This window comes from Plectropomus leopardus, chromosome 7, assembly GCF_008729295.1.
Source record: "Plectropomus leopardus isolate mb chromosome 7, YSFRI_Pleo_2.0, whole genome shotgun sequence".
Classification (NCBI taxonomy): Eukaryota; Metazoa; Chordata; class Actinopteri; order Perciformes; family Serranidae; genus Plectropomus; species Plectropomus leopardus.
Genome location: NC_056469.1, coordinates 1,135,674 through 1,207,762, shown reverse-complemented (window position 1 = coordinate 1,207,762; position 72,089 = coordinate 1,135,674). Strand labels below are relative to the sequence as shown.

Sequence of the window (72,089 nt, the reverse complement as noted above, 5' to 3'; positions counted from 1 at the left end):
TCTGCTCCAACCGTGCCAGGGCCAAGGAAATGTACGGCGCACTCACACTAGTCAATCGAACTGGACCTTGGGGGTCAAACGTGCTTGAGCATGGTACGGATTGCCTAATGTGAGTTCACCCTAAGACTGTCAAACACAGCCCTGCCACCAAGTGGGACAACAGTAGAGCAGCTGTCCCCTGCTGTGAGGCTGCATTGGAGACAATGTCATGTTTGGTACGGTGTGGCTAAAGCATACCTGCCCATGGAAAAAAATTTGATGAAGCTGCTAAACTCCACAGATGCTGGAAGGTGTTTGTATTTGACTGCACAAGAAGCAGCTGTTTATTAAATATAACCTCTTTTCATTGTGTGCTAAAACACTTTGATGAATTTTCTTAGTCAAAGTTGTAATTTAGTCTAATTTCAAAAAGTCATCCCATAGATAGCTTCATGTAGTCAACATGTGGTGATAGTAACTTACCTTCCTGGCATGGTCAACATTCAGTGAGGAGGTTTCATTATTAAGGCCTAAGTCCGTAACTTTCGAAAGAAGAAACAACACTGTATTACTGTTACAAATGAGGAGCTGAATTCATGAGCAATAAGAGTCAGTGTTGCAGTGCCTGCAGGGATTTTGTTGCTGCATGATTAATTGAAAAACCCTAACAATCTTGATTCAGTCCATTATATGATCTCATTTTTACTTAATGATTCTGCCATGTTGTTTGCATTAGAGGGGAGATGTGTTCCATCAAAACAAACACACCTAACTTTCCCCTAAGCTGCATCAACAATTGACAAGTGTGCATCACTCTCAGCGCTGCCAGGATGGCCAAAAATGATGCTTCATCATGTCTTTGAAAAAAACTCATCAAACCATCTGAATATATTTTTGGCACACTATGTCTGGAAGGGATCACACCAATACAACAAGAGACAGAACTACTTGTAAAGGTGGATTCATTTCAATACAAGCATATGTTCTATGAGATCTAAGATCTACATTAGAATCAGAATCACTTAATTGATCGCCAGGGGGAAATTATGATTCATACAGTCGCTCTGATGCAAAGCACATAGAATAATAGAAGTAGAATTAAGAAGTTTTAAAATAAGAATTAAGTAAAATTATAAAAATTTAAGATATAAATAAAAAATACAGAATAAAACGTGCATCAGTAAAAATACATATAAAAATCTGTGCATTTTGTTTCAATTTCACACCAATATGTAAACAATTTAAGATGTAAAACATGTGCATTATGCTGTGTATGGAAGGTGAGTGAAGCACAAAATTAGAAAAAAAACACAAATATGTGCTTTATGCTACATTGTCATATAAAAGGCTATTATTTGTATTTTATTCACTTTACATACTCAGCAAATTGACTTAATTTATAGATTGTAGAACCCCCCTCTCTCTCCGTGCCGTGGTTGGTGCTAGAGTGAGGACTCTTATTCATTAAATTTCTCAGAACATCATCTAATGAATGACTTGTAATCTGACAGTCTAATTTTTTATACAGGTTAGGTAATATTCATACTGGTATATATAAACTTTGTGATGATGTGTACCAGCAGTTCAGGCCCACATTAGACCTGACAGGGCAGCCGGGACACTGCTGCTTTTCTTTCCACAATCATACTTTTTTCCACAATCAAATGTATGTTTTTCTTTACAATTTGATTATATGATAGATTTTAGAATATTTGCTGACAGCCATAGTTACTCCATGTGACAAAGTTCAAAATGTGTTAGAGTCGTAGAAACCTGGTGATGGAGAGGAAGGACAAATATACAGTATTTATCTAGCCCAAGTTCTGATAAAAATACTTGTAACACAAAAAGTTGAGCCATGTGCTGTGTGGAACCAGACAAAAGACAACTATGACAGTCAGAAGTCCACACTTTACTTTGTGAGCCAAGGTAACAGCATAACTTTTTACAATCAACTGTGATGTCACAAAATGGGCGGGGAAAGTTCAGCAGGGAATCCCACTCAGCCAACCACTCACTCACATCCACAGCAGGGCCTTAAAAACAGTACAGAGGCTCGCACTCATTTAGGTACCTGAAGATACAGCTCCACGCAACACAGCAAAACAAAGCATCCCTGCTTCACCAGACAAACACTCAGAGCCTTCTCACAGCTGTCTCATGAAGAGTGTGAGCCTCCACACTGTGAGCATCCATGAGCATCACACCGGGGTGAAGCAGCATCTCACCAGCTGGAGTTTAGAGGGGGACAAGGATTTGCCAATAACAGAAGTTTGTGAAAGCAGTCTCTTTATAACTGGACAGGGCCCTGTTTCAGGGGCCACAGGCCACATCTGGCTGCAGCCGAGCTGTGGATTAGGTTCGGGCACACTGACGATGCCATCACTTCCACACCAACACCTGGACACAAGGTGCGGGGTGCTAATGGCCATAGTTGGGGGCTAAAAAATAATCGATCAAACAGATGAACAGTAGGCTGCCAGGTGGGTGGAGTGGTAACGTTTTTAGCAACCAAGTTTGTTGCCACCATCTTGATCATTTGCCAACGTCACTGATCAGTATCCGCTCACATCTGCTGGGATGACATCCTTAGAAATTTTATTTTTAAAAATTCCACAGTAAATATCAGCGGTTTGGGATGGGCAGGTCAAAAATGAAGACCTTATTCACCAAAAGAAACACTGCATGCATTGGCCCACCCTCTCTCCCCTCTCTCTTAAACAAACATGAAACAGCACTCTGTCCTTGTCCCAGTCCTGACAATAGAGTGCCCCAGGGATGACATTTTTCTGGAGGCTGATGCAGAGGTTAGCTTCGCCCTGGTTCCCTCTTCAAAAAGCCTTTGGGATTTTTCCATTGGATTCTGGATTATTGCAGAAAATAAGAATTGTGGTGAACAAACGGTTATGATACTTACACCTTTTGCTCAGCGGATAATCTTCACACATGAACATTTCTTTTAGTTTTGAAGTCTAAATACAAGTGGAAAGTAATCATTAGGCTAAAAACAAACTACACTATGGTCATATGAACTAACGTTACCACTACAAAGCTGTAAAACTGTTGACATTTGGCGTGGTGATGTTATGTAGTCTCATTCAGCCACTTTTTGGCAACCACCTATTTATGACATAAAAACTTCAGTCTGCAGCGGGGTATTTACTGACGTATTTGAGGATGTAGAACAAACCGTCAAAGTCATTGACTTTGAGACAAGGGAACTGGAGGAGCTGAAATGCTAACTCATTTCCAGGTTTTAGGGCTCATACCTGGGGTTCTCTTTTGTGCTACTACAATGCATAAAGTTGGTAGTTTGCAGGTTGGGTGGTCAGGGCTGGATGATATGGAGCAAATCAAATACCATGATTATTTTGATCAAATACCTCGATATCACTATCAATTTTGAGACTATGTTGTAGGGTTAACTTATGGTGCTTTCACCAAATATTAACACAAAGAGATTTTGATAGAAATCATCAGTTATGTGGGTATAGGCAAATCACAGAACATCACTTTGTTGCTAAGGTAGGTATTCAGTTTTCAGTTTAGGGATTGGAATATTATTTTTGTATATTTTGTGTAGAGGCCAAATGTCATTTGAATGTTTTCAAGAAAAATAAGTAAAATATTGGCTTAGTTGAGGTTAGTATGCTCTGCTTGTGTTTCACAGGGCCTTGTCAGGTTATTATGAGTAGTTTGTAGGTCTATAATAATTTGTAATGATAATAAAAACTGTCACAAGCTGTGTAATTTCACAAAAAGTGCATAAAAAGGTCATTGAACCCAACACCTCTGGAGTTTGGAATGCCCTCAATCAGTCCCTCCAGGATTTCATGATTGAAATCGATTGCAACAATTAATGCGTAATCAGGCAATCCTCGTAAATTCCGCACAGCCTTGCAATATTTGTTAAATCTTTATGGCAAAGTTAACTCATTTCATTGTACAGCTGCACACAGCTTATTGATCCACGAAGCCCCTCTCTCTGTTTATCATGTTTTTTAGCCTGTAACTGTTTGGCACCATAAAAAGTATGCATAATTAGCTAGTAGCAGTTTCTGTTTTGAGACAACTGCACAACATGCATTAGAAACAGTCTTACTCCTTGATTTCTAAGAATATTAAGAGATACTCATTTGTGAAGGACATTTAAGATATTTCTATTCTAAAGAGGGGTCTAGATGACACTGAATCCAAAAATGTGTCTGTTAAGTCAGAACTGACAGAGTTATGGCTCCAAAAACATTTTGATGCAAGTTGCAGCAATCAGGTGTAGCATTGTAAAGAACCATAACCGCCTGCATGAGCTGCCATAGCCATTGCTGCAGGTGTTGATAAGCAGATATAATGACTAACTCCCCTTTGTTTTCAGAACACCAGCATGCACCTGTCCATTTCATCTCACCTTTGTTTGCACCTCCTGCATAAAACTGTACAACTTTCTTATTCTGAAACAGCCATATTGTACATATTTGTTGTTATAGTTCTTTTTTTAAAGTATCTGTCACATTTTATTGTAACTTTTCTGTTCAATATTTATGTTCTTGAGTGTTGCAATACTTTTCCTTTTTTATTTCCTCTTCATATGTTTATTGTATGTTTAATGTATGCACCAAAAAACCAAAGAAAATTACCTGAAAGTGGACCCAACTTGTTATAAATCTTATTCTTATTATCTTGTTTCTTGTCTCATGTCTGTCCTTCCATGTCCCCCTTAAACTCTCACACCCACCTGGGGAGGCATGCCTCTGTTTGCTTAACTCTGCTTTAAACCTAATAAACAAAAACATTCTTTTATTTCCATCCATTTTAGTTAGGAGTTAGTTTCAGACTGCTTAACTTATTTTCATGTTTTTGTTTCGGAGAAAGATTAGGCTCTAGTTTTATTTTGATTACCAGCAAGTGTCAGAATAGAACACAAATGCAAATCACAACTCATCGGAAAAGCCATAGAAAAGAAAGAAGTTTTCAAAGGCAACTGTCAACAGCACCTATAAGCATAACTAGCATATCAATCCTACAGGTTTGATCCTCATTAGACATGGATGGATGGAATGCTGCTGTGGTTCGGTAACATGCATGGCGGCATGTCATTGGACCACTTTTTGGTCACCTGTTCATTTATTTACACACAAACCCCAAAAACAAAGTGTCTGCATGGCTGGTGAGAGTACCAGGCCTATGTCTTTTCTTGTGTTGGTTCTATGTCTGTTACCCCTCTCTGAGGGGTAACAAGTACTTGTGCCTGCACAGCAGGCAGGGAACCACATCCCCTCTTTGCCTCCTGCCTGAACATCCCAACCTCCCCACAAAGCTCTGGCATTAAACTTTTTCTGTGTATCATGGAATCAGTGTTAGACAACAATGTGCCATGTGATTCTCCCACACCATTATTTTTCAGCTAACAATTTCACCTGAAAGTTTAGGTGATGATGTTCTTGTGATGTACAAGCACACACACACTGTCTGTTTTTGACAGCATAAGACATGGACATGTCCAACAGAGAGAGGACAACAAATACAATGACACAACTGACACTGAGTCCTCGGGGAAAGGCAAAGAAAATAAACTAATGACAACATGCGAACAAATAAAAAATGCTCTTTTTATCACAACATCAATATATGTTATGATACTATGCTGCGAAATCAACATGGAAACAGTTGAAATAATTAGACAGAGAGTCTGCTTTGACTAATCTAACAAACTAAATCATCATCACATCATGCAAAAATCACATAAATCTGAAATTGCAAGAGAGCATTTTTTTTCCTATTGATTTGCAACATTGCTCACAATGGCCTAACACATCCAGAGATATTACATAGATTACTGCCATGATGTAACTGGTATGGTAAAATCTCTATTCTCTAACAACTGAAAAATGGATATATGTCCCACAGATTATATTCTCACATATCTGGAGTAATGTGGATTAATATATTATTGTTGCTGTGCATCTCCCCCCCTCTCTCTTTCCTATATATCATTTTGTCTACTGTAATTTAATTGTTTTTTTACGACATCTATTGCATGTCTGTCTGTCCTGGAAGAGGGATCCCTCCTCAGTCGCTCTTCCTGAGGTTTGTTTCTACCATTTTCCCCCCTGTATGGGAGGTTTTTGGGGGATTTTTTCCTTAGTCCATGTAATGGTCTAAGGTTAGAGGGATGTTGTATGCTGTAAAGTCCTCTGAGGCAGACTATTTGTGATAATGGGCTTCATAAACTAAATGGACTTGACTTGATGCAACTAGATTTCTTAACATAATTTAGATAAGTTCTCATTATAGCTGGGTTGGCCAAACTTAGCCTAAAATACTATGACTGTATTTTACTAAAAAATCATAATAACACATGTCCTTAATAGGGAGTTACACAAGTTGCAAGAGTGCAACAGTTGGAATCTCCTCTGAGAAGTGTTTGCATCAGGAACACAGGCCGGGACCACAATACACCTGACCCCAGTATCCAGTTAATTTAATCAGTGTGAAGACTGTGTACTGTACCCAGGAGAGAGAAGAATTACAATTCTGAAAGATGAATATTTTCATCTTTCCACAATCATACCAAATCCCTGCAAATGTAATAGTTATTACATTTGCAGGAAATTTTGTATTATGTTTGTAATGGGCAACTACTGTTAGGTTAGTGGGAAATTTGTTATGTTTGTGGAATTATCATTTGTGGGCTGTTATTTCATTTGCAGGTGTTACTGGCCCTTTGCTGAGTGTCATTCCCCTTCTCTCTCCCATCTTTCCTGTCTTTCTCAAGCTGTCCTATCAATAACGTAAAAATGCCCCAAAAAATAATCTTTAAAAAAAGTTAAAGTGGGAGACTCTGAAACTGACACGATGTGATCAGATGACCGTTGCTCTAGTGAAGAGTCTCCACTCTGTGTGTCCCTATTGAACTACGAAAACAAAGTGTAATGTGTCTTTACACTTAGAATCTTTAGGCTTAATAAAACACCAGTATAACCAGAGCCAAACCCTCAAATTTTTCAGTTTAGTCATTATGGAATCAACATTAATGAGCTGCAGCTGATCTAATCCACCACTGATGTCTGCCTGCCATTTGAAACAGTGACATCAAAACTTGGCTAAAATGAGAAGCCTGCTACCTACATACAAGTGTTTATTTCCATTTTTAAAAAAGTATTTACATTTAAAAGAATCTATACAAATACTTTTTTGAGTGATGACATCAAAACCAAAAACTGTTATAATTGCCCCAGGTCTCCCCTAATTAACCCTACGTTTCCAGGTGCAGAGACGAAATAATTTCATTCCTGAAGAAATGCAAATGAGAAAGAGTTGATACTAGGGATGGATGATATGGTCGTTAATATATCAGGACATCTTAGGGCATTTTTGCAGAAACAATATTCTTGTTACGACAAAATACATAAAAATGATAAATTTCTATAGATCAATCGCTTAATTGTTCAGTCTATAAAATATTAAATAATTGAGAAAATGTCCATCACAGTTTTCAACAGCTCAAGGTGACCTCCACAGTTGCTTGATTTCCCCTGACCAGAAGGGTTCAATACCAAAATAAATCAGTTTAGTGAGGATGAGTAAGGATTATACATAGATCGCTCAGCCACAGATCATTAATGGCCAATATTCATTCTACATAGTTCAAAGGTTGATGTGGAGAGCCAATCAGATAACCAAAAACACACTATTTCTCCACGCAAGATATCTTCACTGGTCTGGTGGTTCAGCTAACACACATACTTTTAAAAGGTAAATGGACTATACTTGTATAGTGCTTTTCTAGTGTTATTGGCCACTCAAAGCGCTTTCACATTCACCCAATCACACACACATTCACACACTGGTCGCCAAGGCTACCTTAAGTAATCATTCACTCGCACTCACACTCCAATGACACGGCATTGGGAGCACTTCGGTGTTCAGTATCAAGCCCAAGGATACTTCGACATGTTGCCTGGAGGAGCTGGGGAATTGAACCACTGACCTTCTGATTGGAGGACGACCCTCTCTAACTCTGAGCCACAGCCGCCCCAGTACATTCATAACTTACTGCTACCCTGACGTCCAATGCACCAACCTGTCCCGAGTACATTTTTGTATTTGTACCTTAAAAGTTATTATTTGCAAACTAAAGAAATGACAGATAATTTTGTTTAGTGTTTACTAAATATTTGAAGGCAAACTGTTAAATGTATGACATATACAACAATAACACTTATTTTGTGTGTGTGTGTGTGTTTAAGGAGGTAGGATTTGATAAGTATTTACTTTCTCCTACTCTTTTATGGACATGAAATACTTATGTTTGTTTATTGAATATCCGGTAGGCATTCTTATGTAATTTTTTATCAGTGCATTATCTCTCTCATATTTTGTAGAAAATGTGTTAAAAATCCATGTTAGTGAGCACTTCTTCTTTTTTCAAGATAGTCCCTCCACCTGACAGGTGTGACATATCAAGATGCTCATTAAACAGCATCATCACTACACAGATGAATCTTGGGGTGGACACAATAAAAGGACACTCTGAAATGTGCAGTTTGATCTTGAAAAAAGACATTTATCAGTATTTCACATGGCTAGTTCTGCAGAAATGCATTTTCTGGTCACAGACAGCCCAAAGAATCAGTATGTGGTGTGACACCTTTGGCCTCGTGCAGTGTGACACGTCTCCTTCACGTAGAGTTGATCAGGTTGTTGATTGTCGGTCCAACTCCTCTTCAGTAGCTGTGTGAAGTTGCTGGATATTGGCAGGAAGTGGAACACACTGTCATACACGCCGATCCAGAGGATCCCAAACATGCTCAGTGGCTGACATGTCTGGTGAGTCTGCAGATCGTGCAACACCTGGGATGTTTTCAGCTTCCAGGTCCTTTCAACAGATCATTGCAACATGGAGCCGTGCATCATCACGCTGCAGCACGAGGTCATGGCGGCAGATGAATGGCGTGACGATGCCTATCAGGATCTCGTCACAGTGACTCTGTGACTTATGCCAGCCCATACCATAACCCCACAGCCACCATGGGGCACTCTGTTCACAGCGTTGGCTTTTGCAAACTGCTCGTCTGCATGATGTCATACATGCCGTCTGCTCAGTACAGTGTAAACAGGGATTCATCTGTGAAGAGAAAACTTCTCCGAAGTGCCAGATGCCATCCAAGGTGAGCAGCTGCCCACTCAAGTCAGTTATGATGATAAACTGCAGTCATGTCAAGACCCTGGTGAGGATGATGAACAGATGAGCTTCACTGAGACAGCTCTCAGACCAGCTTGCAGATGAAGATGCTGGATGCGGAGGTAAAATGATCATTCAGTTGACGGCCAACGGCTCTGTTGGACATTCTTTCAGTCCCTCAAAACTTGCAACGTATGTGGTGTTGTGTTGTGTGATCAAAAAGCACATTTTACAGTGTCCTTTTACTGTGACCATCCCAAGACGCACCTGTGTAGTAATGATGATGTTGTATCAGCCACAACCTGTCAGGTGAGTGCATTATCGTGGAAAAGGGGAAATGCTCACTAATATTTTAACAAATCTGCAAATAACATTTGAGAGAAATATGCCTTTTGTGTCCACAGAAAAACTCTGATTTCTTTTTGTTTCACCTCATGAAAAATTAAATTAAAAAAAACAAAAGTGCTGCTTTTATATTACTCAGTGTACATATCCCATATCATGATATGTAATAATGATAAAATCTGTCTTCATTACACATTATTGAGACTATATTATAGAGTTCAATCTGTAGTTCAATGTCATTTTAATTGTCCTAACTCATTTAACAACTGTATCCTTTTTTAAATTAGTTTTATAATTCAATGTATAACACAGTGTTCAAAATAAACTTTTTGATTCACCAGCCAAAGAGACAGGTAGGTGAAAAAAATTTAACAGCCAAGCTGCTTCAAAACATTGTCTTTTTGTGCCTCATATACATTGATTTCAGTGTTTTCATTGAAATAAGGCATTATGATGAGTATAAATTTAAAGCAGATGCCAGATTAAAATTTGACGCAAAATTATTTTGATATATTGATCATCGGTACATCCATTTAAGTCTGAATACAAGTCTTAACCTCTAAATTTAACCAAAAGTGTTTACTATTTAATGTTTTTATGGATAAAGCATAAAAGTACATTTAAAGGTTTTGCAAACCTATTGGATGCTTAATCATTTTAATTAGGGATGCATGATATTGGATTTTTTGCTGATACACAAAATGCCAATATATAACTTATAACTCTTATAACTTATAACTTAACTTATAACTCATTTGGCCAATAACAGATAGTGATATATCCACTTTTTCCCCACCTAATTTAAGTGATCATCAAGTCTCTTCTGTAGTGGAATTTACATCATGTTATGCAAATGTTTATCATGATGGCCCACCAGCCGATTTAGACATGATATACAATGCTTTTCAACGTATATAATATTCATTCATTGTGCAAAACAAGAAAAAGCATGTCGGCTGATTCCATTTAAAGCTGATATTGGCTGATGTGATGATATGATGTGCTCATATTATTAGCATGTTGGCTGATTCTGAAAGTTCATTTTAAAGCCAATATCAGCCGATACCATTGTGCATCCCTAATTTTAATCAACTTATACTCCCTCATCTCTGCACCGTCCATGAAGTCTGGCCTCCTGCTCCTCACAGAGTCGTGACCAGTGGCAAACAAAAGTTCTGTGGAGTATCTGATGTCCCTTCAGCAAAAAGTGCAGACAACTAGGAGCACTCGAGTCAGTCTTGCAGCACTGTTTAGATGTGTACGAAAAAAAAACATGGCAGAGACTCTCAGCATTTTTACTCTTATGGTACAAACATAACATAACACCAGCGTGGTGAAAATACTCTTCAAATTAAGGCCCTTTTGCCAAAATCTACCTGCATTTGGCTCTTAGTTCTGGTTGTAGAAGTAGATGAAATGGGTAATGACTTGGAGAAAATTGTTAACACCCTGAGCACTTTTCATACCTACTTTGGACATTTCAACAAAGTCAGTTGATTTGGGGTGTTGTATTACGTGAAATGCGTTAATTATTTAATTATGCATTACAAAAAAGAGCAAATGTCTGAACTTGGCTGCACTGACATTCTCAACGCACCTTAGTCAGCCACAAACCACAATTTCCAGATGAAATGTGTTGAATGCTGCCATTCAGTTGCATTATATGGCATGATCAATATTAAGAGGGGGCAGGAATGCCTATTAAGTCAATGGACAGATGTGAGCAGAGGCAGATAGATGCAGACCCACACTGGGCAGCAGCAACTGAAGCACAGACACATCTGCTCAGATTGAAAAAGTTTCAGCTTGAGTAACAGAATTGAAGAGGGACAGGAGCAGAGAGGAACGGGACCATGAGAGAAAGAGTAAGGAGAAGATTAAGTGACACCAGAGTTCCTGGTAAGTTTTGGAATTGGTCTATCACAGTCTAAGAAGTTCTGAAATTGGTGTGTCAAAGCTGTCACACACAGTCTGAGCTTGTTGTCACAGCTGTGCTGTCAGTCAGCGAACAAGTCCACCGGCTGTTTGAGGCCAAAAGACACAGACTCCAAAACCGCTTCATCGGTCGAAGCAAGCCAAAAATGTACTTAACATAGTGTCGGTGGGATGGAGCGTTATCTTGGAGTGTGAGAGAACACTGAAAGTCTGGCACTGACAAGCCAACTCCTTCATGCTCCACTCCCACTGTGCACCCAGTCTGGGATCCAATTGACAAGATTTGACTTGATGTTCAAATCTATTTTTGAGTGCATATCCCAATGCATATAGTGGCCTTATACTTTGCACTGATGCAAATAGTTGTTGTTACACCACAACTTGCATGATGGCAGTCTTGCGGACGGGCTGCTCACCCACAACATGCTCACCACTTTTCTCTCATGAGTTTACATAAGATCACCTTTTCCGGATCCAGACATTCGGGAGGTTTTTACCATGAGCCGTATTATCTGCAGAGGTCTCTTTCTCTCCAAAACAAACAGACCATGTTATTTAAGCTGATCAAGAACCCAATAAAGCAGTTTCAGCTTAAAAATCATCATCATGCATTTCTGATTAAGTTTGGCATGATACTACTAGTCCAACACATGCTAATGTTAAGTCACCTTTTATTTCTGATAACTTAAGATCCAGATGTTTAGGAGGTTTTACCGGAAGCTGAATTATCCACAAAGGTCGCCTCCTCTCCAAAACAAACATATTTGGTGATTTAAACCACTAGCAATACTGAATAAAGAAATTTCATGTTACAATGTAACTCAAGCGCTGCTCATCGTATTGAGCTTCTTACTACAGTGGCTGACACAATACGTGAATGACCATTATTGGAGCCAGTGTTTGGTTTGTCCATTCTGGGCTTCTGTAGATACATGGCAACATGTCGATCTCCATAAATTAGGACCTGCTCCCAAAGTCGGGATAACACAATGATTCTAATTTTAAGGTGATTATACACTAAAGTAAGCATACTTATATTATATTGTATTATATTCCATTTCTGCAAATATATTCCCCTAAATCCTACACACTGGTCCTTTCACGTAAAAACTGAAAAGTTATTTTACACTGAAATGAAATTAGGTGGGTTTTTTTTAAGTTGGTACCTTTATTGCTTTATGCTATAGAATCTTAGCGTTAATACATGCTTGGAGTGGTGACATTGGTAAGGGGGTCAGGGCTCACAGACAATGTAGTTGGAAATGGCTCATCTGCCGATTGGGCATGGGTGCCTTTCCCACTCATACCTACTGGTGACAAAGTGAAACTAAGCAGCAGGTTCATCATGGTGAACAGAGCTCATTGCCTTTGTGGACAGTCTGCGTCTGTGATGGTGAAACTGATACTGTGAAGGGATTTCTACAACTAGAGGCAACATTGGCAAACATTCAGACTTAGTTCAGTATCTGGTTTTCTTGCTCATTGAGAAATTCTAAAAATTATACCAGTTTTTATGGTAACACATAATAAACCCAACATAATGTTGCGTAGCTATCTCAATGGCACTGCAACTGCCTGGAATACAAGTCCAACTCCATTGGAAGCTCATACATTGAGGAGGCATGTCCTCACTGGTCTGTAAAACACTTCTGATGGAAGTTTCAAAACCTGGGAAAATCTGTCCTTTCTCCCATCTTAAATCTCTCATCATGGCCTATATATGGCCTTTTTGATGGAAGTGGACAAGTGACTATATTAGTAGCAGGACTTGAATTGAGAAGATAAAGACTAAAGTAAATGTAGTTAGGGAGAAATGTCCATTTTGAGACTAAAATGTGATCAGCATAATAAAAAAAGTAACCCCAACTTCAGTGAGGTGGGGGAGGGGGCACATCGTTTGTGAAAAACCTCCTCATTTAAATTGGCAACTATTTTTGATTACATTTTCTGTAGAGCAACGACAAAAAAAGAGGACCACAGAGATCCATATGTAGGCACACACTGATGTCAAGATGTCCTCCAGCTGTGCATAAGCACTGCTCTCATCACAGCCTTGCTCCCTTCCTATGAGCAGCCATCTCCCGGCAACTGAGAGCCCGTGTCCCTCTACTCTAGGGCAGGGTAGGGGCTGGGGCTGCTGCGGTAGCTAAGCTAGCGGCTAGCGTTAGCTGCTGTAGCAGATGAATGCTGCAGATCTGCAGAGGACAGTCGGGGGTTGCTGGCTGCCTGCTTTCATACCTAAAGCCATTGCCATCCACAAGCCACACCAAGACAGAACCGCCCTCTGTATACTGGAGGATATCAACACGTCTCGATTATGTACCAACACATCAATTCATTTCCCATGTGTCCCTCTGTCCACCGGCATCCTCTCCCTTTCTATCTGGTGTCGTGCGTTCACTCAGGGCAGGTCGCGATACCGCCGCTGCTGAAGCTTGCCTAGATACACACACACACACACACACACACACACACACACACACGCACTGATAATCGCATCAATCGTTAGCCTCTTTATGAACAACCCAACACTTGGTGAACTCGCCAGATGGCGAGCTGTTAGAAGCGACACAGTCACAATGTAAAGTAGAAGGACAGGGGGTGGAGAACGCTAACGTTTGACTTAGAGGACATTGCATGCTGCTAAAACAGGGGAACATTATGTAGTCCATCATCATAATGCACGGCTCAGCTACAGTAGCAACGACAGCCAAGCCTTAACTATTCAACACGATCCATTGTCCACCACCGGCGTTAAGCCAGCTATTTGATTGAAGCCTGCCTGCCCCATTAGCCATCTGAGCAGCGGCTGAGGAATGGGGACACGAGGCCGGCTGACAGGGGCGAGCAGAGAGGAAGGGGGACCGTTGACATTATGCTGCCAAGCACTGTTCCCACTGATTGACTGTCACGCCTCTAACACACACGTTTTAGAGACAAGAATCCACTAGTCCACCAGATTCATACATGAATGTCAAAAAGACAATGCCGACAGGCTGCTTCTTACCTCAGGCGGTGTGTCGAACCAAGTTCCGCGTAGCAGCCATGTTCGGAACCCCTTTCTCCCTCCGTCCACACGAACCGAGCCCCCTCCCCCGGGTCAGTCGTTCCTCTTCCACAGTAGAAATCCAAATAATGTGTTGCAAAATTATTTGCCGATAGAATCCCGGTGAGATTACTTTCCAGTAAATTTGCGTTATTTTCCGGAGCTCAGAGAGCGGCTTGTCGATGGGGACTGATTGCCGGTGCAGCACAGCTAGCCGTGCCTAAGGGGAGGTGGGCAGCCCGCCGCCTCATGAACGGACACCTCGAGCTCAGTCCTCTTTCTGTCCAGGAAACGTCATTTACCTGTTCCACATCTACTATCACATGTGCAGGATGCTGCCTTACATTTACAGCGTTGGCCGGGTGGATTAGCACGCCCGTCAGCTTTTTAAATTAATTTAAAGGCAAGAAGCTAACATTAGCTAGCTAGCTATTAGCTAGCATGCTAGCAGTCTAATAAACCACTGCCATTGGAATTTAGAGGAAGACAGTCCGCACACTGCAGCCTGCTGAGCGGACAACGGCCAACCGACTGGCCGTCGGACAGTACAGGCAGACGCTACGAAGAACTAAATCTATTTTAGCAGGCACAGCTACAGCTAGCTCTACGCTGGCCAGCCCCTCCGTGATGTTAATATCGGTCAAAGGAGAGGGGCTGCATTGAGAGCGCACTCCCGACACCAGGCAAGTATGGCCCGGCGCGTTCCAGACAAATTTCCCACAAAATGGCTGCCAAAACAAATCCACCGCGGACAGTCACACAAGTAACTTCCAAAAGTCGCCTGTTTGTCTTTGTTTTCATGTAGTAATTGACTTATCCGAACTCACATGAAGCATTTGTGTGCACGCACCGAATATACGAAGTGGCAGCTCTGGCGCGAGTAAGATGGTTGATTTTAACTGACATTTAAATACTGACTTCTCGAGCCAACTCAGTGTCAGCCTCAGCTCTGTCTCCCCCAAATCAGACAACTGTAACCATGCATTGAAATCTAAACTTCGGTTTGACTGACAGCAGCAGCCTATTTAGCCATTATCTTATGTGGAGATAATAGTGCTGCACTTACATATGGACCACCTGACCTGTCACTTGCAAAAGGGAGACTTTCAGTGCTTTTTAACAAGCTGGGTTTTTTGTTAAAATGTAAAAAGTATGTGTACATGTCCTTCTTATGTTGACAGCTTTAAGAAGTTATTCAAATATTACAACCAAAAACAAGAATCATAAACATTTTATTAAAACAAAGTTTCAGTTATGTCAAAAACAGACATCATTTGCAAATTACAACCATTTTGGTATATATTCTGCCAACACAAAACCTATACTACTATCAAGTTACAAGTCAGTGAAAAAGTCACCATCTATATATGTCTGTACACACAGGGTCAAGTTTACCAGCTCACCACTAAACAGATCAGCATCAAGGCTTCCGTACCCACAAAGTGTGGGTATTGTACAGAGTACACAAAGCATTAAAAAAGTATATTTTACTGAACAGAAGTCCCAACAGATAACTTACTATACATTTAAAATACAAGCCATCTGAAGCTGATGGTGTGTGGATATAGTTGGGGTGTCCCGGCCGGTGTGGGACGGTGCCATCTTAAACAAGCACCCTGATAAAGAAAGTCAGGAACAGGGGACCAGAAAAACACATGAAAAAATTTCATCCAGTAAGAAAAGGATCAGGAGCACAGAGAAACAATAAAATATTGAAATAAAAGTACTTGCCAAACAAAAAAAACTTCACTGGAGCCAAAATTAAATCACGTCATAGTTCTTTAAACATGCATAACTGCATGCACATTTTTGAATAAAGCTTTGTACATGAGCAGTTTCTCATCTGAAGTACTCCTCGGGGTACAAAGTAACTTGTTCACAAAAAAGGCATGTGAACTAAAAAAGAACCCTCACAGCTCACTTTAAGGCTGAGAACATGTGAGACGAGGCTGGACATTTTTCTCTTAATCACTCATTTCTTTTCTTTCTTTTTGGTGTGTGGATGCACAGAAATACAGAGCTGACAATCACTTGGATATATGCATCACTTGTGTATAACAGATGTTAACATGGCTGAAACATAACTAACCAACTCAGATGACAACCTGTGGATGAAATGGCCCCCAACTGTTTTGGAGTCTTCTCCCAATTAAGTCTCCAGCAGCTGGTTGTTTGGTCAGTTTACTGTCAGGGGATTAAGAGAAAAAGAAAACCAGCCGACTGTTACCCTGATTGCTAGTCATGATTTCATGACACGCAGGCGGAGCTGGAGAGGAGGGCAATGGACAAGACTGAAAGTACAAAAAGTAGATGGTGGTTGAACATGGTAATCCCTGAGTCGTCTTCTGCTCCTCATTTCTTCTGTTTAGGTGGAGGTCTGAGGACAGAGAGGAAATCAGCATGTTAGCACAATGTATGAGAGAGAGCGGGCACTATATATGTCCAGCTGACTGCTGCGGTTTGGGATGTACGTGTCAACCTGTCACCATAACTCAACTGTGGAAACATTAGTAGTGAGAGGGGGGGGCTCTGGAGCAGGACCGTGACCCATTTATTCCTGTCTGTTCTCTTGTCCTAAATTCACCATATTCATGAGCAACTTGCTGCCTGTTGATTTTCATCCCAACACAGGTCACTGCACCCACAGCCTGGTTTTTACACCACCTCACACTGCCAAACTACTACTGCAGGTTCCCTGCAGATACTGTACAACTGCAGTAGCAGACAGTGCAACCCAAACTTTGGTCAAACTTCTTTGGAAGGAAACACAAAAGTGAACAGTAAAATGAATCACCAAACCATCCACTGTAAACACCCCCCCAAATTTACAATGAAAGCTTATTAGTAACATTGTGGGTGTGCTTGCAGTTGTTTTTTGGTTTTTTTTGCCAAATGAGGTAATTATGTCACTTTCTTTCACACATCCTTGTAATTTACTTTGAGCACTATGTGGAGCTGCAACGACTGATTGATACATGTTCAGCTATTAATTTGATAATTCTCTGGAGTAGGGTTTTTTTGTTAAAGATTTTTTATGGCTTCTGCCGTAATTTGACAGGACATAGTGTAAGGCTGAAAGGAATAACATGCAGCAAAGGGCCAGCGAGGGCACTGCCTTTGTACATAACGCTCTACCCACTGAGCTATCCGGTGCCCCATGTTGGGGTCATTTTTAAAGAGAGAAAAAAAGTCAAACTTCCTGCTTCTTAAATGGGACTATTTTCTAGTTTATTTCCTCTTCTATGACAGTAAACTGCATATCTTTTGGTTGAGGGCGAAACATGACATTAGAGGACGCCATCTTGAGTATTGGGACACACTGATGGATTTTCTCACCATTCCTGACATTTTAGTGACCAAAAAACAATCAAAGGTTCATCCACGCTTTCTTCAATACATTTCCAGGACTTTTCCATGACTCTGGGGGCAAATTTTAAATACCATACAAACCACCACTCATACTCCTAATCTGTTCTTTTTCATTACTATACAACAGCTTTTTTTATTTGATTAAAATCTGGTTTTGATTTGTGATTTAAAAAAAAAAAAAAAAAAACATGCATGTAGGTTAGGAAGGCATGTTTTGTTTAAAGTTCACCAAAAATGACACCACTTATCAGAGCCATAAATTGTAAAAACAAATTGTTGTGTTTTAAAATTTCTGACTATCTTTGAACACATCATGTGTTATCACACAGGTTTGTGAAATAAAATTCCATGACTTTTCCAAAACTTTCAGGGTATTATTTAGTTTTCCACAACTTTTCCAGGACTGGAAATTATAATTTACAAGGGTTTTTCCGGGGTTTTCATGACTGCTCAATACCCGCTAATCGACTGATCCAGGAAATAATCCACTGATTAATCAAGAATTGTAACATTTGTACTATGTTGCCATAACTGACTGAAATTGTGGTCCAAACCATGAAAATAATGGTCAGAGAGTAAAAAAGCAAAATGAGCCTACAGGTAGAGCCTCAGCTCCAGCCTCACCTGTATCCACAGGTGCTTATGGAGGTCTATATTTGAATTTTTTAAAAGGGATTTGTCATGGATTATTCTAACAGTGTGTAGTATGTTGCTATTTTGATGAATGCAGCCCGATCTTAAAACTCCACAAGAGTCATATAATAACTGGACTGTGCTGAACTATTACTATCATTTCCATAATAGCCTGACAGCACAGGTTGTGTCCTATAGTCACACTATGCTGCTGCACTGTCAAGTAAAATGAGCTGTTTTACAGAAGTCATGTGTGTGATATGTGGTGAAAATGTAGCTTTCCAGCAGTCCACCAGATGGAGCTGGAGTTAACACAGCAGCTGGATGCAGGACAGTGCTGCTGGATTCAGCTCTAGCTGGAATAGAATCCAAAAAAAAAAAAAAAAAATTAGATTTAGTCAACTAAAACTGTCCCTTGCATATTCTTGTTGGCATTTCTTATAGGCAAAATGAGAGAAAACAGAAAAAAGAAAAAAGCTAGGGTGGGATAAAAAGATGACAATATACTTTTGGAAAGACCTGTCTAGAGATTGCACAGGTTAATATAGATCTTCTGTGGCAGGCATTCATAGTTGAAATTTTATGCTGCATTTCTGTCCAAGTTTACACATAGAAGCCCTGATGTATGATATCAGCTGATCATCAACTGTTTTTTTTTTTTTTTGTTTTTTTGTTTTTTTAAACAGATCATCTCTGTTTTACTTGGTTGGCTGCACCAGTGATTATTAAATAGGGCTTTTCCACTGGTACTTTAGACCTCAAGTCAAACCATGTAGCTTGTTCCACTTGTGATGTATAAAATGACTTTATTGCAAAAATCTTGTTTTGTTAGCCACAGGCCAAACAAACAAACACAGCAGGGCTTTTGCCGAGCTCCACACTAGTCACATTTTGCGACCATGAAGCACCACTATGACTTGCAAATACTATAAGTCTATGAACTGGAGAGCTGTTAGTTTGTTTACAGCTCACAAAGAATAAATCATCAGGTTAAACAGACTTCCAGTAACAGTCTAACTTAACGAGTGTTGGTGGCAGTACTGTGAGCAGGTGAGGCTATGTGCCTTTTTTTAACTGCAGAGCTCCGATCATGACTGTTTAGTCACATTCTGTAGCCACGAAGCAGCAGTGCCACTTGGAAATCAAATTTTTGCATCTCTGCAATCTTAGTTTGTCTCCAGCTCGCAGTTTATGAATCCTCATACCGCCGTTACAGTTTTACTTCCTGCTAACGCTAACATCCAACTGTTGACGGGAAGCTTCAAGTCCACAGCAAAAACATTAACCCTTTCGGCCAAAGACAAGACGGGTCCTTGCACAAATGCACCATGGGCTCCGCTTTGATTTATTTAATTATAACAATACGTAATTTAACTTTACTATAAACAGTACTTTAACGTTATTCTTTATTTAACAATATAGCAGTATTTTGTTAAACTTTATTATAACAATAGTTTAAAGAAGACAGAGGACAGTTTTTCAAGGCACAGCTCATTCCATGCCTACAAACAGTAGTTTATCTAACTTCATTTTATGGCAGTAGCTACTTCATTTGTAACTGTAATTAATTTACTTATTTATTTTAGTAGTTTACAATAATTTAGAGATTTCAAAACATCAATATATGTATATGGTGTATTGTGATATAGCCTAAAAATATCCTGATACTATTTTTCAGTCATCTTGCCCAGTCCTACTGCTTCCACCGCCATTTTTTGACTGTCATGGGATGGCTTGGCTTGGCCCGTCAGCCTAACTCTGCAGGGATTTGCGCATTCATTAAAACAGGGCTACCCGCTTGAAGGTGTGTCTTAACTGATGAGGGCTTGTCTAAAGTGATGACATTTAAGTGGGCTAATGTTCCCAGCTGTTTCATGTGTTTTTCCATTACACAGCAGGCAGGCTACAGAGGTTTACCTGTTGGAGGTGAGCTGTTGTCTGCTGCTCTTCAGCTTTCACTTTCCTCCTTGTGGTATCAGTAATCTATTTTTAACTAATAAAAAAATAAATGAAAGAAAAGCCTCTGACAAATTGCCACTAATTGTGATACACTCTTCATTTCCTATGGATACTTCATAACAAAAGTCTCCCATTATTTTGTTATGTAAAAGTGTTTATTGTAAAGTTGCAAAATAAAGCAATGTTGTGTTTTCAGCAGCAAACATGAAAGCAAGAGATTCACTTAGAAGCTACAAAAGACCTAAGAGCTGAATACACTCTTCTCTCTGTTCTCCTGCACAGACAGAGGTGAGTGGAGTCTGGAGTCTTATAAAACAAACGCTTTTTTCAGTGGGTGCAGGGGTTTGTCAGGGGTTGGTTGCGGTCAGCGAGACATCACCAATATCGGCTTGGAGGTGGTTTTGTACCATTTTGGACCTCCTGCGGAGAGGGTCCATCTCGGGCAAGGCATTGCATGTTAAAATTGACAAAGGAAACACAAATCGCTGCAACAAAGTTTCAGTCAGCGGGGCAAAAAGCTACCAGGGAATAGACCCATATTTACGTTTTATTGTCAGTTAAAACGCAGCAACTTGTGCCGAGCTGCACTCCAGATGGACCATCTCTGGAGTCAGGCCAAAAGCACACCTGACCTCCTCCAAGTGGGTAGCTGTGACATCCCGTCAAACTCAGCCAAGCCCCGATGACCACCCTTAAAAAAAAAAGTGTGGCAACTCCTTTCTGTGCAGGAGACCAGGGAGAGAAAAGTTTGGAAAGTCTCTGCATATTCAGCTCTCAGTACTTCTGTAGCTTCCAAATGACTCTGTTTGTTTTGGTCAGGTTCGTACAAACACTGAGATATATGCTTTATTTCACTGTTGCATGTTTGCTTTCCGCCATACAGGAGTCTGTTATGTTACTGATGATGAAAACACAACAGTTGCTTATTTTGCTGCTTAACAATAAAGAGTTTTACATAACCAAATAACAAGACTTTTATGTAAAGAATCTGCAGGAAACTAAATGTATTTTTCACCAAATTAGCAGAATTTTGTTAGCAGCTTTTCTTCAACAAAAACACATTTACAAATTCCACGGGGAAGAGAGTCAGAGCAGAAACAGCCACAGTGAGATGTTACAGACAGCAGGCTCTGACTGCACCTCTGCAAACATCTCACCTTCTTCCACCTGCCTGCTGTGTGATGGAAAGAACACTGGCAACAAAATATCGGAGGACTTTCAGCTGAGGCTCCGCCTGCTGATTTTAAACTTCAAAACTAAAGACAAGCTATCATCAGTTAAAGACACAACTTCAGACAGGTAGCCCTGTTGGAATGGGGACGCAAATCTCTTCCGCACTGAGCCGGCGCGCTGAGTCAAACCCAGTCAAGCAAAGCCAGCTTATGTGTGTGTAAAAGCCCTGTAGATGTGGCATCGTGACAGGGGTAAATACTTATTCAGTCAGTTTGTTTTTTTCCTCTTAGGCGTTTGGCGTTATCTCGTGTTTTATATCTTCCTGCAAATTTTATGCCATATAGTTTACATTGCTACTGTTAATGCACCTTTTCCTCTTTATGAATTGTTTTGTTTTTCTCTTTCTTTTTCTTATTTCTATTGTCTGTTAGCTGCCAAGGGACTACGGATGTAAATTAGCAGTCCTGCGAGCATATTTACATTTGTATTTTATACTGATGTTCACTAATAAGCTATATCCCGTTTAAGAAAACATTATGAAAAATTAATTTCCCCACCATATATGGTATATGGCAGGTTTAGTACATGGCACTACACTTAATAGTAATGCATTTAGTAAGTCCACTGTTCCACGATCACCAGCTCAAGTTTGGTCCTAATAAATCCTTAATTTACCAAGTTAGATATAAAACTTGCTGTTATTCCCCACAGTCGCTCTTTGTCAGCTGTTTACAGTCCTGTAACTTCTCCCTCAACCACTAGGTGTAGCTGTTTCTTTCACCTCAGCTGCCTGTTCCACCTTTAGAGACCGCAGACTGAGCCCTGGCGGTGCATGCTGTGCACTACATACCTTCAGGATTTCTTAATACCCTGGTATACCGTAATACTGCTTAAGCTTTCTTCATATTGGGTCATTATTTCTGTCTGTATTCACTAAAACACTGCAGTTGTTTATGAAACACCTCATATGAGGCAGTCAGGGAGAGCAGTGTGATGGTGGCTTACCTGTAAACACCAACCACCACAGCGTGGTCTCTCTCATAAGGCTCCAGTGTGAGCTGTTCCTGAGGTTTCATGTTCTCAGCACTCATCTTCTTCACTTCTGAGGCAAACACTGCCTCTGCAGCCGCCGTCGAGTCTATGCAGTTAGCCTAAAGTAGAACAACACACGTCAGGGTCTACACCACTCACAATATTCACAGTAAAAACTGAGAAAACTAGTCACAAATAGTCACATAACTGGACTTGGCACTTGTAAGTACACTGAAGGCTGAAGGGCAGAGGCGCTCATCACTGTACCTTGATGGAGATAACAAAGTGTCCTCCATTCTTCAGGAAGTTGTGAGCGTTCAAAGCAACAATCCTTGTCTGGTCAGGCTGGGCAACATCAGCAAAAATAACATCCACCATACCTGCAGAGGGACACACTGTTACCGTGTGGACATTTGACTTCATGTTGGAGAAGAGCCCAAGGACTGCACTGTTTTTCTACACTGACATTCTCAACAATATGCAAATTTGTCAAGCTACATGACAAAGATGATGTTAACAGTGAGTTCAAGTGTGCATTATGTAGGTTACTGGGTCATACTGGATTCATGGTTTAGTCATTTGTTCAGAGCAGACTGCTACTCACAATTACAACTTTAATAACATCCCTTTTCCATCAAATTAGTTCTGGTCAAATTAGTTCAAATTTTGATCCAGTTCCATTTGGGATTCTTGGAACCTTGGTGCAATCTAGTGAACCAGCCTGCATTTTTACCAGTCTTGAGTGGAGCCATTGCAATCAGGGATGCATAATCGATAAAAGGTGTTGCACGATGTACAACAGTAATAAACAATACGCATGATTGTAGATTACACCAATTACCTGCCAGCTTTTGTTCTGTTATTACAGATAATTGTTTTCCCCCAAAAAACAAGCATAAACCAGCTATTAATGAGACCACTGCACGAGCATTTTTTAAAAAAAAAATGATATTCTCACTTGACTTCTCCATCGTCTCTCTCCAAACTGAAGAATATAACATGTTCACTGATGTCGTCACAGATAACACTTCAGGTCAAGAACCAAGACCAGCTAGTTTTTGGTTCTAGCTGAGTAAGAACCATTTTTTGAGGTTCTGAACCAATTTTTTTAGGTAGAAATTTTAAAAATTAGGTGCAGGACTGTTGCTGTAAAAGAGGTTGAAATGTCCTCTGCCGACCTGTGTGGTGTTCATACTGCGGCTCAGGACTACCTACCAACCAGCATGCGATATTTGTGTGGGTGGCGAGCATCTTCAATGATTGGAATGATGTTTGTGCGCTTCTTTGCCACATTGAGAAGATCGCGACCTGACCGATGAGAAAACTCCACAGCGTACACCAGCCCTTCCTGTAACACACAGGACACTTCAACATTACCTTTAAACAGAAAGGGTCCCTGTAAACAAATCACGCGGAAATTATTTTTCACTTCCCCTCAGGTAAGAAACATAAAGTCGTGGTTTAACTAAGGTGAGGCTCAGCTTAATGTCACATTAAGGTTCAATTGTGCATTTTTACTTTCTGTTTAGTCTACTTTAGATTGTTCGGCACAGAGCGATAGATAAGTGGAACACTGAGCTTCTGGTTTTTTTGCTCAGCTCTCTATGGCTGTATTTAAAGGATTATGGCAAATTAACACACATCTTATTTGCGCATGTCAAATGTTGGCTACATTCACACTGCCTGCGCAAGGGGGAAACATCACGCTCCTATGCCGCCTCGCCCTTCTATATATAATGTTGGATCACGGAAAGGGACCCAGACTGGTCTCACCTCTGAGCTGGGACCAGAGACATTAACAGCACAGTAACAAGGTCTATGTAAAACCTAAAGCTGGAAAGATGTGACCATGGATGGGAATGTGATGTTTGATTATGAATCATGTTGGTGACCAAAACGCAGGAGATTTTTAAAAAAGCAGCTGTTAGCAACTAGTTGCTAATATAAAAAAGGAACAACGGTAGTAAATTTGTGGTTGGTGCGGTATCAAATAAGACCTCCAATTTTTTTTTCAACCAAACTCTATATACAATTTTATTCATTTTTTTCACCTCTTAAAACAAACTACGAATAACAAAAAAATTACTCAAAACAAGTTTTGCTTTAATTTTAACAACAAAAATTAAGAAAGGTAAACTGAAAAATGTAGAGGGCTTCAAGTCAGTATTGCATATTGCACAATTTTGCATATTAAACAGTTTTGCAGTTGAAGCAGTGGAGTATTGAAAATGATCAATCCTGAAATCATACAGCCGTCATGCATCATGAGTTTCATGTTAACAAATAATGCTGTTGTTTGTGTTAAACTGAGTGGACCACAGGTCTGTTGTAGTGGAGTCAAACCGCATCCCCTCCAGCTCTCTGAAATCTTTTCACATGTTCAGTTGTACAGATGAGGCGGGGCGGCTGGTAGCACATACTGTAGCTGGGGAGGATAGTTTTTAGCATGTGGATAAGCCTGCAGGCTTTTCCGCTGTATATATGGACACTGTATCTTTAGTAATATGCAGTGCGACTGACTCAGTAACAGCTCTGCATTGGGCAGCTTTCCTGTCATACGGGACACAACCGGAAAACGGTTCTACTAATGTCGGCTGCAACCTCTGTTTGAGATGTTGAAATAAAGCTGACATACTGCTGCCTTTAGTTGTAACAGACTTTAAAAAACTTTGCAGCAGACTGTGGTTTGTTCAAGATCTGACACTGCAAAACCGAATCAGTTCCAAAAGACTGAAGAGAAGGAGCCTTTCTTGGGAATATACTCTTCACTGTCATTCGTGTTGTCATGTGTGCGTGTGTATCTCAAAGAGGTAAGTGCGGGGGAAGGGTGCAGCCCACTTTGAACTACGGAAGCCCAAAGACAGTGGTGAGAGAAAATCTAGATTTTCACTTTTAAATTGTCCTAAAGCAGAAATTTGAATTGTTTGATAAAATCGATTTATCTCTCAGCTCTATGTAAATGTCCTAAAACCAGGAAAATAACGATATTCAGGAACTCCCTACCCTATAAGCAGAGGACAACATCAGCCGCCATATATATAACAGAGAAGGCAAATTACCGTGATTGACACATTTTGCCTTTGTTATTGTTTAGAAAGCTCCGCAGTCGTGTATATTATATGTCACAGACGCTGCTGTGTTACTCGTCAGGGCCGTCATGCCTCTTTTGATTGCAGACTGCAACGATGCAGTGTATGATCACACAGCTTAGTAGAATGCTGTCGCCATTGTTTGCTTCTGTGTAGACATGCGAAGAAGATATAAAGAAGGGACAGCTCAATAGCACCATCTCTGTGTAAAAGCAGCTAATAAAGGGTATAGGTACACCATATACATTCATATTGTAAAACTACAGTTTACAGTTCCAGGAAAATACTTGAGGCTCGGCCACATGTGTGGTGTTGGTTTGTATTAGACCAATAATTCAATAATTTCAACCTTTGAAATGCACTGACAGAGTGTTGTACTCACAGGTCCAACAATGTCAGAGACGTGGGACACTGTGGTTCCAGAAGCAGCTCCCAGGTACATGACCTTCGCTCCGGGTTTGATGTGGATCTGGTCGACTCCTCCCAAAATGGCTGCTGCCAGCTTGGAGCGGAATGGATTCCAGGCTCTGTATTCAATCTTAGCCTCTCCTTCCTGACAGGTGAGAGAACAATTAAAAATAATTTGACAAAGTCTGTCCATAACACTGAAGACCACAGCTGTGGACTCTTCCTGACTGCAGAGGTGTTTCTATATTGGACACACTGTGGTACTGGTGTGCACTTGACAATAAAGAACTTGACAGACAGATAATTCACCCGTTGTGTGACAACGTCTTCAATGTGATCACTGTAGACGAGTTTCCATTAACCCTCAAATTGAGCCAACTGAAACTGCTAATTTAAAAACACCCCTAACGGAAACATGTCAATTTTGAAAAAAGGGTTTACACTCGCATAAGATGGTATTTCAGATGATTTGAAAAAGCCATATTCAGCAAAATGGAATGGAAAATGGCTTTTCTAGGTCACATGATGCTATGGCTATGTGCTTGTCAGTAGGAACTGGCTCCCTCAAATCGTGGACTATCACCTCCCAGAAATCCTTCATACATGGCCACTCCCACGTATAAGGGAGTCACTTTGTGGCCCCATAACACGCCTACGTGGCCTTGGATTGGAAATAATGACAGCTAGTGTGGTGGCTGCAATAGAAATAAAGCTGCTGATGTTTTGAACATCCATCACCATGCTTCTTGGAACGTTATTGCCAGAGGAGAAGTTGGAGAACATCACTCAGTAAAACAGTCATCTCACAATTGTGTTTTAGCAATATTTCAAAAATACTGCTTAAATTTTGCACAAATCTGTAATGGAAATTTGCCTTGAGCTGCTGTTAACTCTTAACTTACCTCCACACTGATCCTCTTCTCCCCGTACACGGACTCTCCCACCACCATGTTCTTGGTCACCAGGGCATCCTCCTTCCCTCTGCAGATGAACACTCCTGACAGACACAAACACACGGGTCAGTGTCTACTCAACACACCATCTGAGTCTGTTAACTATTACTGATGAATATAGTGCGACAGACAAAAAACAATGCAAGTACATGCCATGACTTTTTCTCAGTGTGCCTGCAGTTACTCTAAAGGTGGATGGATGCTTTCTCTTGGTTTTATACTACACCATTTTGCATCTACATTAGTAGGCTGCCACTGAACAAAATAAACTGTTAATGGAAAAACTGGGCTGGAATGAAAGTCAGAGCAACAAATCTCAGCATGTAACCAAACCACCCACAGGGATCCAGCACACATCATGACAAAACAATGCTAACACAAACCTTCATGTCTGTGTGGCTCTACCAAGACCTTCTTCCCTCCCCCAAAGCCTCCTCTGCCACCACCCCTCCCTCCTCTGCCTCGAGGGGTGCCTCGGCCGCCCCCTCGGCCCCGAAATCCTCCACGATCTGGAGATTTGAATCCACCACCTGAAAAACAGACACGTTTTAATAGAGCAGCCGGGGTCTGTTCTGTGGTGACACAGAGCCACTCATGCTTTAATTGGAGGTTAGAATTCAAATATATTATGTTCATAAAGGAAATGCATTTGCTATAAATACAGCTCCGGTAGTATTTGGGTTCTTTATGAAAAACGTCTTATGTTCTGAATTGCTTGGAAAGGCTGTTTTAATGCCTCATTTGATTTGAACTACAGTAATGTTCATGCAGAACACATGGCACGATAGTTACAATAGTTGCTACTCTCACCTCTTCCTCCTCTGAATCCTCCTCCTCCTCCTCCTCGTCCTCCCCTGTCACCGAATCCTCCTCTACCTCCCCCTCGTCCTCTTCCTCCTCTGTCCCCACGAGGACTGAACCCTGAAAGACAAACACAGATAAAAGTGAGCATGAGGAGGATACAGAATACCAACAGAGCTGACACATGAAGCTGGCAGAGCTACTGTGCACCTCTTTAAAACAGGGCTGCTTGATTATGCAAAGTCACAATTACAATTATTTAGGTCAATACAAGAGAACACAATTATTTTACATAATCACTCACGGACTTTTGGAACATTATGCATTTACGGAAATTTAAAAACAAACTTGGATTTCATGAACTTTATAATGAACATTAAAAAAATTCTCTGTAAAAAGATGAATTAAATATTTATAACAGTACACAAAGGGGCTTACTCTGAACAGTATGCATGGGAATGAATAACAATATACTGTATGAGGATGGATTTCCAGCCTCTTCCCTGATGGTTTGTATAAGTGACAAGGAAAGTTGCTAAACCTGGTGGTGATGAAGAAGTCAATTTGGCAACAGTGAGCACACCGTGCTTCCAATACTAATAGGAAGCCAAAACTCTATTTTTTTTTTAATTCAATGAATTGCCGAGTCCTTCAAAAAAATCTCCACTGATGGTGAAAAACTGTGCAAGGTACAAGTAAAGCTCCAGTGTGTAGTCTTTAGGGGGATATATAGTCAGAAATGGACTATGATCAGTCAGTTTTCGTTATTGTTATTTTCCTAAAATAACTTTCTGATCATTTTAAATATATTTTTTCACTGAACGATTTCCTTAGCTTTTGAAAATTATTTTCTAAGTCTTCTTATTTCTTGAAATTTATATAACATTTCTTACCAGGTAGCTTTTCCCATGTTTTTTTTTAAACGACATAGCCCCAATTTGCTCAGGGTTCACAGGTTAATCTACTTTATGAAAGGTGTCTGAAAGTAGCACAAGAAATGTGATGTCGCAGCTGATTTGAAAGGGTTAAAGTCTTCTGTGCTATTGCGTTTTCAAAAAAAATGTCCGCATCACCCGAAATACGAAGAAAGTTTTACGTACATCCACGGCCCTGGAGTGATCCAATAGGTGTATAATGATAGAACATGTGACACACATCTTTGATCCGTGACGGTGTGGAACCATGTGTGGAACCCAGACCTGCAGGCTCCGATATTTAACACAAATACACGAGGTTCCGTCTCGTGCTAATGTTAGCGGAAGCTATCGTCAACTTTTGCCTCCTGGCACTGAGTACAAAAAAGTCAACTTACTTAACATTTTCATTCTGTCTCATTACCTTAGAAACACAGTCAATCATTGGACATAGCATATATGTTACTAATTGTGTCGGAGAGCGCGTGGCCACTTCTCTGCTGCTGACGGAGGCTCAGCACGTGAGGGCTGCGCGGGGCCGCAGGTTAACGCTTTTAACTCACTCACCGAACGTTCATTTGACATTTTATCGCAAATGTTACGAATCAGATACATCGCTAAAGCGTCCACACACTTGTCGGCCTCGTATTTCCAGTGACAACAGTTTACTGAGGTTTAACGAGCAGCATGGCGGTGTAGGCCGAGCACACATACGCACACACATTTCACCTCAAAAACAGCGCGGACAGCTTAACTCACCCTAAACTTACACATACACAGTTAAAATACTATCTTAATCATATGTACTGTACCTGGCCTCATGTTATCTGATGTAAAGTTTCGTATCGATGCAGTGGACTGGCTCTGCGCTCCTCTGTGCCTCTGCAGCTCTCACTCAGTGGACCACATGTACAGCTTTGGTAACTCTCTTCTTCTACTGAGGCGCCATGTGTTCGCACAGAGGGACGCTACTGCCGCCTGCTGCCGTGGAGTGTGCAAATAAATATCGCCAACAACAATCGTTTGTCATTTCATTGATTATGGCACCGGAGAGGGCTACTTGTCTAGTTGAATTATAATTTAAGAGAATTTTGGAATCACGTCTATCCCAGTGATAGCACCATATTCAGACAATGAGCCAGCCAGGATCTACAGCAGTGATACTCAACATATAGCCCATGGCCCAAATCTGATAAGATAAGATAAGATAAGATAAAAGATAAGATAAGATAAGATAAGATAAGATAAGATAAGATAAGATAAGATAAGATAAGATAAGCATGAAGGTCAAATAGAATAACATATAATAAATAAATGATCAATGTACTGTACAAGCAAACTGTACAAGAATACAAATCGAATAAAAAATAGAGGTACAGTGCAGTAGATGGAAGTTAAAGTGACAGTGATGTTATAAGGTGACACAGTGTGAATGGTAGCAGCAGTTGTGTAGACAGTATAGTGAGCAGTGCAATTTTTTTTATCATGAAATAGTGTGCAGTAGTAGACCGAGGTATACTATGATACAAGGCGCAATATAGTTGAAGTAGCATATGAAGAGGATGGATAGATGTGGTATTAGAAGAATGTCAATAAATATTAAAGTGCAGAAGTACATGTTATGTTATGTCATGTTATTTAATACAGTGTAGAAAGTAAGTGTCAGAGTCTGTATTGACAGTGTTGACCGTGGATTGTGGATTGGGGGGTATCAGTACAATCACAGCGTGTGGCCTCCCCTGCTGTTATACAGTCTGATGGCGGTGGGCACAAAGGAGTGCCTGAAGCACTCAGTTCGGCTCCTGGGTGTGATGATGCGCTGGCTGAATGAGCTGCCCATCTGCCGCAGCTCGTCATGGAGAGGGTGAGAGGGATTGTCCAGGACTGCCCAGATTTTGTCCATGATCCTCCTCTCAGCCACGGTCTCCAGATTGTCCAGATGAAGGCCCACCACAGAGCAGGTTTTCTTAACCAGTTTATTGATCCTGCTGGCCTCACCAGCCTTGTTGTCACCCCACCAGCACACCACAGCAAAGAAGAGTGCGCTGGCCATCACAGACTGGTAGAAGATAATTGGTGAAATCTAGTCTAATTGACCACTCAAAGCGCTTTTAAGCTACATGTCATATTCACCAATTCACGCACTGGTGGCTGAGGCTACTATACAAGGTGCCACCTGCTACTCAGTAATCATTCACACACACTCACACGCCGATGACGCAGCATGGAGCATAGAGTATGGAGCAATTTGGGATTCAGTATCTTGCCCAAGGATACTTTGACATGTTGCCCGGAGGAGCAGGGGATTGAACCACTGACCCTCCAATTAGAGGACGACCGGCTCCACCTCTGAGCCACAGTCGCCCCAGTCCTCAGTTTGCTGCGATGCCAAACGATCTGAGTCTCCTCAGGAAGAACGGCCTGCTCTGTTCCTTCCTGAAGAGGGCGTCCGTGTTATGAGACCAGTCCAGTTTATTGTCAATGTGGACCCCAAGGTACCTGTACGAGTCAACCCTCTCCACTTCCTCTCCCTGGATGATGACGGGGGCAGGGAGCCCCCTGTTCTCAGGTAGTCCACCACCACCTCCTTGGTCTTGCTGATGTTGAGCTTCAGGTGGTTGCTGTTGCACAAAGTGACGAAGCACTCAATCAGTCCTCTGTACTACCCCTCGTTGTTGTCGCTGATACATCCAACAATGGAGGAGTCGTTGGAAACATTTGAAGGTGGCATAAGCCATAGTTGAATCTGAAGTCTGAGGCGAAGAGGGTGAAGAGGAAAGGCACCAGAATGGTTCCTTGGGGTACTCCAGTGTTGCTTGTTACGACCTCAGAGACACAGCCGTCCACCCTGATGTATTGTGGTCGGCTTGTGAGGTAGTCCAGGATGCAGGCTTTGGTGTTGGGGTGCAGTTGCATCTCCAGCAGCTTGTACCCAAAGGCAGGGCTGGATGGTGTTAAAGGCACTGGAGAAGTCAAAAAACATGACTCTCACAGTGCTTCCCTGCCTCTCCAGGTGTGTGAGGGCCATGTGGGTTAGGAAGATGATGACATCCTCCACACTGATGTGCTGCTGATATGCAAACTGTAGGGGGTCCTGGAAAGCCGTGAGCAGAGTCCTCAAGAGCTGAAGAACAAGTTTCTCGAATGTCTTCATGACATGTGATGTGAGTGCCACAGGTTTGTAGTCAGTGAGAGTGCTGGGACGTCATTTCTTCAGTACGGGGACAATGCAGGAGGTCTTCCACAGGTCGGGCACCTTCATCAACCTCAGGGAGAGGTGATAGAGGTGCTGTGGGAGTCCGAAGGGAGTGGGTGGGGGAGGGCTTTCTGTTGGAGCTGATGGCGAGTTAAGGGAGGGGGATGTAGACAGGTCCATGATGGGGAGGGGAGCAGAGTCTTCTGCAGAGGTGTGAGTGGGGGCTGGGTTGAAGGGTGGAGATCCAGAGCCACTGTCTGAGCTCACAGGGGTGGGGATTGTGTCAAACCTATTGAAAAATAAGTTCAGCTCAGAAGCAAACTCTGGGTCTCCTTCAGCTCTGGGTGTAGGCCTGCTGCTGCCCATCATCTCTTTCACCCCACTCCACACCTCCCTACTGTTGCTCTGTCCATCTTGGTCTTGATCTTCTCCCTGTAGCTGTTCTTGGCCTCCCTCAGCTTCCTCTTTAGCTCCTTCTGGACAGCCCTGAGCTCATCCTGGTCTTTAGCCATGAAGACCCTCTTATTCATATTGAGAAGGCCTTTAATGTCCTTACTTATCCAGGGTTTATTGTTGGGGAAGCAGCAAATCTTTTTTGTTGGGACAATGTTGTCCTCACAGAAGTGTAGTGGATGATGAGGACAACTCATACCTACAGAACTGGAACTTTGCTTACCTGGCGATTTTGAGGCCAAACTCACAAACAAGCTGTGCCTGTGTGTGTGTGTGGAGGGGTGTGACCTTTCATAACCCCCTGCCAGCAGTGTGCTGCACACTGAATGGACAGACTCTTAGTACAGAGTTGCATTTTGATATGCATCTCCTCGATCTGTATCTTAATTATCCTTCCTTTACACTGTTGTGTACAGATGCTATATTGTTTTGCAATCATGCAATTTGTGATTTTCTAGTTATAGGTTTTGTTGATAGACCTTTGGTTATATGAAGTACTTTCATACTTTGTTATATTTTGATGCTAGTACTTGTTATACCTTTGCTCAAATAGGATCTTGAAAAACCTAAAGTTATATCAGTGTTTTGACACTGTAGTATTACTCTTACTTATTTCAAACATATTTTGTTTGTTTGTTAAACGTGGTTAATACTATTTTCCTTACTTAATGATCTGCCAAATAATTATTTGGTTTTCTCATAAGTGTTTGGTATCAATCAGCAGAGGAGAGCGTCATGGTTTAAAATATTGAAGATTTGAAGGCCTGTAGTGAACTTTATAAACACGTTAGGGAGAAATTAGATGCAGACAGTTAAAAAAGTAGAAGTGATAGAAAGGAGGAATGTATTTTTCCCGCTTTGACGGTCAAGCACCACGCCCCTTTTTTTCACAGGAATTATAACCCAAGTGAAGTTGAAGGACTTGGATCTTTTGGGGTCTTTTGGCTCTTTTGGAGGAGGGGGGATGCCTGCTTGTGCTGCAGCCCTGAGATGCTCTGGGCTGCTGTTTATCTACCTTGAAAGAGAGAACTTTGGAAACAGCCTGTGCTGCACATGTTCTAAATGACGATTTGGAACCAGAGGACTTTGCACGAGAGAGACTGTGAGACAAAGAGAGACTTCGAATGAGACCTGAAGCCAGATAAGCTTTCATCGTGATCTCATCTCAGCCACATGTGGTGTCAGAAGATGATCCAGCTGTTCATAGAGAGATGGAGGAATCAAACTCAAACCGAGTTTGCAACGTTCAAACCGACCGAGGCCAGCCATCGGAACCACAGGAGTGTAACCGAGCTGTCCGTCCAGTGTCCTTATAAAGGCCACACTGCAACTTTCCAGAGCGAACCGTTTCCCTGGCATCGAGACTTCTGAGGGAGGTGAAACGATCTTTCCTGTGCTGTTATGGGGTTGATGCTCTTAAATGATAGGGACACATATGAAGCGTTAGACCTAGGTTATTAATACAATTATGGGATATTCTCTAATCAGGCCTCTTCTTTATCTTTTCTCTCAATGTTTTATGGGATAAGTTGCCTCTCTACTGTTGATTAACACTTGACATTAACTTTTCTTTAATCTTAACTTTTCATCTGCTTGATCATCTTGCACTATTTCAGTGCACCTGATCAAGTCCTGATGTCACACCTAATTCAGTTCCTCACTGGTTTTCATCCCCTCATTTTATTGCTGCTTCATTTATGAGTTTGTTGTTCATTTAGTCATTTTTTTCACTTGGTGTCTTTGCTGTATTCACTGTTTCATCATTTAGCCCTACTGATTCTTAAACTCATTTATTTGTAGTGTTCTAGGAGTAGTTTTGATGTGTAGTGAGTAGATTAATAAAACTTTAATTTATAAAGACTTGATCTTGTGATGTATGTGTGTATAATGTCAGGTCCCTGTACACCTGGAAAAAGAACTCTGTAGCAAACTTTAAATTATGAGACTAAATTAATTTATAAGGTAAATTGGGCTATCAACCTCTCTATTTTAATGGGTGGTGCTCCGAGGTTTTTAAACTCTAATTTTCCATGTAAACTTATTGCTCCTAATAGCTGTAGTTGAGTCCCATTACTCCACTTTATCTTTATACCAATTCATGTGCCATAATTCATAATTTTGCATGATGAGTTATAGTTACATATTTTGGTATTGATTTATTAATTAATTAAGAATTTTAATTAATTGCTAATTAATAAATAAATCCCCTATTTAAACTGTTACAGAAGCAGATGATGAAGTGATTCACTCTGGGAATTATTTTGTACCTTTAGTGTAAATAATGTGCCAGAGTGCATAAAGCAGCGAGAGCTTGTTTATCTAAAAAAAAAAAGTGCCAGTGGAGAATCCTCTACACCCACCAACAGAGTTACTTAAGTCCATAAACCAAGAAATGTCCTAAAATCCTTGAAACGTCCTAAAACCTGAGTTGTTCTAAAATCCTATAAACCTCCAAAAATACAAGAAATGTCCTTAAAATCTAGAAATGTGCTTGAATCCTAGAAACGTCCTGAAATTCTAGAAATGTCCTATAGTACAAGAAATGTGTCAAAATATTAGAAACATCCTAAAGTACTAGAAATGTCCTAAAATACTAGATTTCTCTTTAAATACTTTGAATTGTCCTTATTAAAATTAAAATCCTAAAATACTAGAAATGTCCTTGAAATCCAAGAAATGTCCTTAATTTCAAAAACATCCCAAAATCCTTGTCGTTTTTGGGATACTCTGTTCGTGATGATGCAATGGATGAGGTCACAGTGAATTTGAACTTTGACCACCAAACTCTAATCAGGCCATCCTTGAATTTAAGGAGATATTTTTCCCCCAATTTGAAAAAAAAAATGCTTAAGTCGTTCTTGAGATATTTTGTCCACAAGAATTAAACAGATAAGGTCACAATGACCTTGACCTTTGACCTATGACCACAAAAATCTAATCATCTCATCATTTACTCCAAATGGACATTTATGCCAAAGTTGAGGAAATTGCCTATAGGGGTTCCTGAGATATTGTGCTCACAAGAATGGCATGTACAGACTGATGTATGGAAGGACATATGGACAACTGAAACAAAGCATAATGTCTCCAGCCACGGCTATCGCTGGCATGGAGGCATAAAAAAACAAAGACAGCATCACCAGTCTGTCCTACATGAAAACATCTGCATTCCATCCACTCTAAAGCATCACATCAATACAATATAGTTGAACTCTAAAATAAAATCTGAACATGATAGTTTAAGCTTTGAAAGTGACAAGGCCTCCCTCTTTTCAGTGACTTTCACTAAAGTGATGGTCTAAACTCCAAATCCAATCCAGATGTTGTGTTTATGACTGCAGTTTATGACAAACTTGTAACAACTGAACTACATCACATTTGAAATGGACTTCATTACCCATAAATCCCAGTTCGTTATCCGCAGCCCACAGAGGGACGTGTCTCTGATACTACGGCAGGAGATACTCTAACTTCTTTGTTAAAAGGTCCGCATATGTAGTTTACATGACTACATGGCTCCTGTGTTTTAATAGTAATGATATTAGTAATTTTATTTTATATTTTACTTTATTATGGGGTTGTCATGGGGACTGAGGTGAAGTTTGGGTCTGGCGCCATCTAGCTTCTCTTTACGGCAGTTGCATTTCCCCCTACGCTGATGACGGAAGTAGCCGGTGCGCTGTTGACACGTCACTGAGGTCAGACGGATGAAAGATGGCGAGCACCTATGAAAGCTTCAACTTGTAAGTGTTGTAGATCGGCGTGGTAACATCACACAGCTTTATTTCACGTTTAGCCTCAGTGAGGCGGTGAGGAGTGTCGGCGGGGACCGGACATGCAGCTGCCTGAGCGGACAGCAGCTCAGCGCGGACAGTTTGCCTGTCAGCGAGGGCACCGTGTTACTGCAGCGAGTCTGACGTTAACCTGAAGCTACACAAAGTTTTCTCTACAGATCGTCACTTGTGTTGTTACCATCACCGTATTAACGGGAGTCCTGTGCTCCGGCGTGAAGCTAACGTAGCCGTGAGGAGGTTTAACGGACGGTGTTGCGGTTGTTTGTAGCAGCAGCCAGCTGCTTGAGTCCGTTCAGTGTTCCACTACCGTTAGCTCACGGCTAGTCGGTCTGTACTGGCAGCTCTGTATGATATCTGCCTGCTGCTGTTTGTGGTTGGCATTATTCTGTAGTAGCAGCTGCTGCTGTTGGTGCAGCTGAGATGTTGGCTGTGTCTGCAGATGTGTTAGCTGTGGTTGGAGGTTTTTGACACAGCTCTTATGTGTGTCCCACCAGGCGCACCACACCTGAGAAGTTCTATATCGAGGCGTGTGATGATGGCTCTGAAGATGTCCTGGCTATTGACAGGGTGTCGACGGAGATGACCCTCACAGGTAAGCTCAGGTTAGGTGATTGAGCTGAACACACTGATCAGACTGGAGAAGTGGTCAGCTCAATCGCATGTTGTGCGTTGTGCTGCATGTTGCTCACCCCTCCAAGAACCGCTCAGAGTACTGTTAGAGCACGGGATGGCTAAGCAGTAACAGTAAGAGTAGCGGTACCAATAAAATCTCAACAATACCCATCCCCTCACTTTGCTGTCTTTTCTTCATCTCATATTATTTGTGGCCAGTATTGAAAAAGCAGTTAAAAGACATTACTATTTGTCAGCAGAGTAGATAATAATTTAACAATTGCTAAATTAGTGATAAAAATGCTGATGAGTTGCAGCCCTGGTTCAGATCATTGTACAGCTTTTAGTCTTGTGAACACACTGTCACCAGCCACTGCTTTGGTCCTTAGTGAAAAGGGACATCCCCGCCTCTGCTGAGACCAGGCCCATATGTGGACTCATGGGGACTATCCGTTTGGTGGCAGGTAAGCTTATGTTCCAGCCTGGAAAACATGGAAAGGAGCAGCTATGAGAGAAGATTCCATGAGAGAGTTGAGCTCTGCTGTGAGTGTACACCCCCTGTCCCTCTCCCCCACCTCTGTGTGTGTGTGTGTTAGGCATGTACCTGATTGTCATCACCAAGAAAAAGAAGGTGGGAGATCTGCTGGGCCATGCTGTGTGGAAGGCTCTGGAATTTGACGTCCTCTCCTACAAGAAGACGATACTACACCTGACAGACAACCAGGTATGATGTGAGGCTCCTGACTGTGGCGAAGTGTGTGACAGCTGATCTTCCCACTGACTCAGCACTCTGTCTGATATCCAACCATTCTGCCTCTGAGCACCTTTCACACAGGTTCAGAAAAAGAAAGAGATGACTGGTTGCTCTGCAGGCTATGATCTAATGTAGGTCGAAACCTTGTGTTGGATGCTCACGGAAAACGGGTACCAACAGGATAAACAGGAACGAAATCTAGGCACTCAAAAAATGTGAAAAACATGAAAAATGAGGAAGAATTACATTAAAAAGCCCTTATTATAGTGGCTAAGTCATTAAAAAAGCCAACATGTTTCGACCACTGCTGGTCTTCAGCAGGGCTTTAAAAACAAACAAACTTTTGTTCAGGTGTTGAATTGATGCGTACTCAAAGCCAAATATCTGATCTGTAATCTCATTACATTGTTCTGAAAGGTATGGAAAATAATAATGATAATAAAAATACACTGAACAGAAGTTTAATCCTTTGAGACCAGAGCACTTTAGCTTGTGTTCCTTAAATAACATAGAAAAGAGGCAATTAGAAATGAAAGAGGAAATGACCCGAAATATAGCAAGAAATAAGTATAAGTACAAGAAAATTACTTGAAAATTAGTTTTAAAAAATTCAAAACAAAAATGAAAAAGAAATTTAAAAAAAGAAACAAGCAAACAAGGCAAACAAGACTTGGAAGAAAAGGTGCTTAAAAATCATAATAATTCTGGAACACAATTTAATGTCATTATGATATTTATAAATATTTTTCACTAGCTTTTCTCTTTTTTCCCTCAAGATGTCTCTTATCTTTTTTTATAAATATTTTTCTAAATCTACTAATTTCTGCAATTTATTGAACATGAGAACCTACCAAGTTGCTTGTTGCCTTTGTTTTTAAAATAAATCACACCAATTTTTTTAAGATCCAAAGGTTAAAATACTAGGGTTGCATGATAATATCGTAATGACATCTGTATCGGCAGATGTTGGCTTTAAAATGAAATATCGGATATCAGCCAACATGCTGATTTATGCCAGTATCACAAACCAATGATTTTTTTAATTGAAGTGAATATGTTCAAAACATCAACCTGAAGTTGAAGTATTTTTGTCATTTTGCACAATGAATGAATATTACATGCATTGAAAAGCATTGTATTTTATGTCTCCATCTGCTGGTGGGCCATCATAATAAGAGTATGCAGAATATGATGTTGATTCCCTTACATAAGAGAGTTGATGATCACTTTCCAGTCCGATCCAGATTTATATCCAACAGCACATTTAAAAACAGCATCAGTTGACCAAAGTGCTATACATTCCTAAAATAGCAAAAAACTACACAGATGATAAAAGAATAAAACAACTAATAATAAAATCACAAAAAACACAAGGCCATATAAAAATGCAGTAGGAATCACTAAAATAAACTGACCAAAACTCCAGTATTTTGCATTTCTATTAAATGCATGTGAAAGATGTCAAAGAGCAGTACAAGAAAAGTGATGAGGCTCTAGGTTTCAAAGGGTTAAATGCAACACTTTTGTGTTTGCTCTAATTTTTCACAAATTTAAGATCTAAGATTTTTTATGCACGTAAGACTTCTTTGGTAAAATCCATGTTAGTGGGGCAGCCTGTAGCTCACCTGCTAGAGTGTGCGCCCCATATGCCAAGGCCCTTGCAGCAGTCTGGGTTCAATTCCAGCCTGTGGCCCTTGGCTGTGTGTCATTCCCCTTCTCTCTCCCACATTTCATTCTACAGCTGTCCTATCAATAAAGGGAAAATCCACCAAAAATAATCTTTAAAAAAAATCAGTGTTAGTGAGCACTTCTTCTTTTCCAAGACAGCCCCTCCACTTGAAAAAAAGGACATTCTTAAATTTGCAATTTGATCTTGAAAAAAGACATTTATCAGTATTTCACATGGCTAGTTCTGCAGAAATGCATTTTCTGGTCACAGACAGCCCAAAGAATCAGTATGTGGTGTGACACCTTTGGCCTCGTGCAGTGTGACACATCTCCTTCACGTAGAGTTGATCAGGTTGTTGATTGTCGGTCCAACTCCTCTTCAGTAGCTGTGTGAAGTTGCTGGATATTGGCAGGAAGTGGAACACACTGTCATACACGCCGATCCAGAGGATCCCAAACATGCTCAGTGGCTGACATGTCTGGTGAGTCTGCAGATCGTGCAACAACTGGGATGTTTTCAGCTTCCAGGTCCTTTCAACAGATCATTGCAACATGGAGCCGTTTATCATCACGCTGCAGCACGAGGTCATGGCGGCGGATGAATGGCGTGACGATGCCTATCAGGATCTCGTCACAGTATCTCTGTGACTTATGCCAGCCCATACCATAACCCCACAGCCACCATGGGGCACTCTGTTCACAGCGTTGGCTTTTGCAAACTGCTCGTCTGCATGATGTCATACATGCCGTCTGCTCAGTACAGTGTAAACAGGGATTCATCTGTGAAGAGAAAACTTCTCCGAAGTGCCAGATGCCATCCAAGGTGAGCAGCTGCCCACTCAAGTCAGTTATGATGATAAACTGCAGTCATGTCAAGACCCTGGTGAGGATGATGAACAGATGAGCTTCACTGAGACAGCTCTCAGACCAGCTTGCAGATGAAGATGCTGGATGCGGAGGTAAAATGATCATTCAGTTGACGGCCAACGGCTCTGTTGGACATTCTTTCAGTCCCTCAAAACTTGCAACATATGTGGTGTTGTGTTGTGTGATCAAAAAGCACATTTTACAGTGTCCTTTTACTGTGACCATCCCAAGACGCACCTGTGTAGTAATGATGATGTTGTATCAGCCACAACCTGTCAGGTGGGTGCATTATCGTGGAAAAGGAGACATGCTCACTAATATGCATTTTAACAAAATTTGAGAGAAATAAGTCTTTAATGTGCATAAAAAAAGTCTTTGATCTTTAACTCAAAGCTGTGAAATGTCATGATGTCATGTAAAATGTGAAAGTTTCTTTTATGAACTGGTTGTCATTCAGATGGGCATTTAATAGACATTTAATCGGGCTTGGTTTGGTCAGAGGCTCGAGAGAATATAGACGTCCATCATGATTGTGGACTTGACTACATTTTGGGTCATGTGAGGCCCATGCAGCAAGGAGACATGCTATGAGAGAAATGAGAGCGACCTGAGGTGTTGCTAAAGTCACCTGGGTGTCTGATTTACAGCAGTAACTTCTCTCACCCTCCCAGCCCTTTGCAGTCAGTGTGTGTCTCTCTCTCACCCCTGCTGCTGGATTTATCTCTTGTTTCAGATGCAAGACAACAAGACTTTCCTGTCCATGATCAACAATGTGCTTCATACAGACGGCTTCTACTTTGCAACAGACTACGACCTGACCCACACTCTGCAGCGCCTGGCCAACACCAGCCCCGAGTTTCAGGAGATGAGCCTTCTGGAGAGGGTAAGAGATAGATAGACTTCTGAGTTTACAGTGGCCACAGTGAAATGACCCGTCAGGAATCAAAGCTCCATGAGCCAGCCTGTGGTTTGTTTTATTGGGCTGTATGAACAAAACTGAACAAAAATGATGTTATTAGAGGTAATCTGCACTGATAGGACATTTTACAAACTGTCATTATCAACAGAGCTTGCCTCTGATAGTGACGGCTGCGTAGCCTCCACCAGTCAGCAGGGATGTGCACCGCCGAGCAGAGCTGAAGAGAGGCACATTGAGTTGGATGATCACAGTGTAGCGCTCCTGAGAAAGCAGCTCCCTTCTGCTGTGTCAGTGTGTCTCACTGTATTGTTCTTCATTTTAACATGTTTACATCAAGTTTTGGGCTCCACTGCAACAGCTGGTCCAACGCTGTAGCACTATCAGTGCATGAGCCAAGGTCTGTGAGTCTGTGACTGAGCTAGTGCTGCCACTTCTTGTTTCAAATTAAAAGCCGTCATTTTAAAATACACATATTGTGGTATACACGTTTAGTTTTTTCAGGTGGTCTCTTTTTGGAAGGCTCAGAAATCCCGACATCATTCACTCTTTTGATGTTCAGTTTGAAATCCAAAATACGAAAAAAAAAAAAAAGAATGTTATTTTGTTATTTGTTTATGAATTGGATACTAAAAAACAATTGATTTGAGGAGTGGTTCCTCTGCCTCACTCCCACCTATGAGACTGCTCAGTTGGGGGGAAAGCAGGCAGCAGCCATGGCGACCTTCCTTCAGTTAGCGGCAGAAGCAGCTTGAATAAAGCTAGCGCAAACCACAACTCTTCGGGTGAGACCCAGCGCTCCCGCTGGCCACTGGCCTGCTGTGACAGCCCTAGCTGGGTTAGCAGGTTGGCCCCGCCCTTACCCAGCTGCATGGCAACTTCGAGTTAGAAAAGGCTGGAGCCACTCTCTTCACAGCAATAGTAATCTCATTAAGAGTGAGGCAAAGAGGAACTGTGGGGTAGCAGCTCGCTCATAGCAGCAACATCCATGTCACAAAAAATCAGACAAATTAAATATTAAAATCTAGTTCAGCCCATGGCCTTTTTTTTCATTTCCTAGGTTTAATATAAGCATAAAATCCAAAGTACAAAAAATAAACTGATTATTAGTTATTAGTGATTTGGTATCAGATTCATAAATGAATAACAAAATATCAAATGTTTTTTTTAAATTTAAGAATGAATGATACACAGAGTATGCCCTCGTCCACAGCCACCGCATGTCTTTGACAGACAAAGTCCTTTTTTCTTAGAGAAAACAAGGAGTTGCTGGTTAACATGTGTTAACTGTTTCTCTTCCAGGCAGATCAGCGGTTCGTCTGGAATGGTCACCTGCTGAGGGAATTCATCACACAGCCAGAGGTAAAACACCATGAATGTTCTCTCACTGCATTTCTCTTCACCTCTCACTGTGGGATACAGTCCTCCAAGGTCAACTCTGTTTAATGCAACTTATCAACACCCCAGTTGACATGTTTTTATCAGCCCTGTTGGACACTGATAAGTAAGAACTGATTTAAAAGAAAAGGAGCTTGATCTGGTACACAGTCAGTCCTTATGGGTCAGTCTACATCCAGTAATTCTAGTACAAGGTACAAGGTAACTTTATTGTCATTTTTCTTAAATGTAGTTTAAGAAGAAATGAAATTTTAAGGTGATCCTAAATACTGCTTCATCTTTTTGGAGTTGAAGGAGGAGTTGAGGAGTCTCACAGCCTGGGAAAGAAGCTGCTCCGTAGTCTGGTGGTTCTGCAGCAGATACTTCTGTATCTTTTCCAGATGTCAGCAGGGTTAACAGACTGTGGCTGGGGTGGCTGCTGTCTTTCAGTATCCTTTGGGCTCTGTGCAGACATCACTTCACCGAGGTCACTGATGCTCTGTAGATGGGAACCAGTGATGTTCTGAGCAGTTTTAATCACCCGCTGTAGAGCCTTCCTGTTCTGGGCCGTGCATGAACCGTGCCTGTTTGTGATGTTTCCAGTCAGTATGCTTTCTATTGCTCCTCTGTAGAAGTTAACCAGGATCTTGCTCTGGAATTTAGCCTTCCTAAGTTTCTGTAGGAAGTAGAGCCTTTTCTGTGCTTTTTTAACCTGGGTGGTGATGTGTAGTGACCAAGATAGGTTCTCAGTGACAGTAATGCAAAGGAACCTTCTTTCTAAAACCAACAATCAGCTCCTTGGTTTTACTAATGTTGAACAGTAGGTTGTTCTCTTTGCACCACTTTGCAGGATTGTTGATTTCCTCCCGGTATGAACTCATCATTGTTGTAATACGGCCGATCATGGTGGTGTCGTCCACATACTCCACAGCAGAGTTCTCCTGATGTCTGGGAGCGCAATCATTGGTGTACAGTGTGGACAGAAGGGGGCTGAGCACACAGCCCTGGGGGGCTCCGGTGTTGAGCACTAATGTAGAGGAGGTGTGACTGCCAATTCGAGCTTTCTGGGGTCTGCATGTAAGGAAGTCCAGTATCCAGTGGCAGTGTTGTACTGAAGTCCAGAGTGTTAAGTTTCATGGGAGAGATTGTGTTGAATGCTGAGCTGAAGTCAACAAACAGCATCCCGATGTAGCTGTTCTTATTCTCCAGGTGAGTGAAGACTGAGTGAAGAGCAGTAGATATGGCATCCTCTGTGGATCTGTTGGTTCTGAAAGTATACTGGTGAGGGTCCAGGCTGGCAGGGATGTTGTCTTTGGTGTGCTGGAGAACCAGTTTCTCAAAGCACTTCATCAGGATGATTATGCAATGTCTCGATCTAACATAGATCTTTCTCTTCAGTCTTTGAAAATCTTGTGTCACTAAACTGTAACACAAAGCTTGTGATTAACTAGCTATATCTAATTGTTTTTTTTTTATCCAGCCATAAGCTAGTTCATGTGAAAGAAGTGGATTTGTTACAAGCAATATCAGAACCATGAATGTACATCAGTACTTTATATGAGAAGAAACATTGATGCTTACTTGATGTTCGATGTACCTGATGTTCTGGGGCCAGAGTAAAATGTAAACAACAGCCTGCAATCTTACAACATAAGAATAAAATGTCAGAACATAAGAAATATTTTGCAAATATTAATATTAATATAGAGTGAGTAACTTTTTGTAAGAAACACTTAATGTCAGGCTGTTTCTGCTATGGGGTCAAAGAGAGAAAAAACATATAATAATAACTAATGAGCTCTACCTGCAGAAAATGTTGGGATGCTGTGTAAAATGTACATAAAAAACAGAATGCAGTGATTTGTAAATCCTTTTTGATCTATATTCTTTGAACACAGTTCAAAGACAAGATAACCACTCAATCTGAATTTGATGCCTGCAACACATTCCAAAGACGTTAAGACAGGAGCATGTTCACTGTGACATCACCTTTTCTTTTATCAACACTTAGTGAGCATTTGGAAACTTGGGAAACAAATTGTCAATGTTTTGAAAGTGAAATTCTTTCCCAGTCTTGGTTGATGAAAGACTTAAGTAGTCCAATCTCTTCGTTGTTGTATTTTGCTCTTCATAATGTTCAGTGGGAGTCAGGTCTGGACTGCAGCAGGACAGTAGTCTAGTAGCTGCACTCTTTAACTATGCAGCTACGCTGTTGGAACACATGCAGAATGTCTCTCAATGTCTTGCTGGAATAAGCAGGGACGTCCCTGAAAAAGACATTTTCTGGATGGCAGCATATGTTGCTCCAAAACCTGTATGCACCTTTCAGCATTCATCGTACCTTCACATATGTGAAGTTACCCATGATGCCATGGGCTCTAGTATCCCCCCTATACCATCACAAAGTTTATAACAAAATGTTGTCCTTGCTCATAAAGAACTGAGCCTTTTGAGACGCCTCTTTCTAGCTCAGTGATGTTACTGTCATCTGTTATCAATTAACCTGTTTACCTGTTGAATGTTTCAAACGGGTGTTTTTTGAACATTCCACAAATTTTCCAGTATTTTGTTGCCCCTGTCCCAACTTTTTTTGGAACATGTAGCAGACATCAAATTCAGAATGAGAGTATATTAACAAAAAACAATCAAGTTAATCAGTTTGAACATGAAATATATCTGGTCTTTGTACTGTATTCCATTCGGTATAGATAAAAAAAAAGATCAAAAATTTGCAAATCATTGCATTCTGTGTTTACTGCATAACCTACAATAACCTACAGCGAAGCAGGTTAGCTATTCAGCAGAGGTTGCCATGGTAATTTATTTCGGTATACAGTGAGCCAGCTTCATATTACTAAAAAAACCCAGAGTTAACCCTGAAGTGACTTCACTAACCCTAAATCGTGCTACACAGGCCTCAGGTGTGGCTCTTAAAGATAAGTTTGTCAGGCAAAAAGGGAGGCTCCTTATTCCACAGTGAGACACTGAAAATATTGCCGTGAACAGCTTTACTGTGTAACTCTGATTCTGTTAGTATCATGAGGTGTCTGATGAGAATGCTGCCTTTCAGAGGAGTAACCTATGTGAGGGAGTATGTGCTTCTGAGAAAACGCTGTGGGGGGCTCTCTGATTCTGAGACCGCATGTTCTATTTAAAGAACCAAGGTTATGTAACCTTCAGTGTCATTTGAGGGGGACCGTCCATCCTGGAAGAGGGATCCCTCATCATCCTCTGCTGCTCTTCCTGAGGTTTCTTCCCTTTTTTTCCCCGTTACAGGGGTTCTTTTTCGGGAGTTTTTCCTTGGCTGATGTGAGGATCTAAGGGCAGAGGGATGTCGTACTCTGTAAAGCCCTCTGAGGCAAACCATGTTTTGTGATAAGGGGCTCTATAAATAAAATTGAATTGAATTGAATTGACTTTGCACAGATTAAACCAGTATGACAGTAAAGCATTTTTTATCATCTAACATCTGCTCTTATCTTCCAGTTACACAAGTTTGTGTATCCTGTTGTCCATGGCTGTATCCTTTCCTACTGTTGTGTGACTGCTAGAGTTTATTTCTCCCCTCACAATATGTCAAATGGCAGGTCTTATTTTAGTGAATGAGTATGAGATTTTCCATGTTGGGTCCGTCCCACCATGTTATTAAATAAGGTGTCCACCTTATTTTCCAGGGTTCCTGCGGATCCTTAAAAATCCTTAAAAGCCATTGAATTCATTTATTTAAAAATAAGGCCTTGATTGGTATTGAAATTGAATACTTAGAAAAAACTAGGTTTTAAATAATTTATAGAATGCCTCTCACATTACCATCACGCATATCATGATAGAAGAAACCACAACACATTTATCACATCCAAAATTCAAAGTTTTTTTTTCAAGGCAAACCAATTGGATACTTTTATAATAATAAATGTTTCCCGCTCTAGAAGGTTTATTTATCATCTATATATTTTTTTGCATTTTAAGAAGATCATCCAACTTTTTAACAAAAAAGCTGCGTTTATGTGACCGTTAAAATTTGTACAGAAACAGTTCTTAAACCTGAATGATTGATGTGGGTAAACATTTTGTTTTTTTTTTTCTTAAATTTCCATTATTTAAAATTGGTCTTAAATTGAATTCAGAGAGACATTTAAAAGTTTTAAATTGAACTTGTCTTAAGCTGTAGGAGCCTTAATTTTCTTTAGATTCATGAATTCTAAAGATTTCATGTACTTTGTTCTGTTAAATATGCTTATAGAAGAGTGTGTTTGTAGGGCTGTAATCAACCAAAACATCTTGGTCCACTGAAATTCTAGAGTTCTAGAGTTTCTTAACACACGTGTTTACCAGTCATCACCATGAAGTCCAGCTGCATCAATGGAAAGGTGTTTGAGTGGAGTATTATCTCCAGGAGGAGCTGTTTCAGAGCTGGAGTCCGCTACTACGTCCGAGGTAACACTGCAGTCCGCTTGCTTCACTGAGCCCTCAGCTCTATGTCCACTGGAGGAGAAGTGTCTTCAGTCTGCTCCTCTGCAGACATGTCTCATTTATGACAGGACGACCTAGTTATGCTGTATGCAAGGAGAGACAAAATCAGTAACAAATGAAGTGCATCTTCATAAGTTAGTCTCATGTGAATTTTGCAGCATTTATAGACATTCAAAAAAAGGCACATCCAGCTGACAATAAGTCGATGAAAACCTGATTGTCTTTGCATGAGATGTCTGACCTCTCAAACAGTTGTTTGTGTTTTTGCCTGCAGGCATTGATTCAGAGGGCCATCCTGCCAACTATGTGGAAACAGAGCAGATCGTGCAGTACAACAGTGCCAAGGCGTCCTTTGTTCAGGTGAGACAGTAGTGAAGCCACGGGAAGTATAAAGCCAAGTCTGCCAGACGGAAGAATTGAAGGGATACTTTTTACTTTATTTTCAATCAGCTTTGTGTTGAAACGCTGTGGTTGGTATGTGTATGCTCCATCTCATTAGTGCCCAGATATCTCTCCACCAGATGATCCAGACTGATGCAAAACATGTCATCAGGCAAAGTTTTGCTGGTTCTTGAGCTGCTGCTCAACCTACAGGCTGTACTTCTGCATTTTTGTTTTGCCTGCCATAGCTGACGCAAACGCGAGCAGATTGAGAGACCTACGCTCCCCCTTATTTCTCTCTCTCGCTTTCTCTGTCTTTCAAACTTTGACAGAAATCTGATCAAACAGTAAAACTAGGCAGTTCTGATCGAATATACTGTAAATCAGGGTTCTGTCACTGCACTTCCTATTTCTCATCTAAAATGTTTTCAGAAACATATTTTAGTGCTGTGTTTAGCTGTAAAAGCAAGAGTTTGTGAACAGGAAGTGGGCGCCATACTGCTTCCTCCACAGTGAAAGTGATTAAGAAAGAAATGGAGATCAAACAGTGGAACTAAGCAGTGCTGATCAAATATAAACTAAGATTCTCTTACAGAGTTTTCTGTTTCTCTCTTCAGATGTTTTCAGAAACATGTTTCAGTTTACGGTTTAACTGGAATACCAGATTGTTTGTTAACAAACAAGTTGACTAGTTTGCATTACATCACCCACCAGTGGGAGCGTTTATTGGTCTGGTGCAACGCAGTGCATTCTGGTACTCGAGCAAAATTGTTCTTTCTCTCTGTTTTCTCTGGTCATGTAGCACCAATTTCCAAAGTCTTTGGATCTTTTCTACTGAAGAGACAGATCAGTATAATGAAAAGGCCATCTTTCTAGCAGTGAAATACTTTAAATGATCATTCAAGTCAGAATTCAGTTTCATATCATGATACCATACCCTGTAAATATTGTACAATATTAACTCTGAAATATACTTCAGACTATTTGAGCATGTCTTCAGTTTGTGTTAATTATGTTTGTTTGTATTCCTCTAAAAATAGTTTTTTTATGAAATCTAGCCCCAACGGTAGTGTACACTTCCTTGCACTGATTCCACACAGAGGTCATATCCAGCCTGACATGTAGACTCCACCATGAGCTGTGCTGCATGACTCTGACAGCTGGTTCAGAGGGCTGCTGCAGGTTGGGGCTTGCATGGGTTTTGAAATGCTCTGATGGAGGAATGACTTTGTGAATGTGAATACATCATGCCCTTTTTTCTCACAGACCAGAGGCTCCATCCCCTTGTACTGGTCCCAAAGGCCTAATCTCAAGTATAAGCCCAAACCGCAGATCAGCAAAACAGTAAACCATGTAAGCTATCTTTACACTGACATGTTTTTATAGTCTTATTTATCTTCATTTCTCACACAGCTTTTATCTTGTCTCTGTTTCTATCTTCAGATGGACGGATTCCAGAGACACTTTGACTCACAGATCATCATCTATGGAAGACAAGTCATTTTGAACCTGGTAAGATGAAGAAAATTGACCCTTGTAATTGACCCTTCAGTAACCCTGAATAATGGTTTTTCAAGTTGTTGGAGCGAGCATAGAGCTCACACTCTGACTAACGGCACTCCCTGAAGAAATATCATCTCATTTTGGGGAAAATAAAAAGACAGGAGGGTCTACAATATGTGTTTGAAGGAGATATCCGGGACACTCAGCGTCACTCAGCAGCTAAAAACAGGTTAGAAAGATAAAGTTAAAAGCTAAAGCTGAACGTACAGATCACAGTGTAAAAGTAACCATCACATCAGCTGGTGATCAAGACAGAAGAAACTGAAAATAAAGGAACTGTGTGTTGTATTCACATGTATTTAAAACTAATTTGATTTTCTGTAAAAAAAAAAAAACCCAAAACAAAACATGGGGAAAAAGGCAATCAGCAATTTGGCAAGAAATTGAAAAAAAAAAGGATTAAAAGGCAACATAAAAAGTTACCTGGGAATTAGCATAAAAACAAAAAAAGAGAGAGCATCATTAGAAAATTATCAAATAACAAGGGAAAAATATTAAGAAAACTATATAATTAGAACTATATATTTAAAATTAGGAACTAGGAATACATAAATATATATATATTTTTTTACATTTTTCATGTCATTTCTTTTTGTTTTTCAACCTTCATTTTATTTACTGTATTTTTCTTTCTAATTTCAGGTAATTTTCTTGTAACTTTTTACTAAATGTTTTGGTTCATTGCTTGTTAAGTTGCTCATTGCCTTTCCTCCATGTTTTTGAAAGAAATCAAGGCAGGTTGCTCAGGTTTCAAAGTGAACTGAAATGATACCATGATAGTGACCACTACTCAGTTATGGTTATTAGTTCTTGTCATTCTTATTTGTCAGATCAACCAGAAGGGCTCAGAGAAGCCTCTGGAGCTAGCATTTGACAAGATGGTGACCAGCCTGGGAAATGGCATGATCAAGTAAGATAACCACGAGTTCTTTTTCAGCCCTCATGTGTAACCTCATACGTATACCCCCTCACATGTGGTTGAGGCCATTCTATCTGTGGAACATGCTTGCCTCTCTGCAGGTACATCGCCTTTGACTTCCATAAGGAGTGCAGTCGGATGAGGTGGCACCGTCTGCAGATCTTAGTGAACATGGTTGCTGAAATGCAGGATGAATTTGGGTCAGTGTATAAAAGTACGCGGGTCGATATCTCTGTAATGTACATCAGAAGTAACGCTGTGTATGTGGATGCAGATATTTCCTGGTGGATGCAGATGGGAAGGTGCTGATGAACCAGGAGGGGACTTTTCGGAGTAACTGCATGGATTGTCTGGACCGTACCAATGTCATCCAGAGCATGCTGGCCCAGCGCTCAATGCAGTCACAGCTCCGGGTACGACCTTGTCATCACATGGAGGACATAATCAGAAAGACAAGTGAGCATTGACATGCCTCTCAACTCAAATGTGTGTCTGCAGAGAATGGGAGTCCTCCACATTGGCCAGCAGATTGAAGATCAGGCAGACTTTAGGAAGATGTACCAGAACGGTAAGTTTACCATCACTCTACAGTGACCTCAGTAGTTTCCTTTCATCCACTGGCATGCCTACATTTAAAGTCAGAGGTTAATGTGATCTGTTTCCTCTGTTTTGTGTTCGTCCTCTTCCCTGTCTGACATGCAGCCTGGGCAGACAATGCAGATGCCTGCGCCAAGCAGTATGCTGGTACTGGTGCCTTGAAGACAGACTTCACCAGGTCAGTTTTCAGCCAGCAAACAGCCACATCCAGCTGAACACATGCTAACCACCTGCCAATGACAAAGGGACAGTGTAAAGGTCCTCACACACCAAGTCTGTCAGCCACTGGTTAATGTCCCACCGTCAGTGACTGTCCGTCACCCTAGTTTTTGGGTTGGCCCTGCACCTGTTGGCTGTTTTTCAGCTACAGAGCCCATTGTTGAATTATATCACTCTGACTGGCCCCTCAGCTCAGTTCATGAGAAGAGAAACAGAAGAAAGGAAAGCAAACAAATGGTTAAAGTCAAGAGGGTGTGAGATTGCAACAAACTAGACAGATTTTATTATTATGTTAGGTTTTTGGCCATTGGGCTCTTTAGCAAAATCAATTCGGAATTGTGTTGTTGTGCATCAAAAAATCATTTAATCTTTGCCTTGAGGGAATTCCTTCATATTTAGCACAAACATCCACTTGGACTTAAGATGAACTGATTAGATTTTGGTGGTCAAAGGTCAAGGACACTGTAACTTTGTTACATTCATGTGAAGGCATATCTCAAGAACACCTTGCGGGAATTTCTTAAAATTTGACACATACATTCACTTTGACTCAGCTATGAGCTGATAGGACTTTGGTGGTCGAAGGTCACCGTGACCTTGTGTTTGTCTAATTTTCTTAAACGTAATATCTAAAGATGGCCTTGAGGGAGTTTCCTCAAATTTGGCACAAACGTCCACTTGGACTCAACAATGAACAGATTATAATCTGGTGGTAAAATGTCAAAGGTCAAAGTCACAGTGACCTCATAAAATAGTTTATGTCCATAACTCAAGAGGGAGATATTTGGTCAGATACTGAATTGGTAACACTTATCTTGAAACTGTGCTGACACACAGAAGACCACCCTTTGCTGGTACGGAAAGTTATTTCCTCTCATGCAGGTGCAGACCGTACGTGCGGGTTGGCAGGTAGCTGTAGGCTTTGCGCTGTGTTCAAGTGCAACTTTTTGGCTGAGACAGAAGCGATGTAAGGCCACACAGCAGTCAGCCTTTGTCCCTAGAAGTTCTGTGATGTGGGTTTGGTGAGCCTGGGCTGGATGGAGATGTTGGCTAGTTTGCTCATCCTTCTTTTATTTCTATCTGTCCATCCCCAGCACTTCTGTCCAGAGCAATTCATTTCCAAAATTCCTATAAAACATGCTTCCTATAAAACTTGAGTGTTTGAATGCAATTTTAGCAGCTTTACAAAGAACTATAGTCTATATTTATGATAGTGTTCATAATTTCAGACAGATTTCACAGAAATGAGTAAGTTGAAATGCAAAAAGAAGGCTTATGAAGTGCCCAAAATGGAGATTGGATTAAATGAGGGTTAGATGGTGTCAGTGGTGATGCTAGAGGAAAGGTCAGGTCAAGAAAATGGTTTACATTTATCATGCAGGGACATTTGTCATTTTCTATGTGGCGTTGAACAATTTGATGATCTTTCAGGACAGGGAAGAGGACTCAGTGGGGGCTGCTGATGGACGGCTGGAACTCCATGATCCGATATTACAAAAACAACTTCTCTGATGGTTTCAGACAGGTGAGTTCAAACCTTCATGGATTTGAGTGCTGTACTGTTACATCAATACAATGAATGTGTTTAAAGTACTGTTAGCATCTCCGCCAGATTAAATTGAGTGCAAGGTGAGATAAAAGTTGCTCCTGATTAAAAAGATGGGGCTGCTGCACTAACTTAACTATTACAACATACAAGGTACAAGGCACACAAACATAATCCATATGTATGATTCCATTGCCAGACTGTTAATGCTGAAGCAAATTATCTCTGCATCACGTGACATATAGATCACATGACTGTATCGCTCACGTCAGTATTAATCATGTCTTTATCATTTTTCATATTATTTCATTGTCTTTATTCGCGCCATTAAAAACAGCAACAGAAAAACAGGTAAAAAATAATACAGAAAAATGGTAAATGGTAAATGGACTGTACTTGTATAGCACTTTTCCAGTATTATTGACCACTCGAAGCGCTTTCACACTACATTGTCACATTCACTCATTCACACACACATTCACACACTGGTGGCTGAGGCTACCGTACCAGGTGCCACCTGCTACTCAGTAATCATTCACATGCACTCACACTCCAATGATGTAGCATCGGAAGCAATTCGGGGTTCAGTATTCAGTCGACATGTTGCCCGGAGGAGCTGGGGATCAAACTGCTGACGTTTGGATTAAAGGACGACCTGCTCTACCTCTGAGCCATAACCACCAGACAGTTTAGAATTTTTTTTATTAACCATGATATGCACTTCTGGCCATTTTGAGTGTGCGTCCGTGGCTGCAAAGTACATGCGTCCTTCAAGTGGGCCTGCAAAGTCCACATGAATCCTCTCCCATGGGCTGGGAGGCCACTCCCAGGGGTTAAGTGGGGCAAACCCTGGCTCTTTTTGAACTCACTGGCAGGAGTGACAGGATTTGGCTTGCAGTTCTATCTCAGCATCAATGCCTGGCCACCAGACATAGCTACAAGCCAAGTTTTTCATTCTCACTACACCTGGGTGTGCAGTGTACAGCTCCCTTAAAACTAGGGGGTGGAATTTAGGGGGCACTACCACTCTCATACCACACATAAGGCATCCTTGCTGCACTGTGAGGCCAAGCTCTCGGGTCAGATAGGGAGTGAGTTCATCGTAAGCATTTTTGGCATTTGGGAACTGTCCACTAGTAACTATGTCCATCACACGAGACAGAGTAGGGTCCGACATGATGTCACGCCTGATTTTGGTGCTACTGATTGGCAGCATGTCCAGCTGGGATGAGTAGAACACGTTCAAGGTGTCCTTACCCTCATCGTGTGTGTGGTAGGGGCAGCCGGGAAAGTCCATTAGCATTAGTGTGTAGCGCTGCCTGCCGGTACTCAATGTTGTACTTGTGTGCTGACCGCTGCAGCGCCCAATGCTGCATTCTAGCTGCTGCCACACTTGGTGTGCTTTTATGTGGACTGAATATGGTGGTCAACGGGCGATGGTCAGTGAGGAGAGTAAATTTATTTCCATATAAATACTGGTGAAATTGACGCACTCCAAACATTATCGCCAGTGCTTCTCTCTCAGTCTGGGCATGATTTTTCTATTCCTTGCTGAGTGTTCTTGAAGCATAGGTGATTGGTTTCTCCACACCGTCAGGCATTATGTGGGAGAGAACAGCCCGAGCCCCATATGGCGAGGCATCACAAGCGAGACGGAGGGGCAGTTCAGGGTTATATTGGGTCAACACTTCTTTGGAAATGAGACAGTCTTTTACCTTCTTGAATGCTGACTTACAGGCTGCAGACCACCGCCATATCTTGCCTTTGCACAGGTGTGTTCAGTGGATGGAGGATGGTGGCTAAATTGGGAATGAATCGACGTAATAATTAACCAGCCTGAGGAAAGAACGTAGCTGACTGACATTGGTGGGTGCGGGGGCATCAGTATTAGCGCGCTCCTTCTCAGGTGACTTGTGGAGCCAAACTTGGGCTTGCAGTCAGGTTTGAGAGTTACTCTGGTTTTAATTCCCTTTAAGGTGCCCAGCTCGTCAGAAAACAGTTGAATGTCTCTTTAACTCACTTTTCTGAGGCTGTCTTGCTCTACCATAAGTGCTGCAAACACACTCTATCTCTTCCCATTTAAGTCTAATGGAATGCAGCCATTCTCTGCCAAACAGTGCTGGTCCAACTACATCCACTACATACAGGGGTAAAACAGCAGTCTGGTTATTGAGACTTCCGTGCACTTTAATCACTCCTTCAGGTACAAGAGGTTGCCCTGTGTATGTTTTCAGCACTACGTTGGTTTTCTGAAGGGGCACATCACACAGCATGCTCTTCTTATACTGTCCCCATTGAATTAAAGAAACAGCAGCCCCTGTGTCCAGTTCCATTTGTAGCTTTTCACCATTTATCAAAGGCAGCAGGGAGATTTGTGCACATTTATCTCTGCGACACAACATGTTTAATCCCAGCTTGCTGTCTGTGTCAGAAGTGATTACATTACTCACATTTCCATTTGCCTGTACCTGAGGCACTCTCCTCCTGAGCTGAAGTCCTGTCTGTGACCTCACTGTTAAGTTCACACACACGAACCTGTCGTGGAGCGCATCCTCCAAGAACACTCCAAATTCACAGTGTTCAGAAAGTCTTTTCAGTGCCACCATGTACTGAACCACAGATTCACCGTCCTGTTGGTTCCATTTATAGAAATGGTATCTTTCCGCAATCAGGAGCGGTTTGGGAGCGAAGTGACTTTGTGATTCCTTAACAATATCAGCATAAGTTTTCTCTCCAGGCTTTGAGGGTGTAGTGAGGCTGCACAGCAATCCATATTCTTTGGCCCCATCGCACTTAACAACACCAACACTTTCTTTGCCTCCCTGATCTCATTAACTAGGGCAAAGTGCTCGAAATGTTCAACCTATGTTGCCCACTGTTCTCCTGAGTCGTCGAATGGGTCCATATGTACGATAGTCGCTCATCACAGGTTGCTAACAACATTACATGTGCACTAACTAGCTAAACACCACAGTTAACGTTACTAATGACATTACCTGCAGTTAATCTTCAATCCAAAACTTCCCTTACAACGCGACTTTCAACGCACAAAAGTACGGATAAACGTCTAGACTAACCACCTTGTCGCCAATTTGTGTTGTGTCGTCACTAAGACTGAACTTAGAAAACAATGCTGGACAGACACCAAGAGAGACACTGACAGGTCGACTGCATTTTCAATATTGACTATTTACTGCATCACCAGTAGTGTAGCATACAAGCAGGCTGTATCCAGAAACAGGGCCCAGGCTTCGCCTGGTGACCAAAATATGGCATAGCATCACATACAACAAGGTCCAAGGTAGAAGGTAGATTTATTAGTTAAAATTTGTCCCTTATCCTGCTACATCTTGCTACATCATCCAGTCGCTCGGGCATGTTGCTGCTGGTGGCATCATTCAATTCCTGCAGTGTATTTTTTGAATTTGCATCAGAGTTTTGTGTCCTGTCTGCTCTGTGCAACAGCTTGATCCGGGATGTTAGGGGTTAACCATGTCTCTGTGAAGATTTGCACAGAGCAGTCTCTGATTTCTCGTTGCTGAGTAAGTCTCAATCACCTCTCATCCACTTTATTCTCCTGTGACCGAACATTAGCCAGAAGAAGGCTTGTTAGAGGAAAAAGCTCTGGGTCCAAGTCAGGTCAGCCTAGCCCTGATGCCAGCTCTCCTCCCTCTCTTAGTCTGATGCTTTTAGCTTCATTTCTTTCCTCTGGTCAGACTGGGCACTTGGCCTGTGCTGATGGTGGGGATCCTCTCGTGGTCTGCTGCATCCAGTCCAAACCTAACACAACTTTCCCCATGTTAATAAGTGTTTCTCTAACATAGGAAAGTTGTGCTTCAGAAGAAGGGGCCATGGAATTGAAAAAATAGAAAAATATAGCAAAAAAAGTTGCAAGAATTTGAGGACCTACTGCTGCCATCGTCTTAACAGAAACATCATCATCAAATGTAATTTTTTCTAAAGAGTACACTCTGGAACCTGGTTTCTGAAGTCTGCGTTTTCAGGCCCCCAATACGCCGTTGTCGTGTGAATGAAAGACCAAACTGCAACAGAATTTTTAATGTTTCATGCAAGAACTGTTGCTGTATAAACAGCCCCTCAGAGATGCATTCAACTGCAGAATCAAAAGCAGAGCAGGGAACCTGTTGAAACAGTAGGAAACAGTTGGTGTGTTTGAATGCAGGACTCGATCGATCTGTTCCTGGGGAACTATGCCGTGGATGAAGCTGACTGGACTACCCCCCTGCATGACCCCAAAGACTGGAAGTTCCTGACGGTAAGAGGGGCTCAGGAAGATACACTGATCAAGTTTTTTTTGTCTTTGCAATGTCTTTAATATTACTGCCTTCCTTTTCTAGTTGCCTATCGTCATGGTGGTAGCATTCTCCATGTGTATCATCTGCCTGCTAATGGCTGGTAAGACAAGCTGCAATAAACCTAATGCTAAAAGGCATTTTCATACCCACAAACAGAGTTCAAATAAATTCTCATCAGGCTCAAAAACTGAATGCATGTATTACTCCCTTTGTAAAGTTTCCTCAGTATTTTGATGGGGAACTGATTTTGTAATGTCTTCCACTAACTCGGTATGACCTGCTGTCCCCTGTCAGGTGAAACCTGGACCGAGACTCTGGCCTATGTTTTGTTCTGGGGATCAGCCAGCGCGGTGACGGGCGGCCTCATCCTCTTTAATGGACTGGACTTTGTAGATGCTCCTAAGCTGGTCCAGAAGGAGAAGCTGGACTGAATGTGTGTGTGTGGAAAGCAGCTGGGCCCCAGCGAGCTCACTGTCTCATCCTCCAGCTCCTCATCACTTTACCCCCAGCATCAGCATCAGCAGGCCTGGAGCCTTTACTAACAGAGGGTGGAGTGGAGGAGGGGGGGTGGGAAGCGGGGCCGGCCGCGTGTACGACAATGGCGGAAGGACAGAGACAGAGTGCACGGGTCTGCTGCTGTCCACACTGCAGCTGCTGTCATGTGGACAGGCCTGTCTGTCCACACTTTTACTGGACACTGAACCTCTGGAGTATGTTCTTACTGGATGTGATTGTGGTTGATTTCAGAGGAATGCTGTGGGACCTGCAGAGATGTTTGTCCCACTTCATTCCCTTCATGGGTGCATTGGGATCAGATTCAGAACAGCTGCTGTGATGTCACAGTCCAGCTGTACGCGTATTACTGTACGTACTGTTAATTTTCCTTTTGTCTTTTTCTTTTTACCATTGCCAATATATGTGTATCCATGTACAGTATCTCTGTCCCAGGTGAAACACTGCCTGCTTCAGAGTCTTCCAGACCAGTAGTGGATATAAGGCAGTCCTGTTGCAAAGGCTCCCAGATATCCGGCCTTCTTTGACATCAATTCAAATTACACAGAAAGTATACTGGAAGTCCTCAGTATACCGAATATCAATTGCCAAAAAGGTTTCAGCAGTGGACCACTTTCAAGTTATATTGTGGTATAAAAGTTAATGGTTATCATACTTTGTAAATTTTCTGATCTACGGTATGAGAAAAAGGTGACTGGATGGAGAATTTCACTTTTATTTTAGTTATTTTCAAAAAGGGAGACTTTTTGCACATACTTCCATTAAAATTATTTCAAGCTTCAGTTATAGTAATAAAACATTTGTACAACCAAACAAACCCCAAACCTTCTGTATTCCTTGAACCCTTTTAAATCTGGGCAAATTGACTTGGTTTCTTTCAAAAACATGGGAAAAAGGTAAAGAGGAACAAAAGAGGAAATTACCCCGAAAACTGCAAGAAATTAGTCAAAAGAACAAGAAATTTACCTGAAAATTAGTTTTGTGTTTGTGCCTAAACATTTTTGAAATGTGCCTAAACATTCTAATAATTTGTAACATGATTTAAAACTAATTAAGCTAGTCAAGCTAGTTTTTCCATAGCTTTTTCTCCTTTAACATTTTCCCTAGCTTTTATAAAAATTCTGAATCTATTAATTTGTGGAACATTTCTTACCAATGTGCTCAGGGTTCAAAGGTTTATACACTTACAAAAGGCACCTGAAAGCAGCACAAAAGTGATGTTGCTCCAGGTTTCAAAGGGTTAGGGTCATTGTAACTGATATTAGTAATTCTGCAATACTGTGAAACCGAAACTGAAATATTTACGGACGGGACTGTTATCATACCATGAAATCTCATACTGTTGCGAACCCAGTTGGCAACTAGTTGAATGGTGCATTTGGGCGTTTTTCTATATCACTTGATATCAAATATATGACGTATAGAGTATATTTAACGTGTTTGTGATTATCATCAGTGTCACTGCTGGTAATTATTGACGCAGTAAAAACCTAGAGGTAGGCCGGAAGCTTTGTTCCTGTCAGGAGCCTCTTCAGCTCTACATGTAGGCTGCTGACAGGGCTTGTTAGCCATTCATCATGTGTTGAAGTGTATTATTAAAACTGACTGGGCTCATTTGGTGTTGTGGAGCTTGGTACTGGGAGTCAATACCTATTCATTTATTTACCACAGGAAGGAGGATTTTTGCCTTCTTTTTTTGAACTTCTTTTTATTTTCAAGCAATTTCAATTTCAAAAAAATTTCCATTAACAAATGTCCAAGTGTGCCCCACCCCTGTCTCAGCTCCCATCATCCCATGCACATATATAGAAAATAAATACATAAATAAATAAAAAAAACAAAGAATAAATGAAAATAAATAAATAAATAAAATAAAAAAGGGAAAAATAATAATAATACAAAAATATGTATACATGAACAGTGACACATCAGAATGTATTCATAAATCACATTTCTCTAGTTGAGCTAATAGTGGATACCAAAGTTCATGAAATAAATAACTGGTTATACCTATCAAGTGTTATGTCTAAGGGATGGAATTGGAATATATAATCCAAAAACATATTAAATGTTGGTGGGGATTCATTCTTCCATAGCCACAATATACATTTTTTGGCAAAATAGGATATGATGATTAACAGTCTACATTTCTTAAGATCCAATTGACAGTTATAACATTTAGTAAATAAACACATGAAGATGATTTAAATGCAATGTCTAAAACCAATTTCATAAATGAGTGAATCATTTTCCAAAAACTATTTAACTTGTGACATTGCCAAAACATATGCATAAATGTTCCTTCTGTAACTTTACATATTGGACAGTTTGGTCAGTTGTTTTTAGAAATTTTGTGCATTTTTATAGGAGTGAGGTAAATTTATGAATGAACATGAAATAAGTTTCTTTGATTTTATTGCTTGTAAATTGAAAATGAATTCTTTCACAGATGTTTTGCCAAGGGTTTTCATCCTGGGTTGTTGCCATCTCAGTCTCCCAAATCTTTAACAGGGTTGGAAAAGGGGTTGAGTCGCCGATTTAATTAAAACATTATAAAATTCACTAATTTTACCTTTAAATGTGGTTGAGGTTATTAATGGCTCCTCCAATTCAGTCAGTTCAGAGTTCAACTTATTTTCTTTGATGAGTGAGCGTATGACGCTTTGAATTTGCATGCATTTAAAAAAATCTGTACTAGGGATGTCAAATTCTGTTCTTAAATCATGAAACAATTTTACTTGCATGTTTTTATGAAACAGGTCTTTTAGCTAATTTATCCCAAGTCCTTTTCATCTACTTACATCAGTTGAAAACAGGTATTTTTTAAGTCAGGATTTTGATGAATAGGACAGTGTGTGGACATGTAATTGGTAATACCAAGCTTTCTTGAGCAATCCTTCCATGCATGTAGAGAACGACAGTGAAATATTGTCCCATATTTTTTATCTTTGCTTTATGAAAATAAGCGAGTCCAAAGGTAAGGGGTCTTGCCTTCTTTTGACTTATTTCTTGCTCTCAAACCAATCACTTGTGAGCAGGAGTAACGAGAACATATTGTTAAACAAAATTTGTTAGCATTTTAATGCTAACACTTTAAAGTGATGTCAAAGACACCGGGTTGTTTAACATGCTAAATCTGACACAACATTCAGTAACTGCAGCAGTAGGAAGTAAAGTTACGGCTGTCTTTTTGTGACAACAGACTGAGTTCATTCCTCCATAATAACATCGATCGTTATCACATTCAGTCATTTCTCCTTGTCCTCTTCACGCTTTCTGTAAAGCTTCAGGAGCGGTATAGATTCATGATTAAAACTGTGTGTACACACAAAGGCAGAAATATGCAGAGGCATTCTTTGGTCAGATTTATAAAGCCATGTGCACACCTCATTCTGTTTTATAAATTGAAATCATTTTGGCTCACAAGCCTTATTTCCAAACTGACAGTTCACCATCAATAGACGCACAAATGCTCTTAAACATGTGTTTGGATATCAATGCATGTGCCCTTCCACCATCATTACACTTGTCAGTGAGAAATACAGTAAAGACAGAGCAGTTTCACTGACTGTTTTGCATTGTTGAGGTTTTCCAACGGTGCCAGAGCTACCGTCATTACGCACAGCTGTGGAGCGTCAACATCACTTATTCATCACATTTCTGCAAATCATTTTTGGACTGAAATCTCTATCTTCATTCATATTAAATGTCAGACGGATCAATGATTTATTCAGAGTGCTCATGTGGAAACTGACTTCACAAAATGCGCCACATTAAAAAAATGAAACGATCACTAACCACAAAATAAAAATAATGCCGAAATGTATCACTCAAAAATAATTTTAGATTAACTTTATAAACGCACCTTTGATTGACATTTTACAGAATGCATTATAAACTGTAAAATTAATAAATGAATAAATAAAACAATCATTGAATTTGCCAAACAACCTTGAAACATTTTCTGTCAATTTATATTTAATCTCCTTATCATCTCAGCTGTAGCCGTCTCAGCTCAAACTGTCTCTACACAACTGGCTGCTCTGAAGAGTGAGATGTTCACATTCTCATTGCGTATTCCTCTGTTATAAATACTAGTTTATGTGTAGGAAAGGTGTACACATCATTAATCATCATTAATTAATGCATCTGGCTACAGTTGTGGTGCTGTATTGGATTTTGTTTGGGCAGTACAGCTCAGCTGTGGATGCCGTTACTTAGCTTCACAACGACAGTCTGATCTGAATGACTTGGTTTGATTTGGGACAGAGATGCGTGGATATACATCGGATGTTGCTTGTTATAAAATGTTGTGTTATCTCTGACATTCCTTCAATGTATGTGTTAACTGTTTACAATATTGTTTGATATTGTGTTCGATTAAGTTGTCATGGTTTCCCACATATTCATTTATTTGTGACAGCCTGCCAATATGAAAATATCTGCCACTATGTATTAATTGTCTATTTTGGAGCTGGAATGTTCATCAGGAGCATTGTTGGAATAAATATACCATTCAGTTATTTATTGCACAGATGGAGCAGAGGGATACCAGGAGCAGCAAAAGTGAAGCTTAACCCTTTGCCATTGTGCTGGCTCTAAAAAATGTTCTAATTTGCTCACCTCTGCAGCAGTTGCTCATTTCATCCATCTATCTGATGGATCAACTAATCAATTATCCACCCTGTAACTCAAAACTCTACAAACTGCTGCTGAGGAAAAAATTAACCCATGAAAGTCCCACCTGTGCTGTGTCCACGGACCCACAAAACCTTAGAATTTATAGAGGGGGCACAAAATTATACACAAGATCCAAAAGGACACACATGCAAGAAAGTTTGCAACTCCCCCACTACCCCCGCCCCTCCCCTGCCTCCTCGTCAGCTACCACCAGGTGAGCTTCTGGCAGTTATACCGGCACTATGAGTGTTTGATGAGGATCACCCAGATGCATCATTAATTTATATCTCAGTAATGGTAGATTCATGGTTCTTTCTTAATGGACCTCATGCAAGAACCACATGGCTCGTTTGAGGGAATTAAACAAATTTGTGTCATTCATCAATTTATCTGTATTTAGAAATTTCTCTTGGGTACAAATTCATATGTGGTTCAAGAGCTGTAGCTGAAGTCATGAACATGGGAAAACACTAATTTAATGTAAGTATTGTAATGCCTTAATGTGAATGAATTTGGAGTTTATGATACTGAATCTAACAAATAAAATATTTAACTAAGATAAACTCACTGCATAGTTAATATTCTCTTCACCATACCAGCATGTTATTTTGTATTTTAGGATTTTCATTTTTGGACATATTTTGGACAGGACTTGGATATTTCAATGGTTGTCTCAGTCAAACAGTCTACTTCCTCTGGGTCTTACTGCATGTCTCTGTCTAGTATCATCCTGTTGCCCCTGACAGTATAACATCACCCACTGAGGGCTGGAATATCCTCTGGTTGATTATTTCCATCACTCTCACATCCACTTGAGAAACATCTGTCTTAGATCAGCCCTACATGTACCAGTCTCTTCAGGCAGAAGGACAAGGCATGGTCAAGATTCTGTCAGAGCAGGGATAATGATGATTGGGAAGTGTACCAATAGTTGAGAAATATGAGCAAGACAAAAAACAGTCATGCAAAATCTAACTACTAGAAAGAATGTCTCACTGACGATTTTAAGAACCCTAATCAATTCTGGAACAAAATCAAAACCACTATTATCAGATAAACATTCTATTTATAAAAGAAGAGTTACAAATACAATACTACATGACTCTCCATCCATTTCTGCTCTGTCTGTTCTACCCCATTACTTGACTTTTACTTAACTGCTGGCTCTCTTGGTAATAGTAATAGTTTTTGGTAATGGTAATAGTTTTTTTTTTTTTTTTTTTTTTAAATTTCAGATTGCTATTAATGAATGAAATCCATCAAGTGGTAATGGACTTAATGGTATAGAAAACCAGTTTAGCAAATTGTCTTCCCATGTACTGATGTATCTACTTGCTGCTTAATTCAACCTTTCTTTGTCTACTTTTGAGTTACTTGCTATCTAAAAATCGGCATGCGCAACTCTGTCCATTATATGTCCTTTAGCTAAAGTCTTTGAAAAATTCATTTATAATTAACTCTCACATTATCTCAATATCAACAATATCCTGGCTGGTCCAAGGTGAGCCTGAGCCAGCCCTAAATATAAGCTCTATCAGAGAGGAAAGTCTTATGTCTACTCTTAAATGTGGAGACGGTGTCTGCCTCCCTGACTGAAACTGGAAGATGATTCTGTACAAGAGGAGTGTGGTAATTAAAGGCTCTGGTTCCTATCCTACATTTGGAGACTTTAGGAACCATAAGTAACCTTGCATTTTCAGAGCGCAGTGATTGGGAATTATGAGCCGGGACAGATAAGATGGAGCCTGACCATTTAGAGCTTTGTAAGTGAGGAGAAAGATTTTAAATTAAATTCTGGATTTTATGGGGAGCTAAAAAGAAGCTAAAAAATAGCAAAGAAGCTAAAAAATAGGATCTCTCTTCTTGGTTCCCTTTAGTACATGTACAGCAGTATTCTGCACCAGTTGGAGAGATTTTATAAACTTGTTAGAGCAGCCTGATAATAAGAAATCACAATGATCAAGCTTAGAAGTTACAAATGAGTGTTCTAATTTTTCTGCATCTGTTTGAGACAGGATAAGCCTAATTCTTTGCATTATTATGTGAAAGAATGCAGTCCTTGAAGTCTGTTTTATATGGGAGTTAAAGGACAACTCTTGATCAAATAATACTCTGAGATTCCTTACAGTGGTGCTAGAGGCTAAGGCATCAAATTCAGAATAAGTGCATGTTTACAAAAAACAATTAAGTTTATCAGTTTAAACATTAAATATTTTGTCTTTGTACTGTATTCAACTGAATATAGGTCAGAAAGGATGTGCAAATCATTAAATTCTAGTTTTACATACACAGTGACCCAACTTTTTTAAAATCACGCTTGTATGTAAGGACTTCTGTAGGCCTACCAGTGTGTGTGTGTGTGTGTGTGTGTGTGTGTGTGTGTCTGTATTATGAACTATGTGTATGGCTTGCAGCTGTTGGCTCAACACATGAGGCAAACCATGTATTGTGAGTGTGAATAGGGCTCAATGGCAGTGCAGGGGATTAGCATGAGAATGGTGTGTGAGTGCTGGAAGGCCAGTACTTCATTTCTGTCAGTGCAATGCTCCCGTACCTCAGCCCTCTGCTCCTCCTAACACTCAGCTGTGGCTCAGCTCGACTCTGCAGCCCTGTCATTGCTGCCTTCCTCTCGCTGCTTCTATCTTCCTCACCTCTTGTCTTCCCCCTGGCTGAAGCTGGTGACCACATGGAGAATAACCACACCTTCCTGTACTTTGCATATGGCAGCAACCTGCTGAAGGAGAGGCTCCAGCTCAAGAATCCCTCTGCAACAGTGCATTGTGTGGCCAGGCTCAAGGTATGGTCTGATATCGGGAGCATCAGTGTTCTGCCCCATATGCGCTGTACACCCTGACAACGTCTTTTTTTTATTTTTCAGGATTATAAATTGGTGTTTGGGAACCATAAAGGCCTTGCCAGTGACCGGTGGCATGGAGGTGTGGCCACTATAGAGCACAGCCCAGGGGATGAGGTGTGGGGTGTAGTGTGGCGGATGAGCATGTCTGACCTGGAGTCTTTAGACAGGTAAACTTATCATTTATTAATGTCTTTATTGACTGCTCCTGGATTCCTTTGAATTTACTTGGATTACTTTGAACTAAACTGACATCCAGTGTGTGTGTGTGTGCGTGTGTGTGTGTGTGTGTTTTTATCTGCATGTGTGCACACTCTCAGTCAAGAGAATGTGACGTTAGGTGCATACAGTCCAGTGGAGCTATCAGTGAAAACAAAAGGCCAGGAGCTCAACTGTCGTACCTACATAATGAACAGCTGTGTGTACGCTCCTCCATCCCCACAGTACCTACAGGTAAGACTGCTTCACCGCAGCCATGCTTTTAGGCTTAATGGAATGCTGGAGAAGTGATTCTTTCCATGCATTTTCAAAAGCCAGAGAAAGTCATCATTCCAAACATTTTCAGTTATCAACAAATCCCACAAAAACCCAAACCAACAATGTTTTAGTCTGTCTCTTAATGCTTTTTGACTTACCCACCCTGTCAGTGCCCCACATCTATTGGTTCCTAATGAAGATCACTTTAAAAACGTCTCACAAATATATTTAGTTTCATGTTTTTAAAAAAAGACTCAATTGTTTCCTATTGTTGGCATTAGTTACTAAATGAGCGGATAAAATAATGCTTTTATATGAAACTATTTACAGTAGTGGAAAAAGAACACAGATCCTTTACCTCAGTACTAAGTGCCAAGGTCAAGTCAAGTTAATTTTATTTATAAAGCAAATTATCACAAAACACAGTTTGCCTCAGAGGGCTGTACAGCATATGACATCCCTTTGTCCTTAGTCCCTCACATCGTCTAAGGAAAACCCCCAAAAAAACTGTAATTGGGGGGAAAAAATTGTAGAAACCTCAGGAAGAGCAGCTGAGGAAGGATCCCTCTTCCAGGATGGACAGACGTGCAATAGATGTCTGAATAACAATTAAATTACAGCTATGACAGAAAAGAAAGAGAAAGAGAGAGAGGAGAGAGGGGGAGAGAAGCACAACAATAATGGTAACAATAGCATATCATATAACAATAGTGACAGACGTAAAATGCATGTATTACTTCTCTGACATGTAGTGAAGTAGAGGTATAAAGTGAAATAAAAATGGATATACACAAGTATGTCAAAATGTAGGTGCAAGTACAGTTGTGTAAATCTTCTTTTCAGCAGCGGATGAATCCACATTTGCTGCTCTAGTGAGTATTTGTTGTAGCAGGATGTAGTATGTATTAAGTTAAATTAAACTACAGTGTGTGTGTTCATGATTATGAAGGAACATTTCACCCAGTGACACAGTGTGGCTCACTGATATGTTTTTAACAATGATGGAGCTCTTTGGCACCGAGGAACAAGATTGATCAGCCTGTAGATACACATAAAAACTTGTTAAATTCATTTAATGTTGGTTTTGGTGTTTACATGGAATTTGTTGACAAGAGGAAAAAAATAGACTCAGTTACCAGTTTATCAGCTACACCTTGTTAAAACTAATGCAGTCCAGTCCAACAGTTGTGTAATAAATCCTTTATAAAGGTTGTGATGTTCACATTTTGCTGGAGCTGTTGATTCAACTGTATTCAACTGAAGGATATTGTGGTACAGGTGTTTCTATTATTATGTCTACCCCATCATGTCAGTCAGGGGAGGCTGAACAACAGACACATCAGAATGAACAGAACTCTCTGAATAAATGCTGCAGTTATTGTGGGTAAAGGTTCAATCAGGAGCAGATTTATTTTTGTATTTTCAGAATGAAGCACTGTGATTCCAGAATATGTAGGGCATAACTGTAACAATCTTGATCATTATTCCCAACGACCTCCCTATGATTTCTGTGTGATACTATAGCACAATATTAACCCTAACCCTGAACTGGAGAAAATGTTGGCAAAGTATTTACTTTCCTCCAAAACAGATCTGGCAAAACCATTTAGTAGTACACGAACTTTATTTTGAGTAGTCAGAGTTTACCAAAATATGCACTAAGCAGGACATTTTACGTTTACTGCAACTTACAGTTGTCAAATAAACTTCACGACATATATCAGTCAGGTCCTATACTGTAGTATTAAGTGCCATTTAACATTTCAGAATGAGGGAACGTGAAAAGGGAAAAGTGAAAAATAAATAACTAGTGTCCATAACAAAATCTCCATACAGAACCAATTAAATGCAGAGTTTCAGTGGACAGGGACAGCTCACACAGGACAGCTCCACTTGGGGCTGCAGTAAACAATAATAATGTCATTCTTGCCTGATTCAGCATCAGAGTTATATTTTTAACCTGTGACAGTGAAATTGTGACTCTGTCACCATGAATGGATGACATTGTAAAGGTTTTTTAATGGAGCTCTCTCACTCTGTGATTCTTTGTGAACATGGCTGTCTCATGCTGTTGTTTTGAATTAGAAAGACAAATGAATCGGGTCACCTATTCACTCCTACCCATTTCTCTCTGTGAAGCGTCTGGAATAGGGATCAATCTGCTCGCCTGACCATGTGATCAACAGGTCAAAACAGTCAGGACACACCCCCTCTGCCATGCTACATTTTACAGATCTGACAGCTGGTAATCTAGAGTACCAGACTGTTCTTTTGCACATGTGAGAGCTCCAAACATGTGTGAGAGAAAGGCAGCATGCAGAGAGGGACAGCGTGGCTTTGTGGTCACAGCTTTGTCCTCTATAGTGTATATGCAAGAGTCCACTATACTGTTCCCTCTGTTCTGCTGGGCCTTGTCTGTGTGAGCTGCTGCTGCTCTCAGATTTGCTGTGATCTTTGGTTCTGATACGGTGTAGCTCACATGGCTCTTACATACAGAGCATTATGAGTCCAGCACAAAACAGAGGTGGAAAGGCTATGTTTATCTGCTCAGTGCTCCCATCCAGTAAATAATCCAGTCCTCCAACCCAGTTTTTATGATCACACTACATTCTCCAACACCTAATATATGAGAACATATGAGAATGTGATGAAAAAAAAGGAAACAGCTCCTCGAGAATAGACAACTGTAATGGTTTAAAACTAGAGCTGTCAAGCAAATAATGCCTTAAATCGAGATTAATTGCAGAATTTCAATAGTTAACTGCAATTAATCACATTTTTAATTACATGTTTTCACTTCCATTATTTTTTATTTCAAAACAGTTTTGAAGTCCATATTGACAAGGTAAAGCAATTCTTATAAGGTCTCAATTACAGCAAAAGACTGCATGCGACTAGCATAAAGTGGGCGTGTCTGTAAAGAGGAGACTATATAGGTGATATTTTGAGGTCACAGGTCAAGGGACCTGTGTGAAATGGCCATGCTGTTTTTTCATCGCCAAAATTTTGCCTAACTTTGGAGCATTATTTAGCCCCTTTTCATGTCCTCTGTTTTCATATGAGACCCAGCTCATCACTCCAGCTGTAAAACTCAGCCCAGTACAGCATCTTAATAACTGGAATATTGGCTGACAATTAACGTGATTAAAAACTAATAATGCGTTATGCACGGACCTCAATTCACATTGCGATTAAGACGTTAACGTTGACAGCCCTTTTTAAGACATTTGTGCCTTAGAAATGAAAGACAATTTGGACAACTGACACGTTTTACCATTGACCAATTATTCAACTCAATTCAATTCAATTTTATCTATAAACCCCATTATCACAAAACACAGTTTGCCTCAGAGGGCTTTACAGCATACAGCATCCCTCTGCCCTTAGACCCACACATCGTCTAAGAAAAACTCCCCCCAAAAAACCCTGTAACAGGGGAAAAAATGGTAGAAACCTCAGGAAGAGCAACTGAGGAGGGATCCCTCTTCCAGAACGGACAGACGTGCAATAGAGTTCATAAATAACAATTAAATTACAGTAATGACAAAGAGGAAAGAGAAAGAGATAGGGGAAGAGAGAGGGGGAGAGGGGGAGAGAAGCACAGCAATAATGGCAACAATAGCATATCATTTAACAATAGTGATAGACGTAAAATTACTAAATGCACTCTGTGATAGCATGTGATGTTACGTGCTAATATCGTAGTTGTTGATAACAGTCCCATGCGTATATTAATAGTGGTGGCATGACTCATAATGATAGTAGAATGTTGCGTCGAAAAGGATCACAGCATCTGCGCAACCAAGGCCCACGTCACAGGCTCAGCTTCAGACAGGTCCACACCAATAGCACAACCCAGACCAAAATCAAGGCAAGCCTGAGGTACAGCATCAGTGCAGCCAAAGCACAAGCACTGCCAAAGGCAGGGTCACAGCATAAGCACAGCCATCACCATGATCCAGGTGCAACCAAGATTGCAGCCAAGATCCGGGAAAACTATGAAACAAGGGAGCACGAATGCTCCGGAGAGGCAACTGAGTTAGTTTAAGACAAGAGTGCTTTAGCAAAGAGGAAGGTCTTATGTCTACCCTTAAAAGTGGAGATGGTGTCTGCTTCCCTGACAGAACCTGGAAGATGGCTCCATAAGTGTGGTAACTGAAGGCTCCCATCCTACAGTCCCAGACTTTGGGAACCACACCTAACTCTGTGTTTTCAGAGCGCAGTGCTCTTGAGGGTTGACGGGGAACTATGAGCTGCGACAGATAGGACGGAGCCTATCCATTCAGAGCTTTGTAGGTAAGGAGGAGGATTTTAAATTCAGTTCTGGATTTTACAGGGGGCCAGTGCAGAGAAGCTAAAACAGGAGAAATATGGTCCCTTTTCTTGGCTCCTCTTAGAACACGTGCAGCGGCGTTCTGCACCAGTTGGAGAGACTTCAGAGATTTGTTGGGGCAACCGGATAATAGGGGAGTTACAGTAATCCAGCCTAGAATTAACAAATGCGTGCACTAATTTTTTGGCGTCTGTTTGAGACAGGATATGTCTAATTTTTGCAATGTTATGCAAGTGAAAGAAAGCCGTCCTTGAAGTTTGTTTTATATGGGAGGCAAAAGATAGATATTGATCGAGTATAACGCCAAGGTTCCTTACAGTTGTGCTAGAGGCCAAGGCAATGCCCTCTAGAGAAATTATGTTATTAGAAAACGAGTTTCTGAGGTGTTGAGGTGGGGCCAAGAACAATAACTTCATTTTTGTCTGAATTTAACATCAGGAAATTGCGGCTCATCCAGGCTTTTATGCCCTAAAGGCATGCTTGTGCTTGCTAGTCTAGATAACTGATCAGTTTCATCTGGCTTCATAGACAGATACAGATGCGTATCATCTGCATAACAATTGAAATTTACATGAATGTTTTATTTTGAAGCCAAGTGGTGGGTGAAGTACCTTAAAGCCATACTTTTAGAATCTTTTAGAATATTACTTGAGTAACAGTCTTGATGTTTTCTTAAGGTTTTCATACACTGTGGACCCACCACCCACAGGGATATGCATCAGGGCCAGGTGCATTGTGTGGCAGGCAGGAACAGAGACCTAGGTGTACTGACAGCTGGCGTCACAGACTGGCTCTGGGGAGACAGAATGTATCCTTTTTGGATGGGAAGGACACAGAGCTAGTGCGAGATGTGGAGCAGTACTAACTAGATATAGCTGGGCTTTCCTCTACACATACCACTGGTTCTGGAACCAAACTTCTGGAGAGGGGCTGGACTCTTGCCTTTTCCGGAGTTGCCCAGGGTGAGAGGCACTGGATGGGTGTAGGGATACTTATGAGTCCGCGAATAAGCGCTGCTGTGTTGGACCTCTCCCAGGGGAAGGAGAGGGTCATTTCGATGTGACTGCTTGTCAGTGAGAGGAGGTCTCTAATGGATGTTTGTTTGTATGCACCAAACAGCAGACCAGAGTACCCGGCCTTGTTGGAGTCTCTGGGGATGTCCTGGAAAGGCTACCCACCAGGGACTCTATAGTTTTCCAGGGGACTTTAATACTTATGTAGGCAATGATGGAGAAACCTGCTGGGGGACGATTGAACCAGAATTGGTTATGTTTTTGAACTTCTGTGCTAGTCATGGACTGATTATAAAAAAGCTCATGTTAAAGCATGGTGTTTTATGGTACTTGGTACTAAAACACCCTGAGCCAAGGATCAATGGTTGTCTTTGTGGTTGTACTATCAGATCTGTGGCCATATGTCTTGAACAGAAGAAGAAACCAGCAAAGCTGTCAGGTGATCAAGACCAGGTGGTGAGCTGCAACACATGGTGGGGTAAGCAGCCGGACAGACCTAGTGAACTAAGATGTGGAGTTAGGGTGAACTGGAAATGTTTGTCTGAGGCCCCTGTCTGTGAGGTCCATTTGAGGTTGTTTATAGCATCTAATCAGGATGCTTCCTGGGCACCTCCCATTAGAGGTGTTCTGAGCATGTCCAACTGACAGGAGGCCCCGGGGCAGACCAAGAACTTGCTGGAGGGATTATATTTCTCATCTGGCCTGGGAACATCTCAGGATCCCTCAGGAGGAGCTTAAAAGTGTTGCTGGGGAGAGGGATGTCAGGAGTATTTTGTTTAGCCTGCTGCTGCTGCAACCCAGCCCCAGATAAGCCTAAGAAAATGGATGGATGGATGGATGGATGGATAGATGGATGGATGTTAATCAGGGAATGCAGCATTTGGATAAATGTAGGGTGTGTGAGCAAACCTGGTAAAGGCCAAGAGATCTATCTATCTATCTATCTATCTATCTATCTCTCTCTCTCTCTCTCTCTCTCTCTCTCTCTCTATATATATATATATGTTCTCTCTCTCTCTCTCTATATATATATATATATATATATATATATATATGGCCTAAAAATAAAATCTCTATAAAATCTCGGATTTCTTCCAATTTTTTCACATCAAACTTGCTTTATGGTTTTAATAGGTTTTTCCCTCTTTAAAAACAAACTAGTAATGACAAAGAACTTACTCAAAACAAGTTTTGTTTTGATTTTAGCAATTAAAATTAAGAAAAGCAAACTGAAAAATGTAGGGGGCTTCAAGTCAGTATTGCATATTGCATAGTTTTGCATATTGTGCAGTTTTGAGGTTGAAGTATTGAAAATTATCAACCGTCGTTCAACATTAGTTTCATGTTAACGAAGAATGTTGCTGTTTGTGTTAAAATGAGTGGACCACAGGTCTGTTGTAGTGAAGTCGAACCACATCCCTCCAGCTCTTTTCACATGTTCAGTTGTACAGATGAGGCGGGTTGGCTGGTAGCACATAGCTGGGTAGGATAGTTTTCAGCATGTGGATAAGCTCAGGCTTTGCAGCAGACTGTGGTTTGTTCGAGATCTGATGCTACAAAACCAAACCAGTTCCAAAAGACTGATGAGACTGTGCCTTTTTTAGGAATGCACTCTTCATTGTCATTCACACTTGCTATCATGTTGTTGAGTGTGTATCTCTAGAGAGTAAGCGCAGGGAGAGGGTATAGCCCACTTTAAGCTACGGAACTACGGAAGCCCAAAGACAGCAGCGGAGGCAGTTAAAGAGAAA

At 40.9% G+C, this 72,089-nt stretch overlaps 3 protein-coding genes across 3 annotated transcripts in view; 2 read left to right on the top strand and 1 right to left on the bottom strand.

Annotated features, from left to right (window-relative positions):
- Positions 1-15,701: 15,701 nt before the first annotated feature.
- On the bottom strand, positions 15,702-29,729 carry fbl (fibrillarin). The gene is made up of 9 exons (XM_042490412.1): positions 29,630-29,729; positions 27,913-28,023; positions 27,486-27,632; positions 27,052-27,146; positions 26,124-26,294; positions 23,868-24,000; positions 22,920-23,032; positions 22,626-22,771; positions 15,702-16,863 (listed from the first exon to the last, which is right to left on the bottom strand). The coding sequence occupies exons 1-9, from the start codon at positions 29,637-29,639 to the stop codon at positions 16,839-16,841; spliced, it is 951 nt and encodes a 316-aa protein (XP_042346346.1). The 5' UTR covers positions 29,640-29,729; the 3' UTR covers positions 15,702-16,838.
- Positions 29,730-36,155: 6,426 nt separating this feature from the next.
- LOC121945985 (phosphatidylinositol-3-phosphatase SAC1-B) lies at positions 36,156-57,914 on the top strand. The gene is made up of 20 exons (XM_042490374.1): positions 36,156-36,209; positions 36,755-36,852; positions 37,262-37,336; positions 37,469-37,596; positions 40,895-41,044; positions 42,380-42,439; positions 45,941-45,974; positions 46,790-46,891; positions 47,202-47,287; positions 48,575-48,661; positions 48,752-48,820; positions 49,702-49,781; positions 49,892-49,990; positions 50,065-50,203; positions 50,289-50,358; positions 50,493-50,565; positions 52,038-52,131; positions 56,336-56,428; positions 56,511-56,568; positions 56,763-57,914. The coding sequence occupies exons 1-20, from the start codon at positions 36,181-36,183 to the stop codon at positions 56,897-56,899; spliced, it is 1,761 nt and encodes a 586-aa protein (XP_042346308.1). The 5' UTR covers positions 36,156-36,180; the 3' UTR covers positions 56,900-57,914.
- A 6,433-nt stretch (positions 57,915-64,347) lies between these two features.
- The window catches only part of ggctb (gamma-glutamylcyclotransferase b), an 8,180-nt gene continuing 438 nt past the window's right edge, over positions 64,348-72,089 (top strand). Inside the window, exons 1-3 of the mRNA XM_042489474.1 lie at positions 64,348-64,458; positions 64,540-64,685; positions 64,836-64,968. Coding sequence (XP_042345408.1) covers positions 64,348-64,458; positions 64,540-64,685; positions 64,836-64,968 — 390 coding nt within the window. The remainder of the gene's footprint in view (positions 64,459-64,539; positions 64,686-64,835; positions 64,969-72,089) is intronic.

Coding starts and splice junctions, on each gene's coding strand:
- fbl (XM_042490412.1), bottom strand. Junction 27,633..27,912: donor AGGATTCAGAGGAGGAAGAG/GTGAGAGTAGCA, acceptor TCTGTTTTTCAG/GTGGTGGATTCAAATCTCCA. Junction 24,001..26,123: donor TCTCTGACATTGTTGGACCT/GTGAGTACAACA, acceptor TGTGTGTTACAG/GAAGGGCTGGTGTACGCTGT.
- LOC121945985 (XM_042490374.1), top strand. CDS start 36,181: ATGGCGAGCACCTATGAAAGCTTCAACTT. Junction 47,288..48,574: donor CCAAGGCGTCCTTTGTTCAG/GTGAGACAGTAG, acceptor TTTTTCTCACAG/ACCAGAGGCTCCATCCCCTT. Junction 48,662..48,751: donor TCAGCAAAACAGTAAACCAT/GTAAGCTATCTT, acceptor TTCTATCTTCAG/ATGGACGGATTCCAGAGACA.